Source organism: Meleagris gallopavo, chromosome 4 (assembly GCF_000146605.3).
Source record: "Meleagris gallopavo isolate NT-WF06-2002-E0010 breed Aviagen turkey brand Nicholas breeding stock chromosome 4, Turkey_5.1, whole genome shotgun sequence".
NCBI classification, from domain to species: Eukaryota; Metazoa; Chordata; class Aves; order Galliformes; family Phasianidae; genus Meleagris; species Meleagris gallopavo.
The window spans coordinates 15,117,988-15,189,728 of NC_015014.2; the positions used below are offsets into that span (position 1 = coordinate 15,117,988).

The following is a 71,741-nucleotide window of genomic DNA, read 5'->3' on the forward strand; positions in this document are numbered from 1 at the left end:
CTGAATCTGGCCTCTCATTCCCATCAGCATGATGCCTACAAATTAAAGGTAAAAATAGCCTGAGGTAGCTCACAGAGGTATGTTTTCTAATAAGGCCTATGTTTTAGCTATGGGGTATTAGATAAACTTTAGATAAACAAGCACTCAAGCAGTTTTATATCTTTTAGGTCCACTTCTATATTTAGACCATTTTATCAACAAATGTAAGGTCCTTAGCTTCATGGTCATGGTCAACTAGGTAGAGGAAAAAAAATTAAATATGTCTAGAGGAACTCCAGGAACTGCCACAGAAAACATGACTATAAACACCTGGGCAATATATACCAGCATCTCTGATCTCCACTGTAAGGCTCCAGATTTACAGCACTGATCCTCCCAACAGAGAGAAGCTGAGCTTCTTCTGGATAAGGTAAAAGTGTTTCCTTCTGTGATATATAAAGTGAAATGGACAGATAGTGAGGAGGACAGCAGAAAAACAAGCTTTTTACCCTCCCAGCTTTCTGAGACATTAAGGTGGGATAGAGAAAAGTTCGTTCAGCTAATGAATCTTCTAATGAATACACCGAATACTTTTCTAGATACAGATTGTCTCTTTAAAGTCATCATAGGCCAATTCAGCTCTGGTGTGATTTCAGTGGCTTCAGTAAGGCTGCATCATCCTTACAATCAGGCTGAAATTGTTTCTTTGTTCCATTTCCTTTTTCCTGACCAGCCATAGATCCATTGTCCTGGATTTAACTCTTCTAACAAAACAACAATTACTGCATACAATGTTTTTGCTGCCCATTTGCAAAGGGTGACCTTCCTTTTCCCTTGCACAAGTCCCCACATGGAAGTACAAGCTTTCACAGCTGAATGACTTTCAATACACAAACAAAAACAGAGTGAAAACCTTAGCATTGCTATTATAGCTGCTCTCTATAAACAATTACTTATCTTAACAGGGATTAATATAAGAACTAATCAATTACAGAAATAAACTGAAACTGCTGCAAAGCCTGTCTTGGAGTTGTAATTTCCTCCAGCAAATAGAGCTGTGGAGCTACTAATCAAGTTGGGCACTTTTCACCAAGGAGGTTACCAACAGTGTGAAAGTACAAAAACAAGATATGCCAGTATTAGTTGGGAAAAAAGTCTTCTCAAAATTAGCAAAAAAGAAAGAAAACAACATGTGAACACTGCAAATAGATGATGATGACACATAAAACACATGCTATGTGCATCTTGTTAACAATACAGGCTTTGCAAATGATTTCAAATACAGGAAAAATGACCAAGGTGTGCAGAAAACTAGAAAGCATCAGAATGAGATAGGTAATCATTTTTACATGGTGAATTTAATAGACAGACAGTTAATTATGAGCAATAATACAGAACCAACTACTTAGAGATGCTGTGCACTAGCACAATCAGATTAAATGTAACCTCGTGAACCACTAATCAGATTACATTTCAGTGAGCTAATCAATGCAGTGTTGTGATTATATGGAGTTTATATAGATTATTAGAATAGAATTAAGAGCTGTCATTTCGATAGAATTAATAATCTGACTTTTTTCATTTCTAAGATTCAACCTCAGTAGCAGAAGCTTTACTAACTCTTTTGTTATGTCCTGTTTATTTGCCATTCACTAGAATAACTTCATTCAGCCAAGCAAAGGGATCAGTAGAAATCTCTTCCCTGTCAAACTAGCATTATACTTTGTAGTGATGTGTGAAAAAAAAAAAAAAGAAAAAAAAAGACAACATACAGAAAGATACATGTCTTATTTTGCGAAGGAACAGCAGTTTCACAAAGACGCTAATAACAGCAGCTCAGTCAGAGCTCCTTTTATTTGCTGGATTTGGGGCCCTTGTGTTCATCCTGTTGTTCTGATGACAGTTAATAGCCTATTCTATTTCAGTGTTGCCTCCACCTCAGCTGCCTCTTCAGCTTCTCAGTGGAGCTCAAAAGATGGCTCTGAGCTGCTTCTGCGATTTGTGGTTCAGCGTGGGATTCACTCTCGACTCAGTCAGCAAATTGTGCTGAGCTGTGTGATTCTTCTGACGTTCATATGTGTGGCCAGTCATAGCATCGCTGTTGTAGATGCAAAACTTTTCCAGTCACACAACCCCTTTTACTACAGAAATGCTTGTGTATGATGAGCATTTGGAACAAGGAAATACACTGCACATGATGCATTAGTAATAATTCCTAGGTTATGTGATAAAAGCTGCACACCCACAAAGGGGAGCAGACACACAACAGTGATTGTGTGAGCCCAGCCAATACCCTACCCTGGCTGCTCCCAGGCACATCATGGGGAGACAGCAGCCACCAGTACACCTCCACAAGCCTACAAGAGCAAAGAGGCACAATGACAGACTGTGACTCCAACAACAGGTTCCTAAGGAACGAACAACCAGTCCTGGTCCCTGCCATGGCTCGTCCTGTAGACCTTCGGCCCCCTCTCTGGGTGTGCTCTTAAGCTGACATCAGCTTTTAATATACATCTTTAATTATATATGCATTTTATTATATAATCATAGAATGGCTTGGGTTGGAAGGGACCTCAAGGATCATCAAGCTTAACCCCCTTGCAATATTTCTATTGGTAGAAAGCCTGTGCAAAGGGCTCTGAAAAGTGAACTCATCTCTTGTCTCCTCTGATAATAATTTCACAGATCATTCCCTCTCAAGCCTCTCTTGTCTATGACAGTCGCTTTCTGCAACGCCTCTTCTAGAATGCCTGTTTTTCTTGGTTGTCTGTTCATGTCTGAGCATTTCAAACAAAATCTCTCTTCTGACTCCTGTGTACAGTTACTACTTCTTTTTCTCCACTGGAAATTTCTGTCCTGATGCTTCCTGGGATCACATTTGCCTTTTTCACATCATTTAACTTTTGGTGACTCTGTGACCAACTAATACACTCAGGTTAGCTAGTCTTTCCATTGTAGATGATAAATACCGTGTCTCCAGTGGAAAATTTTGCTTTGGGTTCCTAAATTCATGTTTGTACTTTTGTAACTGGTAATATTTAATTCAATTTATGTTTCTCCAGCCCTTACAATTATTTAATTTTCTTCTGTATAAGTCTTTTTTGTCCCACAGTGTTATCAGAACTTTTTACTAATGTGTTCTCCACTTTTCTGTAAGTAGAAAGATTATACCCAAGCCTTGTTACCTCCTCCAGTCAGCTGTCTGCTGACTGCCCAATACTATATGACCTTTGAGCAACTTCTTGTCTTACCCACTTCATATTTTTTTTCTATTAAATATTGTCTTCTTCAGTTGGAATAGTAATTTCTCTGATGGTACCTAATCGAATACTCTGCTTAAGTGTAATTAGATGAAAACTGTTCTACTTTCTTGCCTCAAAAAAATAATAATCACTCTTACTGACCTAGAGGTTAGTTTGCTTAGCCTGCCATCTGAAACTACACAATATCTATATTTTTCTCTGTCATTTTCAGAAGTTTGTGTATTCTGAGGTCAGATGACAGAATGTAATATTTGCACAACTCCTTTTTAACAGACATCTTTCTCAAAAAAAGTGATTCATTTGTTATTCTTTGGCCAGTGTTTCTTTAACATAAAAACTAAAATCTTTGATATCTCGATCTCTGGGAAGAAGATCCCGTTTTGCTGACCACACTGGCTTTTTTTAATGTTTATGGCACCATCTTAATCTAGTTTCTATGCCTGTTTATTTCTAAAGGCCAGACCAGATGTTTCTGTAACCTTTATGAACACTGATGCAAACTGTGCTTATCCCATTCTCTCCACTGGCCGATTTATTCTTATCTTTTTCTCTCCACAAGACTATGTCCTAATTTCCTTAGCATGATCAGTATCTGCCTAAGCAGCATCAATTGTTACTTTATCGTTGTTTTACAATCTCCTAATAACCTTTTTAATATCCCCCAACTGCAAGGTTTTATCCTTTCTACTAAAATAAATATTATAATATTACTCCTACATTTTAATACATAAAAAGAATAAGCAAACAACTACAACTGAAAGAAAATCTAAACGTTATATCCAAGCAGATCAGAGTGAATGCTTGATGGCACCAGCCTGATCTTTTCCATATTTTTAAAGTTTTGAAGGCTAATCTCCTACAAAACAAAAATTTCAAGTAAGGAATGTTCTCTCCTGTTTCTAAAAGCAGAATTTGTTCTAGAATCTTTTGAATTGGAAGGGATCTTTAAAGGTCATCTAGTCCAAAAGGATTAATATTTTAAAAGGAGGATGGTTGGCATGGCTATCCTTGCTCTGCTTGACATATATTTAAATGTATGGTAAGCAAGGGAAGTTGCCAGGTCTTCTGGAAAACTACAGAAGCTGAACATATTGTAAGGAAAATACACACTTCTCCATCTATACCCAGATAACACCTTCGTGGTGGGACAAAACAGTGAATAAGAGAGGCATGTTTAGATCATCTGTGTGTTCTCTGGTGAACTCTGCATAATCACTGTGGAAAAAAATAGCATATTTATAGAAAATAATGGTGTTAAATTAATACTGTCTGGAGAGCTACAAATGATAATACAGAACAAATCACCTAACATTACTACATGAGGATAGTGACAGTGATTAAGAAAGATACATCCCCAATTGCCCTACTACTTTACCATCATCCACCAGATTCCACAATTGCTGGGGAGCCTCAGTTGAGGTTTCCAACTTCACTGCAAGAAGGTCCAGCTTTTATATTGTTGAATAAATAAGTTTACATGACAATTAGGCGGAAACATCTGGTTTCATTCTCCATTTGTATTCTACCTAAAGCCTGGCCAGGGCTCAAGGAGGAACCAAGGAAGTCTGTGTGCTAGTAGGTCTTGACACTATGCTTCTAAACAAGGAAAGGTTAATATACTCTCATAATGCTTTATCTAAGCTACATCTCTTGTTAACGAGATATTTTGTCCAAGATACGTATTTTGCTAATGATCAGATACTCATGATATATAATGCTGGGTTGTGAGATTTATCTAGAGATCAACTTTGGTTCAAGACCTACTGTTCAGGCCTAGTACTTTAGCCACTGAAAAACAATTAATCTTTCCTTACGTCAGTTCAAAATGTAAATTGCACTTTTTTTTATTTTCACATTTGTGACATACCTTTTTCTTGAGAATACAATTTTCTTAAGATGCATTTAACCTGCTAAAACAGAAACTTAAGTCCCTTGCTCAAACATTTTAGGTATTCTTGGCATCTATCTAAAGAGAAGTTAAAGATTCGTTTTACTTTTTGTTTAAACTTCATTCCAGTCCAATTTTAATCCATTTTAAGATCAGAAGAACCATTGTAACAGTCACTAGCTTAATCAAAATAAACTGGAAAATAAAAATGTCAAGCAATCTCCTCATGCTTTCCTGTTTTTCAAGCAACGATAAATACCCCCCGTAGATCTCCTGTTAATGCAACTATAATATAGCAGTGAGAGTATATAGCCTACACCCAAGCCCATACCATCAACCACAGAGGCATGATATGCAGAAAATCTAAGTAAAGTCTGAGTCCGTAGCAGAGTTTGTTTTAAATTTGAGTCACGTGGAGTTTGCTGTTTATCACTGTCAGACCCAGTAGCCCAAATACATGAGTTCAGGCATTTAGAAAAAAATACAACCAAAGATGCCTTGAGTGACATCATTGTGGAGCAGTCTGTTATAGGATAAACAGGAAGAGGCCAACAAACACCAATACTAACAACCCTTACTCTTTTGCTTCTTGCTTATGAATAATGGAATGCAATAAGAATTAATTTTTGAATTCCTACAGCTGAGTCAGATATTGTATCAGGATATACAAGAAGCTCTAGCAGGGCCTTCTTCCATAAATCAATCACCAGAATTTCTATTGGGTTGTTGAGTATGACAGGGCTGGAGAAGCATAGCACAATGGTCTTCTACAGAAAGACAGAAGCTTATTTCTTGGTATCTTATTACTTTGGTGCATTCCAAGGAATGACTTGGAAATGGCCTAGAAAGAATTGATGATGGATGAAAAAATGAAAAAAAAAACATTTTCTTGCTATCCTTTGTCTAACAGTGCTAAGAGGAGTTGTTTATACATCAGCTAACGCCTTCATTTTTTCAGTATAGTTATAAAAGAAATCTAGGTAACTGGACTTACACAGCAGATTTACTGAATTTATCAGCTGTACATTGCTTAATATTGCTCTGTCCAAGATTACAGGTATTTTTGTTTCCTTTCCTCTTTTCCCCTCTCATTTCCTTTGCAGTAAACTCTTCCAAACCTCTACTTTTATACAGCTGTTTTCTTTCTCAATACTTTTTCTATGTTTTTTGCCTAATGTTTTACATGCCTGCATGCTACCAAAGAGGAAAAGAAGAGCATAGCTTATTTGCCTAACAAAAAGAAGGCTAGAGAGGGGCAGGATCTTATAAGGAAATAAAACCCCATATGTTTGTCTAACATGACAGAATAGTACCTTGTATTCCCTAGCCTTAAAAAAAAAAAGACCAGGAAGTAAACTAATAGACTCAACTACGACAGTAGATCTATTTTCAACCTATAGATTTTTCAACAAAGTTAAAATGCTGTCACCGTTACCTTTGGAATTTCTGTTTCCTTTTGTAAGGCTCAGAACATCTGTGTATCACTTAATAACAGAAGATAATTAGCTCCTAATTAACACACCTGCCACTGCAAATTTTTATTATTTTACTTTTTATATATTTCCCAGCTAAACCTGGTCTAAGCCATTCTGTAATGAATGAACAGCTTTGCCTGACTCTTTTCCACTGTCAAGTTTTGTGTTGGCTAATATAAGACTGTTAACTAGAAAACTAAATTCTTGGCAAGATTTTGAGCACTGATGCTCATGTACAGCCCTGCGTGGTAGACACCACATCCTGTTACACTGTTCTGGGTATCAGGACAACTCTTGTTAAGGTTATATTTCTTCAGATACTCAGAGAAGACAAAAACACTTTTTCTAATATACTTTTAGTGAACTTCAGATTAAGTCAGAGCAACTCAAAATTTAAGTCAGCAGAGAGCTCTGAACACAACAGGAGCTTGGCTGAATGTAATGGAGGTAGCTAGTGTTGTATTCAACAGCGCATAACACAGCAGAAGAAAAAGAGATTTTAGTTCATAGCTACATACATCTCACAAGTGGGGGATGTTTCTTTTTAGCTCCATATACCCAACTGCAGCACATCTTGGGCTTTTCATATATCACATATATGTCGAGCAGAAAGCACTTGCAAAGTGAAAATACACTCACCCTGTAGAATTAGAAGGATGGAAACCTCATTTCTTCTCATCATCCACCATTTCATCCAGCAACAGTTGAACACGTATTTACATTACCACCGGATTTATATTCATGTTGAAATTGCTCCTAACTTGGTCACTTAGAAGCTGACTGAAGGTTGTATATGTTGTTTGATGACTGGCACGTGCTAGAAGAGTCATGTGGTAAGTGTCAAAGCAGACTGAAACAAATTTAGCTTTAGCATTTGCTGTTTCTTGAGAACATATGTTTGTGAAGAAGACTTGAGGCTAAACCCTAGCCTATCTTTAGGTTTGTATGCTTACATACAAACAAATGAACAGCAGATTCTCTAGATAAGGAAAAATATTGCCATTGTACTAGAATATTAAACATCAATCATTGTTAGTCCTTAAATAAGGATGTGGCTCAAGGTTAGTCTTAGCAGCGTCTACATATTTCCAGCTATTGTCTCATCTTCTTCGTGCATGTTCTACTTCCCACTAGTCATGATGACAAGCAACTTCCACAGTCCCTCATTTTTGTCCAGACTTCCTCTGGCCCAACTATCTTTATTATGTTCTTAAGGTCATAAGGGCTTCCTTTTCTTTTTCCATGCTCTACTTTCTGTAGTGCAGTTTCTCATTTGTTCCCCAGTAATAGAAAGATTTATTAGCTTTTTCTAGTTCACTCACAGCCAAGGGAAGAAAGCTCTTCTAAGCTGAAGTCATTCAGTATTTCCTTCAACAAGAGGATTCAACACCATTCTCTCTGCCTAATACCTGTGTTTCTTCTGCAAAATAATAAGCGTCATGTAACTTATAGTACTGCCTAGTTCATCCACCAGGCAGTGTTTTCCACACCTTGCATTTGCACAACCAGTGCAATCCCCTCACACAATGAGAAGTAGGGGAAGCTGTGTTATTTTTTCTGTTTTAACTGGATATTTACAGCCTACATTTCCAGTCCATTAGTAATGTCTGAATATGAAATGAAGTGAGAGGAATTAGAGGTTAAATAATTTAACAGAAATTGCACTACAGATACAATAGGTGGTTCTTATTTTTTGCTGAAGGGGTGAAAAATAAGTAATTTAAAGAAAACAAAACACAACAACAAAAAATCAGAGCTGACGCTACATGAAGACTTCGCATGTTGCTAAGTTGCATGTTCTCTCCATGCTGTGTGCTTGCTGGGTCTTAGTCCAGGATCTGAGCCAAATCTTGTTTTCTCTGCCACTGTTCAGGTACATGCTGAATGTCTTCAAGGACCTGGGTGATGGTCAGCAAGTCAATGATGTCACTGTAGTGAACTGGATGCTGAAAGAATCTGGCAAGTCTACCCAGAACTACAAGGTGCAGGTCCAAAAGGAGTGGATCATAATCTTTCAGTCAGGTAGTGCTTCTTGAAATCAAATTGTTGTTGTCCTTGTCAGTAGTGCCTGAGTAGTGGTTGTCTGGACTATCTTGCCTAATTTGAGAGGAATGCAGAACAACTCAAGCACTTCTTTGCAATGATCTCTTCCATTTGCTCAGGCTTATGAAATGCTCACCCAGTGATCAGGGCTTGGAGATTGAGCCCTTGTCTTTTTCTCATCTTGTTGAATCATCATAAGTTGCCAGGTTTAAAGTATTTCTATTAAATCATGGCTTTGAAATGTGTGTTCTGTGACTATTCTGTAGTAGCAGAATGACAGGCAGTTTTTTGTGCTGATAATAGTTTCATTTGATTATTCCTAAAAATGCAAACAGAAGGAGGAATGTAAATGTTAGCCAATAAGTCTTCAATTATGCTTGCTAGCTATTAGCCCTAACAAATATTAATTACAACTTTTAACAGTCGGTAAAGTGGTCTTGACATTTCAAAGGTGATTTTACACATTAAAGACACTCATCTCTGCTGTGGAAGAGGAATATGGCAAGATCAAAATGCACGCATAAAATTGATGTGACAGGACTGCTGCACATCATGAAGACTAAGCTGAATCTTAGTAGTGAAAATAGTAGGTGAAATTATGTTGAAATGGGGCGGAGCTAACTTGTCAGTTTTGGGTACCAGACCAAGAGCCAACAAAGTCCTCTTTCTATGGCAAATGGGGATGCTGTATCCATGGTAAGAAGAACTGGCTCGAGTGTGTGCTCTTCCAGATCTTGCAGAGATGAAACCAAAGATAATGATGACTGTATGCCTGCTTAACGGACAGAGGGATGAAGCAAGTATAAAAGAGCTGATCCATGTAAAAATTTAAGCAAACAAACAAAATGCAACAAAAGTTCACCTTTCCTCCATGCGTCCATGAGTAGCAGACCAGTTGTGTCCGTGCTGAAATACTTATGGTCTAGGAACTGCCAAAGCTCAAAGACGCTATGCTTTGCAAACTGGTATCAGGAGAGAGGAGTTTTAATCAACAAACATGCTCTTTTCTCATAGGAAAATTTCTCGAGAGCTCACAGAATGCATTAGTAACAGACCAGCATTTGCAGTGCTGCTCTGGAGCTGTTTTCACCTCGTAATTTCCCCAACACATGGTGTGTGATTTTGTGCTTTGTTTGTTTGTTTTTCCCCTGAAAACTATGTGGTGGTGGGTATGAGCTGTACTGGGAATCTATCTTTATTTCTATCTGCAGTCCCATTAAATTGCTATCATTTGGTCCAAGGTTTGAGCACTTCCTTACCCTTGCAAGCAAAGCAGCCAAACAAAAGTTGAGATCTGCAAAGTCCTAAGCTGAGCATTGCATGACACCTGCATCGCTCAGCTCGGTGTCATCTCTAAAATTGGCCCAGGGTGCATTCAACCCCATCGCTTAGATCACTGGAATAGGTCAAACCGTTCCCAAGCACGACTGTTTCAGCCGTATTATCAAGCCCTGCACGGCGCGCCCTGGATTAGTTGCACTCCACTCTGCCAGCTGGCATCCAACGGCACCGCGAGGCGCGGGCGGCGAGAAAGGTCTCGCGCCTCCTGCTGGTGGGGCTGTGTCTGTGTGTGTGCGCGCGCGTGGGGGGCGCTGGGCGGGAAGAGCGCGCGGCACAGCCCGCTCCCCGGCCGCCATGCTTAACACAGTCACAAGGTGGCGGTGCGACGTCGGCGAAGCGCAATTTCTAAAGCTGCACTGAAACTGTTGAATGCTGAGTACAACCCTTTGCTAAAAAAGAATGCCCAAACACTAAAAACTAACCACGCAGAAAAGAGGTTTATACGGAATGGAGTCTGAGGTGCTGGTAAGAAGTGAAAGGGCATCACCAGGAGAAAGCATTCACATGATCATCACAGAGGACTTACTTTTGTTCTGCGTGGCTGGGATTCCCTCCATAGTGCCTCTATCTCTGCTGATAATAATCATCAAATGCAGAAGTTGCCATGATGGAATTTCAGGCAAACATTGTCCTGAAATCAAACAAAGTTAGAAGGAAAATGAGCTACCTTACATGCTGGGAGAGAAAGGACAGAAAGGGAGAACTTAGCCCAGAGCTGCAGCCTCTCAGAGTACAAATGCTAGGCAAAATACATGAGCTCAGTGCAACCAGGCTGACTGTGAAAGCCATCACACGTAAGAGGAAACAAAGGGCAAAACACATCTGTTTGGGTCCTGCTACCTACAGGCTGAGTAACACGCAGTTTTCATTTGTCTGAGGAGGAGAAGAAAGAAAACAAGCCCATTATCTGCTAAATATGCAAACGGAGCTGCATTCTTGATTACAGCTCTATTTAAAATAAAATACAAACTGTTCTTTAGGTCAAAGTCAAAACAAGCAGCAAGAATTCAGTAGTATCCCTGAATTCCTTCTGAAATCTTACTATGAGAGCACCTGGGAAATCAGCAGGCAAACCTAGCTTATGGGCACTGAAGATGCCATCATGGAGCCCTTATGAAGACACAGACAGATCCATGGCAAGCATTTACCTCCTCAAGCTGTGTCCTCCAGGTAGGTCTCTAAGTTTAATTTCAGACTTAAAAGTAGATTTTTGTTTGCCTAACACACTGTGCTCACAGAGAAGTAAAATAGCTAAGTTAATTTTAATTTAAACAAACAAGTTTCACGTGCCTTAACAAAGGCGGGAATCACCTCATAAAGTTCAAACTTGTCTGCCAACAACAACAAAAAAAGTACTTGAAATCAACTGAGCTGTCATTTATTGAAGAACAACTGATTTCAAAAGCAAGACTCAGTGATAATTTGGCCTAATAAATAACAAGAGGCTGGCCTGCAGCATGAGCAAATGAAGATAACTAGTCTCTTGATCACCTGTACGGGCTCTGGGCTATTTTCCCTCTCCCTGCAGGGGAAAAACATGGAAGGGTAAGTATCTTTCAGCACGATGCATGAGCTGACCCCAGATCTTGAGCATTCCCTTGTCTGAAATGTAACAGAAATGGCCAAAGTGAATAGGAGTAGGGGAAAAAAGGAAAAATGCAGAATGCTTGAGGTTGGAAGGGATCTGTGGTAGTTGGGTGACCTCTGGACGTCATCTTGTCCAAAACAGAAGTTTATAACTATTAAGCAACTTAAATAAATAAAAAACTAAAATTATCTGGATAAAAATTGCTGCTGAAAAAAAACAAACCAACCAAAAAAACCTGAGCTTTTATGAATTGTCTGGAAAAATTTCTGTTCAAAGAAATTCTGTTCATGCTGTGCTGATAGCTTAGATTTTATTCTGTTGTACACAAAGTGCTAATCTGAGCAAGCATGGGATGCACACGCAGGTGAATACAAGCATGTAAGTCAGGACTTAACTGGGACAGAAAAAATTGAAACAAGAAATACTACCTGAGCCTTAGCTATGCAAAGAATAGAAAGAAACTGAAACTGCAGTTCTGCTCATGCATTTTTAATTTTCAACAGAAAATCTGAATAGAGATCATCTATTCCTGATGGGTAATTTCTAGGAAAGAATCTGTGTAATTGAGCGTTGTTACACTCTATATTGTATGCATATGAATTAAACTAAGAGAGTTCTAAGCCATAATCCAAGCCAACTATAGACCTAACCAGTTTATCATGCTTCTTATAAGTTAGTTATGAGAGGCTGGTAGTACTTCTCTAAGCCTGGGAGGGCCTGGAAAATATCCAGTAGTTTCACAAATCTGAGGATTCCAACAGGAAGAAAGAAATTAAATTAAATGTACAGTGTAAATTAAAGTTCCCAAATTTAAAACCCAACTTAGTACTGCCTTTGCCAAGGCCCAGACTAAGGGGTGATAAGTGACTTTGCTGCTACACTGTGTTGCACAGTTTCAGCTTCCCATTTCTTTCAAGCTCTGAGACTTCCTTCCCACTCTTCCTCTCTGTACTAGCCCAACCATGCTGCCTAACGTGTGATGGGAAAGGGAGCGGAGATCAAGTTCAGATCCTTTGCTTGCCACCTCCAGCTCTACAAAGATTTCTGGTTGCTTAGTTCTCTCTTCTACCAATGGAAACATCTGCTTCTTCATCTTCCTTTACACGAACATGCAGTTGTACTTTGCCTCCTTTTTCCTTCAGACATGCTTGTAATCTAGGCTCCTAGGTCATTCATACACGAAGGGAGTGCTACAACACTTTTGCCAAAAATTTTTTTACAAGTTGTTACGAGTTACATCCTCTTGGTATGTCTGAAAAGCATCACACTGCTTCAGTGTTGTGCCATTTTCAGGGTAATGCATCTTGTCTCTCTGGTGAATTGGCATATGGTAATGGCACAATTTAATATTCTGGTTTATTCTGGGCACCACCTACAAGAAGGTGTTCAGCAATATCTTACCAGTATAATACAGATTTTCTCTCAGTGTTAAGTGAATAATTTGCAATGAGAACACAGGGACCATGAACAGTAAAATTTACCTTTGGATACTTTTAACACGCTCCTGCAATCTAGGCACTGCAAAATAAACAAAAATTATATTCATAGATAATTCTTCAGAATTATCTTCAAAATCAATGCAACCTCTGCTAGGGCTGAGTTGGAGTTATTCAGAGAAGAGGAGTGAATGCCCCTGTGCTACGTTTGGAAGTAACTCTTCTGTCATCGGAAATAAAAAGCTATGCATGATGTACTTAAGCTGTATAAAAATTCCCAGTTGGTAATACATATTCTATTTTGAATGAAATAATTAACAACTATACAGAAAGCCCACAGCAAGTAATGTAGAAACATAAAATAACATGACATTCTAAGGTTTTGATTTTTTCAGGACATTTCTGGATTTCTGAATACTGTATTAGCAAATCAAAAATGTTCCAAGAAAACAAGGAATTCAGCAAGCCCCAAATATATCACCAGAAGCCTCTCAATTTTGGGAAGCCAAGCCTGGAGAATTATGTATGAGTATTTTCTGTTTGACCACCTCAGGGCTAGTGTCCAGTGCAGGTAATGCACTTCCCAATACCCTTGCAGTCTCCAGACTTGCTGTGCCTCACATCCCATCCCTGAAGTCCTTTAAACTCTTGCCTTGCACAATGCCTTCACTGTACAATAATGCACTTGTCTCTCATCACAAAGCCAGAACCTGTCCCCAGTCTGCTTCAGTTTCTAGAGAAATATCCAGAAATCCCTTAACCAAAGCTGTATGAGGGCTCTCAGAAATGCCAACATTTTTATGGCAGTGTTGAGATGGAAGAGATGGAAGTTTGGGACTGTTTGTAGACTGCGTAAAGCAGGGATGCCCTGGAGCTCCCTTGCTGCTTTGTGGACCTCATTACTGGCACTGAGAATATCCCTGTCCCCTGAAGCAGCTGCTATGTGAAGGAAATATTCTGGTTCAGATACACTGAGCACAAGTGCTTCTGAAATCAGATTTTCTTTGATTTCTGGTTCACAGATTTCTGCTTGAAATAGAACAAATTGAATTAAAATAATTAAATAATGTCTCATAAGTTGTGGACCCTGGCTCTACAGTTGTCTCTGCTTGGCGCTGTTCTGTAGAATATAAGTTGATTTAAGGGCATTTCTGATTGCTTATCTGCTAGTGGATAAAACAATAACATGGTTGCTGGGTTTAGCTGTATAGCTACTTGTTTAGTTACACAGATAGCACGAGGTAACTACAACCTTAACATTTGTGCTCAAAACAAACCTGCATGGTTTTGCCAGCATCAGTCAATGCAGGACTCTTTAATGCAAAGAAGTGTGAAGTGGGAGTAGGAAAGACTCCTGCTCTGATCCATCACTGTATTCACTCTAATAATATACTTTTTTTAGAAACGTTACCTGCAGCAATATCTATCACAGCAAAGAAGTTGGGAGAGCTATGAATTAACGTTAATGCCTGTTAGTTGCTCCTTATGATGTGACTAGTTTGGTCAATCTCTAGACATCACCAAAAACCACGATGCTTTCCTCTGTATTTTTTCTGAATTGTGCCATATCCCTACAGGATTTCAGCTTCCTTCTCATTAACAACTTGGTTAAACAATTGCTGTAAAAGCAAGGGTGGATGGGGAATTGAGTAGCAGCCCACTCACTTTCCTATCTTCCTTGAGCAGCATGCTGCAACCTGTGCTTTGTTAACAGCCTGCTGGCATTCATCCTCTTTACCCAACTGGTATCTAAGATAGGCAAATACTTGTATGTTGTTTAAAGAGCAGCTTCTTCTGAGAACAAGGTCAAGGCATATGAAGTATGTGCTGTTTTATAAACAACAGGCTTTGGCATGGGGTCATTTGAAAACTGAGTAATAGCTGTTAAAATAGGAAATATTTGAAAACAAGCCATCTCTGAACAAAACTGAGCTTCTGAATGACAACATTGCCACGTGCTTAGTTTAACCTGCGCTAGTTACCTTGACGTACTAGCCATGGAATTGAAGTCACCATGGAACTGGCAACGTGCAGCCACCATGGGATTCAGGAAGGAATGGGTATAGCAGTTCTGTCCTTGCTCTTCTCAGCTTCATCCTCTCTTTGGCATCTGTGTCATTTCCTACGACTATTGCCACCATTGCCAGTAATTTGTAGTTCCTGTATAGCACCTTTCATCTATAGCTTCTGTAGAAGCATTCCTTCTATCTTCATTAAATACCTAACAAGGCACTTGGGCTCTCACTCCTCCAACCTTGTCTGGCATCTACAAATCTCTTCTTGCTGTCTTGGCAGCCTACTGGATTAAGTCTTAGTCATCTAAATAGCAGCTGTGACAAGGGAATACGTCAACAAAGAACAGAGAACTAGTTTTTGTTTCAGAGAGGTATTTAAGATATGAAGTACCAGCAACACTCCTAACTGAAGGGAGGCTTTGGTCAGTTCACTGTCTAAAACAGCTACAGAATGAGAAAGTCTCAGTATCACTTAAATAATTTCCTAGGGTGATATCAGTACAGGCGGGGCTGGCAGGGTGGGGAATGGAATAATTCTTTGAGCCTAAGCAGAAACCAAGGCTAGGCTACTTTTGGAATCACAAAACCAATTTAAAAACAAAAGCAGTTATGCATGCAGAATTACAGCTCACCATCTGCCCCAAGATGGGTACCACTGCTCCATATCCTCTTTAAATAAACACCTAAGAAAGTAAAAAGTTCAGAAAACCCAGACCTCAGACTCTCAAAGTTGAGGCTGATTTTACAGGTAGCCAGAGTAGGAACACGGGGAAATAGCTGAGACTGCTGTGATACAAACTGCACTCAATTTCTCCTTACCAGTTAGGAAAACTTGAAACCTAAGAAAGGATAACATGCTCTTCCTCTGTTAAGCAGATAAGAGGTTTCCAGAGTCTATACTCAGACAATAGCATTCTTGATGAGCATTCTCACTGCCTATCTGAAGTGCTTAACCACTGTCTGCCCTCTACAGATTTTTAGCCATAGGGTAGTCCCATATAAATACAATTCCAGGTACCTAGAGAAGGTGCACATTGCAAAACCTATGTGTGTTGCTCTGGTCTGAAAAGGGTGTGAACGAGTGCTGCTGGGATGTAGCACATTTGTGGCCAACGTGGACCCCTTTGTGGATGACTGGCCCTGTATTTCCTTGACAACTTGGAGGCCTTATTTTGAGTACTGTTACAACAGAAAATTAAAACTAAAAAAACAAAAACAAAACAAACAAAAAAAAAATTAGGCTCTATTTGCTTTGCAAAATTAGTTCCATAAGCATTTTTTAGGATGACTTTCTAAATCCAATAAAGATCTAGTAAGCATTCATTAAATTAGGTGAATTATGGGTAAAGATAGAATTTGCAAATATATTTTCTCTTGGCTTTGCCTCACTGTTGGCACAGATATCTGGAGACTGTGATTCATGAACACTGTTTTCAGATCAGATTTACTTTTAAGACCAGAAGTACACTTACATTAAATGAACAACTCTGTGATTGTGTTTGCCTCAGATTTTCTGAGAGAATGTGTCCTGGCAGTTCAAGTGATGATTACTGTTAGAAAGCTTGCAAAATTCTTGTCTCTAAAGTCCTTGCAGACTTGCAGTGGTCTTTAGGCTTTTTTACTTTATGGAATGCAGAAAAGATAACCAGAAATAGTATCATTATATTAAAATGCTTCCTAGAAACAGCTCATATAATTTAAAGAAAATGACTCAGAAAGAGGTGCAGCTTGGTACACTAATCCTCAAGCAGTAGCTAATAGGCTGAGATTTACAAAGTATTTTGTCTGTGTTTCCGCTTGTTCGTTAAATCTTCTTTACTTAATAACTTTGTGGGATTGAAAAGAACTTTCAGGGTGTTTCTTTCCAATTTCAGGAGAATGGAAAAATTGAGGATTCTATTAACAGTTTAATTGAACAGCTGGCTTAAATTAAAGTAGTCTATACTAAGAAATTTGTAATTTGTCACGTTTTGATGCTACTTAATTGATTAAATACTCCTTGTTGCAGTAGCTAAAGAGCAAAATGGCCAGGGTACTGATATGAAATCTAACCAAAACCAGAACAGTTTGTATGGAAATCTAAGGAACCTTAATTTGACACTGATCTTATCAACCAGCACAAGGTAAATACTACAGAGAACATTATGAATTTGAGAAGAAAAGCTCTCGATTGAAAAAAAAGAGATAAGTTCAGTATAAAAGAAAATGAACAACACTGTAAATTGCAGCAGACTATGAAAAAGGAGTGTGTTTAATTAAAAAAGCTGCTTTCTTATGTAGGAACATGCTGCCCGGGCTGTGTAAACATGCTGTCTGCCTATTCAAGGTTTACAAAGACCTGGTAGCAGTGAAATAAATTAAAACCCAAGGCAATGTGACATTCTTTGATTTTGTTAATTACCCCCTACTTCATCTTTTTTGTTCCCAGGCATGAAGCAGCTTCACACTCTTTCACAGACTTGTAGTAAATTAGACTGTTCGTTTAGGATTTACAATTAGTAAAACAATAGGATGGATGTGAATCTGAAGATCTGAGAGTTTCATCTAATAATGACACCTTGGAAGTTTTGCAGTGCTATTGGTCCAAGACTCCATGAACTTTTTCTAACAAATTGCAAATTGAGTCTGTGATGAATGGAAATGGGAGAGGGAGGTACACTGAATTTTGTTCCTGATCTGCAGAGGAAGAAAAAGGCAGATGAACTTCTACACTGTAAATTCAAATTCCTGCAGACCTATAAAACCATTTTGAGGGTAAAAGCCTCACCTGAAAGGCCTCATCAACTGTTGGAATTGACTTGGACAGACTTGAGCTCAGGAAAGAGGATCCTCATGGTACAAAGTGTATTCAGACACTGAATCAATTAGACTAAGGGGAAAAAAAAAAAAAAAGGATTAAATTCCAGAAAGTCACAGCTCAAGTATATCTCAGCATAGTTTCCCATGACATAAAAATTGTCCAAGAACACTGAGAAGCACAAACATCAGTCAAGTGCTATTCCCTAATTTTGAACCTCTCCTATTTCTCTAATTGGTGCGTCTGTATGCCACTGATGCTGCAGCCAATGTTTGCAATTTCCAGTTTATAAATACTGTTAGGCAGTAACGATTTAGATTACGTACAGATTACAGCTTTTTTATTTAATTTCCGATTATGCTTTCAGCAAGACTTGTTTTCTTATCTGCATTTAACACCTTTATGGGAATAATAAACTAAAATGAAAAGGTGTAGTAATGCAAACAGGAGTGACTTGATTCACAAATGCAATCACAGCAACTCAAAGATGAGAAGCTGGAACAAAACAAATGATTTTAGTACTGAAACTTTTTACAGTTTACACACATGCACACCCACCCACCCACCCACACACACAAGACATGAGGGAAAGAAATTTTGTTACCTCTGTTCAGTCCGTAGTGAAAGAGATTTTGATGATCTGTATTTTTGGTGCATTATGTGAATCAGTAGTGTTCAGTGACAACAATGGGCAGAAGATTCCAGTGGCAACAGCATCGTAGACAGTGCAAAGCTGTGAATACAACTCCTATATTTATGCTATCATTTCTTAAATATGAAGTTTAAAATTTAACTTTCTGGTAACCAGAAGACAGAAATTTTCCAAAATATATACACTTCCATCTGCTATTTTGCAAAATATGTTTAGTTTATAGGTCTTTTCTGTAAAGACCAGTTATTACTAGTACTACTGCATCTTCCTTTCCTCCTGTCAACATTTTTCCCTGCATACTTCTGTTAAGGAATTACAGGAAAAAAAAAGAAATACAAACATATGAAAAGCACCAGAACCAAGTGTTTACCTAATGATGAGTTTCATTTTCATTCTGCTCTTGAACATAACAGAGCCCGCTTTCTCAGGAAGACCTAGATTGAAAAACCCAACCCATTTATTGTTTGTTTATCAAGCAACAATAGTTACTTGAATCTGTTTTCAAGAGAAGAAAGTCATGTGACTGTTGCAGACAGACTTACTAAGTGAATATCAAAAGATAGGTATTCATTCTGTTATGTTCAGCTGGTGAATTTTTTCAGCCCAAAATTCAAAAAAGGAACGTGACCTAGACTACACCAGAACAATTAAGTCAGCATCAATATCAAGTAAAATCATGGGGGAACTACACTACAAAATTCAAATGACACACAGTTAAAGATGAAAGCCACTGCTTTGAGGAAAAAATTTATGATAATAAATCATTTAACAGAGAAAACTGCACTTGTGTAGTGTAGCCTACAGAGTTCTTGTTCAAGTGTTCAGTTTATCTTTGCAGCAAATTAGTTAAATAGAAATGAGCTTACACAAATAGAGTTGGCCTTACAGGATAACAGATTTCAAGAACACAGTTTTATGAAAGAACAGCAATTGAAGTCAATGTGATATTTTGGCTATCACAATATTTTGCAATATATGGAACATATTAAGTCTGATAAAACTCAAGTTTTTCCACTAGTAATTCAAAAGTACTTTCAAAAACTTTGTTGATCAAACTGTCAGATAACAAATATGGGTAGTATGAAAGTTCTGTGACTGAAAAGCAGTCATACAGAACATCAGAAATATTCTGAGAAATTGGTCCTAGCCATGAAGTTTTCTTTTTAAAAGTCTGTGGTGCAAAGTACCACACGTAGATGCACAGAACATAGAAGACAGAACAAGCTTAGAAGATGGTGGCCTCCACTCTGGAGCAGCAGCTCAGGGAAGACCGCATGATATTTAGAAATTGCACCCTAAGGTCACAGTGTCAGTATAAAGAAAAAAAGCACTGCAGCAGAAAAAGGAGTGTAAGCTAGAGACATTGAGGTAGGTGTTACAAATTCCTTTGCAGAGATTTGGAAAACGAGCAGAAAAGACTTTCCACAGCGATCCAGAAGACAAAGAACACACCTTGCTCTTGCAAGAAAAAAGGAGAACAGTGTTTAGTAAGCATGAAAAATGAAGACTGAAGGGTGATGGGATTACAATGTACAAACACTGAAGAGAAACAACGATTTCCTGAAGTGCTCTTCAACTTAGCAAGGAAAGGCATAACTTGAATTACTTGATGGGAGCTAACGTCAAGGAAAATCAAATAGAAAGTACAAATCTTCATCATGACAGTCATTAATCAAAGAAAATTATGATTGAAAGCAACTGATTCTGCAGTTCTGGATACCTTCATCAAGATTCTGTATCCTACAGGAGCACGTATGAATGCAGCAGAGCTCAAACAGTGGCTAAAATAGCATTATAGCCTGTGCCAAATCCAGGATAGTACAAAAAGGACTCTCACCATGGTCCAGACACTGAGAGGAGTGCCAGTCTCCAGGAGCAGGAGCCATACTTACATCTGCTGGAGATGGACTAGGGCACAGCTTTGTCTTTCTCTTCTGACGTGGACCCTGCCCACAATACCCTGCTAGCAGCACTCCCTGAGAAAGAGCTTTGTGGTCCCACATTCTCTCTGTCTCTCAGGTTTTCCTCTCCCTGGTACATAAAATGAAGGGAAAATGATTGAATGCACACTCTGCTAGTTCTGTTACCTCCTAGGGGCATCTCTCCTGCTCTGGTGGCTCAGGTCCAAGAGATACCCAGAGCTGCCATTCAACTTCAGAAGCATGAACATTGTTATATCTCCGGTGCTTCATAAACACAGAACAAATGGTACCCCTGGAAATTAAAGATCATCAATAAAACAGATGCCAGCTTACTTGCAAGTGGAAACAAGCATTCTCACCATTCCTGTTTTTCTGCAGTATTCACATGTATCCACTTGGACGACAAAGTAGCAAATCAGATAACAAATTAAATGTGTCAGAAGCATAAGAATAAAGCTTTGGTAGGAAAAGAAGTGGGCACAGCAGTGTAAACTCAGCTGTGTTTTTCAAGGGGAACAAAGAGAAACTGTGTGGACACAAAGGTGTCCCAAACAAAGCCCCATGATTTGAGTCAGTTCAGACTGAGTGAATCATGGCATAAATGATTCTGGCTTCTGGGCAAATCTGGCATATTGTACAACTGATACAAGAGCCAACTGGACGAGCATCAACACTGAGAGCAACAGCAGCATGTGCTACAGATGGAAATGATTAATGCTGAGACGTTCAAGAAAGAAATGTTAACCCACACTGCACTGTTTCAGATTTTGTCCCTTGCAGCCCTTTAGTTAATTCCTTCTTGGCATGATTTCCCTGAATTGTTCTCCAGGTTGGTAACCCTGGATTGGATCTGATCTGAATGAAAGTTACCTTAGTAGAAGGAAAGCAATGGGAGTTTCAGAAGCCAGCTTTCAGCCATAGCAGCTCCAGTCTGGCAGTAAGTCAGAGCACGTAACCAATTAGGACCACTAAGGGACCTCTGACCAGCAGAGATTTGGCTCTGTATGAGGTCCTCCCCTACCCCACTCTCATTCATCCTCCCAACATGCCACCTTCTCAGTGTCCTACAGTAACAGTAATATGTTGATGATCCAAAGCACAAATGAAGGGTCAGGCATGAATGCATTTTACTTTTTCAGGAAGTCTTCCTGAAGAGTGGTAGACAACAACAGACTCTTTCCTCTTGCACAGATTGACCGAGTGTGAAGATTTGCCTGCAACACAGTAAGAGATTGGCTATGCTGCCATCTCTGAAATACATAATAAAGTTTTGCTTATACAAATTCAATTTTTGGTCAGCTATTCTTTCTAAAGCAATGATACTTACTTTTGTTCCATACATAATAATGGTAATTTGTATTCTGTGTACATGTGATGGAGAGTGAGGAAAAAAAATATTCTTGCCATCTTATTCTACTGAAAAAAAAAAAAACACACAGAAAGATAAAAGAGTAGCCAACACTTTCCCCTGGATAGTAAGAGTATTTGTGAATTTATGCTTAATTTGTCCTTTTACTTCCTTTCTACTGCTTTGTTTCTACTCTTTTCTTTCCTGGATGTTACCTAGCTCATGCACAAATCCATGGAAGATATTCAGCTGACAGCAGAAGACAGCAGTCATTTTTAACCATGTAAAAAGGATGCTGTGAAATGCCTATCGAGCACCTTGCTCTAGTATTCATCTGTGTCAGTGAAGTAACCAGAGGCACCTCTGTGTCACATTTACCTGGAATAACACTAGACGATGCCTTATGCCATCTCTCCTATCTGTGACAGCCACCTGGTGCAAGCACAAACTGTGCCCACTCCTTCCCAATTCAGGAAGCAGGACACAAGGTTGAAAGGTCCTGTTGGAGATGACTGAGCACTGATCTCACTGCTTCCATAACTCTCCAGGAGAACATCTTTTCTTCACAGAATACATCTGATCCCTTAAGATCCCCCAAATATGACAGGTTAAGAACAGTGATTGGTGGTATAGGTATCAGTCAAGTGTGTTTTGTAACTCCTGAACTTCTAAGAAGGTGACAGATCTGAGTATGTACAGACACTGGATGTTCTCTCCTCACTGGACTCAACCAGACTCACTCATGCTTATGCAAAGCCAAATCCAGGTGTGTGCCAGAGCTGAGATGACAAGCTGTACTGATGCCTTTAAACATACATGCCATATTGCTATGTTTTTCACAATCCAAAATATATAAAGAAACATTAAATAGCCAGTATCCAAAGTGCCATTTTCAGTGATGTCTATAGGCAGACAGCATCAATGCTTAAGGGCAGGTTAGCATTATATTCTTCCAAGGAAGGTGTCCTCAAGCTCTGTAACAATTCCCTTTTCTTAGAGACCCTCTGAGCCTTCAGTTTCATCTGAAAGAGATACAACTCTCAGCTCATGAAGAAAAGCTCTACAGCTTTTTTTTTTTTTTATGCAGGACACATTATATTACATAAAATTAATTGATCTTCAATAAATGAAACCAGGAGACATGTTTTACTTTAATGTGCAATAGATTGGTAAAATATATTCCTTCAATTTCCCATTACTATGATAGGAAAGCACTTAGTAATGTAGGTTTGCCTTGAAGTTCTGTAAAAAGTAAGCATCTGCTACTCATCGATTCCTAGTAAGGGTGTAATACCTGGCTCTCCAAAAATGCTATCTGAAATAAACAACAGCAGTCAGTAAATATAGATGCTACTTACCAATTCAATACTTCAGTGGAGCTATTGGAAACAATTTCTTTCAGGCAGGAAACATGCATTTATGACTGGACAGCACCGAGGACATTAGAATTTGGAATACTCACTGGGCTGAAATGTTTATGCACTGACACCCTGTGATTAATAACATTATCAGCGGGGTTAACAATGTTATTAATTGTAGGGATGAGCACCAGCTGATCAGGAGCTGCTATGGAAGCTGTTCTGTGCTGCTTGGACATGGGACATCCAGGGCCCGCTTCTCAGATGCAAAGTTACAGGCCACGAGATGAGAGAAACGTTCTTGTTCACTACATTCTGACCTGAGTCAAGTACAGACCAGCTTAAAGGTCTAAAGCCTAAGGTTTAATATCCTTTTCAACCTCCACTATCACATTCACAAATGGAGTCGTGGTTGCATTATCTGGCTGCTTTCCAGGCTAATTTGCACAGTGTAACTGCAAGAACAAAGCTTTCATGACTCAGGAGAACTAAGGCTGTGATGCATTTCAAAGCAAATGTAATCTAATGAAAAACACCAGCACACAATAGAAAAGGGTGGGCCAGGAAGCCTTCAAACAACAGCTGTTGCAACACAGCACAGGCAGGCAGTTCAGGCAGTACCTGCATGGGTGTCCTCAAGCCACACAATTTGTCAACATACCATAACTAAGAATATGATGAAGAAAACAACTAAAATTAGCTACAAAAACAGGTTGCTTAGTAAAAAAGCAAAATATATTATTGCTTTAGTATCTGCACCGATCATTTTCTTGACTGCTAACACATCCAACAGTATTACTATAAATGGAATGGAAATAAGAAAAACGGAGTGGGAAAACAGAAAGTGGGTGTAATGCTGCAATACAATGAAAAACACAGCAATGACAGCAGAGCAGTAAAATCCTAAACTGCAACAAATGAGCATTTGCTCAAATGCAACAGCAACAAACACAGAAACAAAGAAAAGAAAATGCTTACCTTGAGTGGGCATCTGGTAGGCAAGGATCTCAAGCAATAAAAAAAAAAAAACTTGCCTCCGCTGCCAACCTTCAAATGAGGTCTGGGAAGGGGTGATCCTGGCTCCACTCCTTCTAGTCACATTGCATGCACCTGAGCTCCCCTGGGTTGGCCCTGCCTTCCACCAGGTGCTCAATCACTGCTTAAGGCTGTGACTTAGCATTTCTGCTACAGTGGGTAAATACACATACTAATTTAAAATCTTTTAAAAACACAAATCTGCCATCTTCAGAGAAACTACGGCCTTTCATTTCTGGTTTGAAAGTGAAAGCTGTAAGATACATCAAAATAAACAATGTAAGTAATTAAGAAGTGCTGCCCCTTACTGAAAATTTATACAGCATTAAAGCAGAGAGAGATCTGTGAGAGAAAGATGTCCTGTGAATTCTCTTGTCACTGTGTTACTACCTGGTATTATCAAATCAGGTTGTATAGAGCTGTGCCTATGCTTCACTGTTATTTAGATGAAGGAGGCAACTTCCACCATGACACAAGGCTTTCGAAACTATGGCTTACTGAGGCTCTGACTGACCAAAAGCCAGTAGAAGTTGGCTTTATTTTTGTGTGTGTGAAAGAATTTAGGCTAACTAGAAAGGCCATGGACTTCAATTATCATGAGTATTATCAGGAAAAGATCTTAAAAGACTTGCTTTGAGACACGTGTCTCATCTCTCTTATTTGTCAGGCAGTCTAACATAACACCAGTCAGTCTTGAGAGATCACAGTGATTTTTTTTTTGCATGTATGTTTAACACATACCCCACCGTAACAGCTGAGTTCTTTCAGACCTCAGTTACAGCCTAGAAAGTTAAAAAAAAAAAAAAAGTTACGATAAGGTTAGAAGAAAATACGGTTTTGTGCAAGACAGCAGGATAGAGCTTGCAAAAGGATTTTGGACAACTGAAACAGAAAGCTGTGCATGAGAGCAATTATCCTGCAATGATATTTTCGATGATTTCTTTTCAAGAAAATCTCCTTGCTTAAAGGAGTAGAAGAAAATATGATTTATTTTCACAGTACATATTGTCTCATACGTGATCTAGGAAGTCCTTGAATCCTTACTTTCTCTCAAGAGTGGGAGGCAGGAGTTGAATTAGTACCTCTGCTCAGGTCATCGTTGCTCCTCAGTTTTGGGACAGGTTTCTTGGTGACTCCCTCCAACCCTATGGCTCATGGCTCCACATCTTCTCCTAGCCTGCCCAACACCTGGCTTCTCCTTGTGTTTCATGCAACATCTGAAAATGAGAGAGGATGTCAAGATCCTACTGCTGCAGATACCGAATTCTAAATGACAATTCTGCACACTGAACAAGGCAGGAAGAAGCTACTGTTATCCTTGCTTCACTGATGGCATTGGCAAATAGTGGTAGAGGAGATATTTTAAGCCCTGTGCTCCAAAATACAAGCAGTTGCCCTTTCTTTCATTGATTTCCTTAGGGGTACTTTTCTCAAGGTACTGACAGAGTAGGATACAAACTATCCTGCTGTAAGGCAGGAGAATGCAAAGACTTCATGGAGACAATCTTTCTGAATGAGATGGAGGTCAGGCAGAAAATGAGACACACATTCAATTGAAGTATGAATGGCTGACTATGCATTAATACAAAGGAGGCAAAACAATACCAAGAATTTCTTTCTATTTTTTTTCTTTTCTTTTTTTTTTTCCTCAAAGCCATGTTTGGCTTTGAAATCTTTTTCATATATAGTCTGATATCTTTTGTTAATAGGATTTCTAAATAATTTTTGTTTCTTTATTATTTTTCATCCCCTCAGGAACAGTTAGCTATTACCTCCTCAGCAGTTCCCAAGATTATTTGCTAATAGTCTTAGATTGCCTGCCTCTGTGAATTGTAGAAGGAGCAGAATTAAGCACTTGGCAGATAAGCTTAATAAATAGAAAGGTGCTGGGTAGGCTTAGGAAATGATGGAGTTAGTTTAGGAAGGAAATGATGGGAAGAAAAACATTTTTGCTTTCTTTTTCCTACAAAGCAGTTCATCTCCAGAGAAGAAACTTGCTTTCATCTTCTGACAGAAACCTGCTTTGGCAGTTCTTAGAGGGGTTGCCTTACAGAGCATCCTTCAGATGCACTTGTACCTCAGAGACCTTTACTGATTTCTGTTTGTCTTGTTTTTGCAGCTACTGGAAATTTCCTAATGTGTACCGTGAGCTATCCTCCAGCAGAAGTGATTAATGTTTTATAGAGGAAACATTCTGGTGGTTTCGAACGCATTTTTATTTTTATTTTTATTTTTTTTGTTGTGCTAACAGGCTCTTGTGTTGGCTTTCCCTCAGAACTATTGCTGGAACTCTCATTCTGTCACTTATTCTGCACGAGTATGTCACGTCTTTTCACCAGAGTCATCTCTATGATGTCTGAATCCTAGGCAGCACTTCCTTTTGATATACTTCATCATTTCTTAAAAACACACTTTTATAGCATTTTACATACCAGCACTCAGTCCTGCCCTGCGCAGAATTACAGTACACACAGCCAAGAGCTGTGCTGTCCACTAGGTGAACAGCTGGATTTTAAAAGCAGATGCCTAATGAATTGCATCTCCCTCCATTCCCATTCCAGTTGTGGTTTCTATTTCTTTTTTTCCTGGTGGACAGGATTAATATTAATTTAAACACTAGATGTAATGGAAACTTTTCAGGAGATTAAAGCTTTATATAGGCCCAAAGACCTCAGACAACTAGACAACGTTTTCACAACAGACAGAAAAAAAAAAGTTATTAAAAGCAGCATATAATTTTCCATTTAAAAATAACACCATTGGTAAAATCAGTTTTTCATCCTGTCTGCCATCTTCCCTCTAGGGAGACTCCACCATTTCACCTTGGGCTTGGAGCTATGCCTGAAATGCAAGGAGAAGATGTAAGGGTGAGAAGATTTTAACCATTACTCAGAGTAAATTGAACAGTTCAATCTGTTGCATTACAGAGCCTGGTGTGTATCTAAACCTCATCGGATCCCTTGAAAAATCACATGCTGTATAGAATAGTGATCAGTAAGTCTATTTCTCCTCTTATTACTCTGAATTTTATACATTTTAAGGATCATTGACTAAAAACATTTTTACCCAAGACCTAACAATCAGGTACTCTGTGGTGGTGATTACTGAATGCAAATCAAAACATTATCCTTGGTATTTCCTATAGTTTCATATAGTAGTAGTTTTGCACCTTATGGATACATGATGTTCTATATGTAATGTATATATATGTATGTGTTTATGTATATATATGTACAGATGTCGGGTTTTTTTTCAACTGTCCAATAGACGTGGAAGCATAATTGTATACATCAATAGGGAAAGTTCTAATTTTAGCCATCTTTTAACTATCAGATCAATGTCTAAGAGTAACGATATACCTAAAAATCATCCTTAATAAACTTAATAGACTTGTTTTGCTAAGATATGTCATGCATTTCCAACATAACAGAAGCTGAGCATCATAAACTGCCAAATGATTATTAATAAAAATACAAGGAAAAAGGAAAAAAGGAAATAACAAAGAAAGTAACATTTTAAAGAAAAAATGTGATTGGAAAAGAATGATGAGCTTAACAATGCTACTATTCCAGCCATTTCAACTGACTAAAATATCAAATTGTTTTAGGGAAAATGACACTGGGGGGAAAGACATCTGGAAAGAAGGAATATCAGCAGCCTAGACAGAACTATCTCGGCTGAAGACATGAGTAGGGAGGTCAAGCCAGTTCTTTGAGTGGCTATACTGAACAAAGCTTTTATTTGGAAAGCTAACTTACCATTTATATTTGGTAGGCAATCTTCCAGTAATTGGGCTCACCGCACAACTCTTTGTTTGTAATATTTTCAGCATTCTGCAAAATGGATTTGAGGCAGTAAGACAGCCAGTGCAGGAGTCTGTCTCCATGATCTCGTGTTTGCCGATTCTACAGCAGTTCAGGACTCCCAGCCCTCCATTCAACTGCCTCAGCACAGTGCTTGGGATTGAAGTCCAGAGCTGACACCATGTGCAGTGAGCAAAAACCTCAGGAAGTCTGAATTTTCTGTCTGAGCAAGTAAGTGAGGTTTATTTTTCAGTTATATTTGGAGTTAAAACTTTGGTACAACCAAATTAATATGCTTGAGAAGAACCAGATCAGGCTGGAAATATAATACAGTAACCAGGAACTTGTTCAAGGGCTATAAAAAACTGAAATGAAGCAACAGAAACCTTCCCCCACCATGTTTTCTGGACTTCATTCCAGCAAAGAGGTATGTGGGAACTGAGAAATCAGCACTGACAAGCCAAAAGCCAAAGTTGAGTTATTTTACTGACTAAGAGCACAATTTACACTTGAGAAATCAAATACTTCATCAGCAAATCTTTTCTTGTTCTAGGATTAAAAGCCAAATTTTATTGCAACCCTCCAGCCCTCTCCCCTCTCTCCATCTAGAAGTAAACTCATTAGCCAAAAGTGGGAATGGTGATAAAAATGCATAAAGGGTAAGAGTAAGGTAAGAGTAGGGTAAGAGTAGGGTAAGAGTAGGGTAAGAGTAGGGTAAGAGAACAATCATACTCCCTTAAACATACTCTATCTTCAGATTTCCCCAGATGCTAAGGAAAGAACAATCAATTTTATGGAGGCGACAAGAAAACAAAGATAATTAAAAACAAACTCCTTTACCATCATGATGCTGTTATAATAGCTTCACTACAGGAAAACAAAGGAACTTTTATCCATGTATGGGGAAAGAAAGTCATATTCCTCTCAGGCCAGAAATAAGCGATAATTGTTTTCCGCCTTAACCTTTCTATGCACCAAAGCGATCCTATCCAAGCTACTGCAAGGCTAGAAACATCCTAGTAGCGCTGGTCTCCACTTACTAAGCAAATATTGTGTTGACAAAGCCCTGCATAGTACTTCATGAGTTTTTCCCTACAATACTGAGAAGTATAAGGACATGCAAATATTTTAGGTCTGTGGAGAAGGACTATTACAGTTCTGCAGAAACTGATTTTATTGAGCTGGTTCTTTCCTGTTGCTTTTGCAGCATGAGCACTGTGACTGTGCTACGTACAGAAATCTGACAGTGCTGAAATAGCAGGAGGCTTCCTCGGAAGTGGCTGAGCCTCAAAGGGCAATTTCAGAAAACGAGTGTGCTGTAACCACGCATGCCAGGATGTATTTAAAGGCTGTTTGCTTTTATTTTATATTCTCTTATTATTAACAATGCACCTAAGATTTAAGACTGTACACAAAGTCTCTGTTGAGAAACAAAGTCTTTGCAGATGAAACAGTTTAAATCAACAGTTTCCCTTCCTGCAAATTTCATCAAGCCACCAGCTGTGTTTGGCAGACTGAGTGTTGCCTTAAATAGCTCCTTTCAAGACAGTTAAGGTGAAGCTGGTAACAAGACAGATCTTCCTGGACTGAATATTAAAAATAATCCAATAGTCTATGAACTGCTCTATAGAAGTGGGCATTTCAGCTTTGTTCCTGTGTTGCCTGCAACTTTATGCCAGGGCAATCCTCTGCCAATGCTTCCCTACCTTCTTGTCTTCTTAGAGCATCTCTCCTTCCTTTCAGCCGTCGATTCACCTTGGTCAAGCATCTGCCCTCCCTGTTCTGCCCAAATAGCTCTCAAAGCCTCTGCTGTGCTGGCCCTCGGCTTCTTCAATTGTGCTCATTTCTGTAGCTACTTGTGTCTCTGAAGTGAAATGCCTCGAGTCTTGTGTAGGGAACAAATGCATAGCACCTATCCTTGGAGAAATACGATCTGATACATTGCTGATGCACAACTGAGAAGTACTTCATGTTATTTATGATTTTTAAATAAAGTCTGCAAGATGTTAACCTAAAGATTTGTATTTTTGGATGATAACTAGAGCAAGCTAGCTGATTTTTTTTTTTCAGAATGTTCACATTTTGTTTGTTTCCCAAACAAATTGTTGGTAAAGGAGATTAAAATATAAAGAAAACCCTTGCTTTTCCAGTCGTCACAAAAACATCAATTGCTGTTCTTTAAACTCTTCAAGAAGCATTTCCAATCAATTTAGCAATGCAATTTAGGTTAAGGTACATAAAAAAACTGAAAAACTGATCCAGAATACAAAGAAGCTGTTCTCCACCTCTCAGCCATCAACAAACTCAGACCTGCAGCCCCACTCACTTGAAGTTCATCTTCAAGTTCCAAACAGTCTTCAGTGTAAAATATAGTTTAAGTCCAAAAAGAAGACTGACTATTGATGTAAGATACCTATCACTCATCTACAATGAAGGAACCACAAAACTGTAGTTTCTACAAGAGGGTTCCTGCCTTTTGCTCCTTTGCACAGCTCTGTTCTAAGATGAAATAACTATGCTAATAGGGAGATGAGCAGGGCTTCAAACTCATGCAGTACCAAATCACACAGTCTTCATTTACAAAGAAAATATCAGTAAGTTTCAATAGCTCCCTCATTAGAATAACTGCTTGCCAACAGGAGAGAAGGAATGCTTGACCTATTTATTGTATGTAGCTGGGAATAAAGGTGCACCTCAAAGTGCTGCCTTAACCTAAGTTTTCATATCTTACCACTGAGCAAATACCCTAAAGCCCAAAGAAGCTGATCATGACATGGAAAACCTTGGCTTGTATAAATGTCTTTTCATAGACAAGGTACTTATCAGCTTCTATTCTATTTTGCAATCCCAAAATACCTGCTGTTAACATTCATCATCTTCTAAGAATATCAAAGCATTGCAAAACAGAAGAAAAATTATTCTACACCTTCATATATTTAACAATTTCCAGACTTAGGGTCTTTATTACAAAACTTTAGTAGAAAAGAAGAGACAGAAAATTCCAAATGAGTGAATATATGTCTATGCAGTCTTTCAGAAGAGCAGAGAGGGAGACAGAACTTGTGAAAAGAAAAACCTCTAATAGATTGGTTACATGTCAGAATCTGTCAGCAGTGTGACTCATTTGTACTGCAATAAATTACTTCTTTTCTAGGCCTGAATTTTAACATTTGATGTTTCACTATAGCACTGCATGAAGTAAACCAGCGCTGATCACCCCACTGCAGGAACACCGTGTGGGGTTAATCATTAGCAATATAATTTTAGAATTGGCTGGAGAAGGGTGGTGCAATGCACAGATCAATAAATATTAAACAAATAAATAAAAACAAGCAGCAGGTAGATTAGAAATGAATGGCATGGCATAATTGCAGTATGCTATTTCACACTATGTCATCAGTATTTCCTTTAAAATGCCACTTAAGAGCCAAGTAGTCCAGTGTGAGTGTGAGATGGAAGAGACTTGCTGAAACTCAGGAGCTGATGCAAGAAATATGATTCACTAATAGGAAATAAAGGCTTTTTGATACATTTAGTGCAGAGTTAAATAAGTGTTTTTAAAGCTGCTTAAACAGAGCATGCCTCTTTTGTTCCATACAGGCAGATGTTGTTTTCCATCTGAGCTACAGACAACATATGACAAAAGTATCACGTCTTCTAATCAACATTAGTTTAAAAAATCAAGTACACTCTCTTTGGTGTGACTGCACAGAAGTACTGAGCAAACTTCTAAGAGAGTGACCTCCCCTTAAATATAACAGAAAACAAGAAAATCATGCTAGTCACCTTCCTTGCACTGGCCTGTGTCAGAGATAAAAAAATTGTAAGATTTTTTTAAAGTACCCACATAAATATCTACTTAAGTACAGGTGAAGTATTTTAGGTGGCAGCACAATTATCCTGACTTCACCAGAAGGTGCTTAGACAAATGGTGATATCTGTCTGTAACCCTGATATTTGTGTTTCTGTGTCCAGCAGCAAATGACCTAAAGTCTTGACCTGGAAATTCCCAAGACTCGTTAAACTCTTCATCAGCTGTGTGAGACACTTCATTTTGAGTATGCACATGTGGCACATAAAGCAGGAAATATGGGGCAGGAAGAGCAGCAGCAAAGCAGAGCTGAGCAGGCACTGCACTTCATATGCAGTGCTTCACCTCCACTGAGAGTCTGGCTTACAGGGATATTATATTATACAATTTTGCTGCTAGATATTAGGAGAAAATAAATGGTATATAATCATTTGGTGAATCATTCATCCGAAAAGATCTCGCACCTAATCAGATTCTCTGCTCTTCAGCTCTTCATCTGCTGACCTGAGTGGTAAATAAATTTAAGGATAGATAAGTAGGCATGAATCAGATGATTTTAAGTTCTTACTAAGAAGAACCTATTCAAAAACTGTATGCCCAAAGTAGGTAAATTTTAAGGTATATTCATTGAAAGCTGTTATTGGTGTTTAAGATACCCTTCCTAACAGAATTAGACTCAGAATTTGGAGAAGTCTTTGACTACAATAACAGCAAAGATAATTATACAGACCCAGTATTTGTTCTGACAAGGAGGATGGGCATAAATAGTTCCGTACAGATAGTAAGGCAGGCAGTTGTAAATCAGATTCTTACTGCAGAGGAGAAATACTGGCAAGATTAGAAGAGTATGTGGTGCTAGAAGTAATATGAACAATTTCACATATTTCCACTCATTTAAATCCCTCATGGTACTGAGTCAATTTTGCCAAAATCTCACTGAGCAGAGAAAAGCCTATGTCGATAAATATTTTTTGAAATTTCTGTCTGTATTTCCTTTCTGTTTTGAAACCTTCCAGCTTTTATACATCTAAACTTCATCATAAAATGCATTTTTTTTTTACTCAGCTCTTATATCTCAAAAGGCTGGCATATATTCTATTCAGGACCAGCGGTGCCTGTTTTTAGCAGATTACTCACTGAAGCTTAGGATGGGAACCCTGACCTTGCTGTGACATCCTAACACAATGAGCACTGTCTTGTCCTGCTACTTGATGCTTGATTGTTAAACATACTCTCCTGTTTACCTACTCTGTCACCAGCATGCACAATATAGACAAACGTGTGCCACAAATAGAAATAGCACAATTACAAGAACATTGTATGGAGAGCGTGTACTCCATTCCCAGCAGGTCAGTCTACAGTCTAATTTTTTTTTTTTTGCAATTGATTCTAAAGAAACATCTCCCTCACTTTTATGCATAGGTAATCTGAGGCAAATAGTGGACTTCTGACATTTAAAACTAGCAATTCATGGTTTTTCCCTGCAATGTTGTTGTTTATTTGCATGACACTGGGGAGGTGCCAGATGTTCTAAAAAGTCACAAAAAAACACATCTTCCCTTCAGCTTTGTAAATAGCAGCAAATCCATTTCAACTCTTTGTCAGATCTCTTTCTTGAACCTGGTATTGGACTCCTGTCCCTATCTTATCTAGGGCCTTTAAGTATTCTTGTAGTAGAGACAATAAATAGTACAACCTGACATATCTGGGAGTTCATAGATGTGTAACTACTATGACACTGAGATCTGAAATAAGCTGCAGCCCTGCTGAGAATTTACAGTCTCATCAGAAAACAGATAAATAACACCAATGAGTTGGCCAATAAACTGTACTTGACAATCACAAACAAGTCCACTTTTAAGCCTCCACTGGAGGAAGCATTTTCAAAGCTTTTCTTTCAATGTGGAAGATACCTCAGCTGACCTAGTTTCCTACCCTGTTTGTTACCTCTTGGCTGTCTCATCTGAGGTCCACCTGCTGTCTCTCCATCTGCCAGCCTTTTTTAGATCAGATGAACCTTCACAGTTACACATTAAATGTCAGGCAGGCTTGAGAAAAGTTGTTTATGTCTGCTTTTAAGCAGATTGTATTTTCCATTAAAAATGCAGCATAGAGACACTAAAAACTAAGATCTCATTTGTTTTTGGTTAGCGTAATTAAAAAACAAGCTTGCTTACATGAAAACTGATGCTTTTTGTTCAAAACCGTGGACATCCATACAGAATGTAAATCAATGGAAATACTCCCTTTGTTTTCAGGGAGTTAGGGAGCAGAACATTGGATTATCAGTTCCACTGTGTACCATCAGTCTGACAAAAAGGTGGAGTACAATCACTACTCCTGGAAATCTCCCAAAGTTTCAAGGATTATCTCCCTAAATAGCATAGAAAGAATGATGGGAAACTCATCACACGAGCATGCTCTGCTACACAGCGCAAAACTTCTGCTGGATTTATGGATGTTGTAAAGCCTCCACATTAAGTCAGTAGGAAGCTTCAATACATGTTACATCAAATCTTAGAGGTAACTAAGAATTTAAGATTTTTAACATTTTATGAGTAGGCAGAATCCTCTACCTATCTCCTGTTTTGCTCTTGGATGAATTTCAGCCATCAGATGCACAGCCCCGCATGCTCAAGTCTCCCAGCTCTTGGAGAGAGTAGTCCCTCCCCAATGCTCATGGAACTGATGGACCCTTTAGCCGTGTCAGATGATTCTCTACAAGAACCACGAAGTCTAGAGTGCCCAAGATAAGAAACTAAGGATGAAGTTCTTGAAGAGATGCAGATATTATACTTCCTGAGTTTAAGACACTGTAAATTACCTTTTCTACAGCTATCTTGAGGAAATAAAGATAAGTCACACTGGGGGGAAGAGAGCATTTCTTGCCCTATTCCTCATGCAAATATAATAACTTGAATGTCATTATAACAAAAGCACATAGCAGAAGTATTAACACTATAATTTACAGTAATGAAAGCATTATTACAAGTGTTTAATTAATAGCCATTTTAAGACCAATTAAGGCTGTCAAAATATAAAGGAAACAAAATGTGATTTTTCCCCTGGAGAACTGGAATATGGTGGGATTCATTATTAACTCACAGTCTGAGGATAAAAAACTGCTTTCAGTTAGAAATAAAATCTAGGCTCCTAAAGAAAAGTGAGCTGAGAGGTACGTTGCTCTCCAATAGATATCACTTAAGCAAACATTATCACAATACTGTAGAAACATTTTTTAATGCCCTTTAAAAAAATTTTTAATACAGAAATAGCTATTTAGTTCAGCTTTAGCATCGTACATAATTCTGACATTTGCAATCCACACGTCACCATTAATTTCACTGCAGGAAATAAGACAAAAAGGCATTTATTCTACCTGGAAAGGATGGTTGGACAGTCCTTAAGGAATCTAATTAGAGCACAGCTTGTTACCAGAGCAGTGTATCACACTGTGCTACCATAGTAACCAGGATCCCACGGACCATCAGGGTCATCTGAGGGCATGTTGGCAACAGGCATGAGAAATACACCAAATGCCTATGATACATTTTGAAGGAACAACTTGAAAACTCTGAATAACTTGCTGATGTTAGCCTATGAAAGAAAATAATCTTTACATGCTCAGAAAATTGTCGTATCTCAGGAATCAATTTATTGTTATTACTCCTTTTAGGACAAACTGCTTCCCAGATCTTATTTAAGAAGCTATATGACTTATCTGCAACATCTGAGCAACAAAGCAGTTTGACTCCCTAATATAGGAACAATACAGTAGTTGAGACCTGGGGAAGATGAACATTAGAACTGTATTTTATATCTAGACGGCTGTTTCCAGTATCTGCTGTAGTACATCAGGCATCTGACCAATCATCAGGGTGACAGCTCTGTTACTGCTTTTGGTGGCCAAGACTCTGCTAGCTCACTAGGGAGAAAAAAAAAACAAAAACAACAACCCGCAACACTGCATCACTGAGCTTTTCTTCCTAATTCCTTCACAAAGAATAGAAAAATCCTTTAACAATATTAATAATTACAGAAGTGTGATCATACATTGTATGCCATCCTGATATTTACTTACCATGGAAGCAAACAAGAGACATTAACATAGCCTTTTAACAGTAAATATGTCCATGTCAGGAGATTCTTTTGACACATAGTTTGTGAAGCTGACTGCAAATTGACAGTGGTTTGTTGCAGGTTACCATGAAAAGGTTCTGCAGAAGAGCAAAGGGCTTTAATCTTCATTATGCACTTTAACTATTGGTGAAAATATCCACAAACTGTTTGAAATGATCAAGGAGATGATAACAGTTTTTAAACAAGAGTTTGATTGCAATTCTTTTGAAAAATAGCTTTCCCTAGATAGTTTCCCTTGAGACTTGAGGACAACAACGTAAACTGAAACAACAGTTTTCAAAGCACTGTAAGGCCAGTCCTGATACTCACATTCTTCATTCTGCTTTTAGTATAGAGCAGGCTTGTTTGCTTCTTTTGTTCCCCCTGTTCCTTCTCAGGAAGCCACAAAACCCAAATTCTTCAATGCATGCTCTTGGAGAGATAATTAGCTGTTATAAATAACTACTAGCCTAGAAGCTCATTTTTAACAGGTTACATTTTATTTGCTTCAGTTGAACACCATTATTTACAGACACAAGTTAATAAAACACATCACAAAACAATAAAATTTCAACAGTTAATATTTATAGGTGCATAGTTCATGCTCAGTTACTTTTTTATATATATAATACATACACATTTACATAAAGCTTTCACAATAAGTCTTTTCTGCACAGAAATAATAGTCATAGGAAACAAATAAAAATCGTATCATAAACAATATCAAATTACTGACAGCCTATCAACAAAACATGTACAGATTTAGAAATAAGCAGTAGACACTTAGGTGTTTTTATTTAGCATTTTGTTTTTAACTTTTAAAAGTGAAGCCACAATATCCACAGTACAACAATGACCCTGCCAACCAGCTTTTGTTTCAGCAGGAGGGAAATGCCGAAACAAGGTGGATGCAGTCACAGATACTCCAATCATTGCTGATGGAAGACTTCAAAATACACTGTAAAAACTGTAAAAAAATTTTACGACTGGGCACATTGGAACTCAGCACTTGTACAGGATGGGACGTCTTTGTTAGTAGATTTCAGGAGATACAAAGGAAGAAAAGATTTCTCATGCTTCAGGTTCATAATCTTGATACTCTTCCTATGAAGGAGAGCAGAAATCAGTGCTACTATTTCAGATAAATACATCCTAACATGCATCCTAACTTTTACTGATTGTCCTAGTCACAATGGATGCAGTGAAAAAATAATAAGGATTTTTGTGTGATGAGAATCTTGTATTTACTGTTTTGTCCCATTTTCCAGATACTGTATTTGACTAAGTGATGTTAACAGGAGAATAAGCTTTTACAGTGGTTAACATACCATTCACAGTTATCACAAAGACTTACAGCAATGAATTTGTGACTAATTCCCAGCAGGCATAATGATGCAGGGAAGAAAGGAAAAAAAAAACGAACAACCAATAAAAAAATAACCTGTATGTAGTTTACCTATTAAAAGAATCTATGGAGAGGTAGAACTCTCTCTCCACATTTCGTATCGAATATGAGAAGAAGTTACTGCTGATTACTCAAAAAGTGAAGCATGCATGTTTTGAAACAAAGATAGTATTTTCTCATTAAACTTCAAGAAATGGATTTTTTTTTTCCCCCCACCACTGCACCTCAGAGAGATTTTGACCAGAGACTTATTTCTCCTTTGACCCTGCTGCTCATAGTACCAGCCTGCGCCACACTAACTCGACTCCAGCTTTCAGTACCCTGTCTTTACCTTTCTCCTATGGGCACAAACAGCAAATACCACAACAGATTTACCTCTGGAGGCATTTCATATGCCTCATTCTCAGGATCCACAGGAATATCAGTATTATTCACCACCCCCTCCTGCAGGAAACCTTCTTCATTCTACATTTAAAATAGGGAGAGAAAAAGAAAATAATAAAGTGTCAGATCAACTGCTTGCATTCTCATGTATTACAAAGCATGTCTTTCCTGCCCACACAGTGGATGCTGACTATAAAGGCATGCAGAAGTAAGAGGAGGCCAAAAGGAATTGTATTGTATCAAGACATGGAAATGAAACAGTAATTCTGTTATTTATTTTGTTATAGGCAGATAACTCATCCTCCTACCTCTTAATTCCATTTTACAGTTTTTACCCTTCTCATATTATATTTCAAAGTGGCCAAAGGAGGAAGAACAACTACAACTTATTGTATGTTTTTTTTTCTCCCCCCTACAGTTTTAATACCTAACGATATTGGGAAACGTTTTTCCCTTAACGAGTCATATTTTTATGTCCTTTATTACGCCGAGTAGCACCTTATTCTATATTTATGACACATGACGCTGCCTAACACACAATTTCTTATATTCTTCTCTAGAGATCTGTTATTGACCATTAAAGAAGAACTTCTAATGCCCCCTCCCATCCACCCCCCTTAGCAGTTGTTAATGCTGAAGGTCACAGAGAAGAAATGAAAGTTTTACCAGAACAAAGACTGCTGGAGTTAGCCCTAGGAAATTGATATGAAAACCAGGAGATTATCTCAGTGGAACTATTTTGACTGTACTGATTTATAGCAGTTGACAATCTAGACAGAAATGTACTAGAAAAATCCTAACACACTCAGGAAGAAATTCACTGAAAAAAAAAAAACAACAAACAGTCCTGAGGCTAGTAGTGTGGAAAGGAATTCAAAATTAAGCCTGTCACAAACAAGACTAATGAGGTAATTCTTCAAAGTTCACAATTTATAGGATAGTTCCGCTAAATTGAATTTAGAATGTAGATAAAAATGAATAAAAGAGCAGTTAACTTGGAAACTCACCTCCACCAGTTTAACAGAAGACACCAAATAATACGCAAAAGAAGTGGCATTAAAACTTCTTTACCCTAAAGCAGTATTTGTCATGCTTCCTTGATGATTGCTGATGACTATCTTAATTTTATGACAGATGAAGGGCATGGAGTGAACACCACATACTGAAGAAATAATATCTTCACTGGGAAAACTGGATTAAGACTTTTTCTTTCCTCTGACAAACAACTATTCGGAACGAACATGAGGGATAATAAAAATAAATAAATAAAAAGGTGCACGCATTAATCTACAATGTTATAACACGTAGCTCAGCACTGGAAACCACTTCCCAATGCTCCTTAACAAGTGTGGTGGTTGGGCAGAAATAAGTGGAATGAATTCCTAGTAAATGCAGACATACAGCACATTTGAACTTGATTAACTATCTTCATTGCATTTCTGTAGGTGGACAAATTCATAACATGCTAGAAGACCTCAAGGATACACTGAGATTGATAAAGTAAATGCAAAATTCCAGACTGAAATTGAAAATGCTTAGCACATGACCAAAATTTCACTAACATTATAACTGAATTCAATTTATTTCTTTGCTCTTCGATACTTCCTAATCTTTATCCTTTCCTTTAGTCTTCTTTCTTTTATTAACTTCTTCATATGAGAATTTTGTACATCGTAGTCATAGCATGTATTCAGTAGTACTAACAAGTCTACAATGTTAAAATTCTACAAACACAGGAAAAAGGAGATAAGCCTTGCAAACCTCAATTTCAGACACTCAGTATCAAATAGTTTATTTCTCACATTGTCCACACTTTAGATACAATTTTTAAATGATTACTCTTCTTTCACAACTTTTATATTCTCACATAGCATTTAGCACTGACTTTCAAACATAATCTGCTCCCTTTCAGCTGCTACTCCCTTTTACCAATTCCCCTCAGGGATCAGCAGAAGCGTGAAGGCTATTTACTGCATTCCAGGTTCTCTGTGGTGTAACCAGCTGTCCTCAGTCATACTCAATTCTTAGCTTGCTACATCACTCCATGCAGCAATAGTGACTTTTTCTACCAGAAATCCTGCTCTTCCTCAGTGTGGTCATATCTTTTCTTTGGCACCCTTGCCTGCACATTCACATCTTTAACGCTCATCTTGAAGGCACATTATCTGCAGAATTTATTTCTATTATGTGAATTCTTCTCTCATGCTCTTATTTCAGGCTACTATTATAAGAGTGACCAGCATCAGTTAGCAGCTCTACTGACTGATTTTCCTATCTGAAAAAAGTTACAATGGGATATGTCTGTTTTCTTGGCAAGAGAAGCACACAGACTTTTGGTGAAATTCTCATACATACTCAAGCATAAAAAGATTACATTTAGAGCAAGTCACCAGTGTAACATAAAAGGTCCAGTATGAAGACTTGCTCCTAAGTGGGATCAGGCATCCTTTTTCATATGGAGGTAAGCAGAATAGTTTGTGCAGAGCCAATGCACATTTTTTTTTTTTAGCACAGACAACATGGATAAATTCCACAACTGAAAAGATAATGATAAACTGAGTTGCTAATATCTCTCTTAAGCCCTGTGTTTTCCAGAATTAATTATTCTGGATACTCAACATGACATGCAGCTTTCCAAGCATAAAATTAACAGAAAATAACAGGACTACCATAACTTCAAAATGCTCAAACTTCTGAGATTATTTGATGTGCAATATTTAATTACCATATTTTTAAAGCATATTTTAACAGTAATTCATGCCTGTTTACTTCTCTGAGAATTAGACTCAACCCCTACCAGCTTTGACTGAAATAGCGAAACTGTGTGCATGAGATGCAAATATTAAAGCTGCCTCATCCGACACATCAAATCTAAGGGCCTTCAGCTCCTTTTTGCTCTCACTCTTTTATTCTAAAATACCATTCAATTTCTGTTATCATCAAAGAACAGCTTTGGCTAACAATTGGTACATCAAGTCAAAGTGTGCCCCAAATTCTTCAAGTGGCTGCACAAGGAAGAATAAAATGTAGTTGAATGTTATATGCAGCAGGAAAACATACAGCAAGTGAAACCGCCAGCACAGCTAGTAATGACAAGGCAAAAGATTTGCCAGCAGAATTTCAAAGTAGAGTTTCAATGCTCATATGCTGCTTGTTTTTAGGAACCTCTGAACTACCTATCAGGGTTATAGAGACACAGTGATTAAAAGAGGCAGAACTTATCTTCCCAACTTCCTTTATCAAATTCCAATGCTTAGTTCAGGATGAAGAATTATGTATGGCTTCAGATAGAAGAACCAGTAGCACTAGTAAAATAAAGAGATCACAACATCAATATTTTTCAGATTCATAAACCGTACTTAACCAACAAGGGAACTCTGCCTAGTAATGACTTGTCACCTTTGTAACTCAAACACTACCTCTCATCTTGATATCACTGCAGCTTAGATGAGAATGCTGCTACTAAAGGTCACATATTTAACTATATAACACAGATGGCCACATCAGTTTTAATGGCTGCTCTCTCTGCTTCTCATGAATTTTCTCTGAAGTTAGGACATCACAAAAATAACCTCCCCCAGTAACATCGAACTGCTTACGGTACACCTTTTATCATTCTTTTAAAACAAAGAAATGCAATTTTAGTTTCTTGTGATCAATACTTTTATGTCTCAAACTAATTACAGAAGAGGAAAGCCACCTTACAGAACAACGTTCATCTTACTATGAAATTTTTTTTTCTTGAAGCTGCCACATGTCTTTTTTAAACCATACAGAAGAGCAACTCCAGAGGGAAAGCTTTTAGTAGAAAATGTGAAAAGCAAAACATTAAGCTTCTGAGAGGTGAAATCAATTTTTAAATTGGGTATTTGAACTTTCTGCAGACATGGTATTAAAAGAATGGTGAGGTGAATGTCTGCTTGTCCCCCTGAGGCCTCCCTGAAGAATAAGCAGGTGCCTGTCTGTATCTTGTTTTGAAATAAAGAAGCTCTGGGAGAGACTTGTACTTCAGCATCCTCCAGTCTTCTGCTCTCAAATCTGGAATCACGTAAATTAAGAATTCTTCCCTTGACAAAGGTTTGTGATTATCAATCTTGGATAGCCCAAGACCTACATGCCATCTGGCAGCCTTGCCAGCCCTCATTTACTTTCTAAAGGAATGATGAGCTCTCTCCCAAAACTTGCTGTTCTCAAGCAACTTAACATCACTTTGTAAATGAAGGGGAGAGAGCAGCACACCATGGTAAAATTATTTACCTGCATGAACCCGAACATCAGTTCTAAACTGAAGAACTGACACAACTGCTACACAAAAGCAGTAAAAGTCAGATACGAAGTAGAACTTAATACATTATTTACTGCAATAACTCCTAATGATTGACTCTTCCTTCACTATAGGGGCAAGCCCTGATAAGCAGTGTGCATTACAGTGCTAACTGACCCACATCTGCAATACAGTATTAAGCTAGCATTAAGAAAGCCTCCCTTCCCCTTCCTTTTTATAAGCCAGGGAAAAGTAAACAAAAGGGTTTCTCTTATTTCATAACCTTTTTTTAAAATTATACCCTCTTTCCCTTCACTCTCATAACACTCTTGTGGTAGAAGTAGAAACATTTTTTAAGACTGTCTACACTTGGAAAACAAATCAAGTGGTCTGCTCATGCTCCAACAGTTTAGGCAGCACAAGGTAGCAAAATGTTAACATTTGGTCTTCTCAGTGATGTGTCTTTGAATGCTAAGTTAGTTTCATCGCAAATAAATAAAACATTTTATCTCAAGCTACAGACAAAAGCAATTTTAAATGGAAGCAGCATAACTGTAACCTAACCTAGCAGTAGATGTAAGTATTCTAATTTACTATCTCTCTGGTTATCAGCTATTTTTTTTTTTCCCATTATAAATCCTGAAAAAGTCTTACAATCACATATAGCCTCATTATTACTGGAGAGTAATTCCACCTTGAACACTCCCGTATTCTGAGATAAGTAAAGCAGAGGAACTGCACGGCAGGAAATAAGCATATATAACTGCCTCCGACCAGTTTTCAGATAACCCAAAAAAGGTATTAACCAGAATCCAATAACAAGAAAGGAAAAACTTACCCCACTCCCAAGGTAAGGACCCACTAAAAAACTCCCAGAAGAAAGTAGTCTCCAAGTAGAAATAATCCCCTTACACTTGCCAGCCAGTAAATGAGGTTAAGGAGGGGTGGACCCTGGTCACACAAGTGAATTGTTCACACCTGTATTCCCAGGGCTGTTATGCTTCTTCACCAGGTGTTCAATCACTAGTTCAGACTATGACCTAACAGTTCTCATACAAGTACCCAACTGTCAGCTCCTTTAATGCTTATACTGTCAAGAGAAGACCACTTTGGAGATCATCCCATGTTCACCGAAGTGAGAAGGCCCCATTGGAGATCACTTAGTCCAGACCCCTGCTCGCAGGGCTGCTCACGTTCCTGGTTAGGTTTTGACCATTTGTACAACCTGTAACTAAGCAGGGCTATTTTAAGTTCTTACCACTGGTAGCTTAATTTCTCTCCTGCCTAAGCCCATCTCATATCGGTATTTATGTACTTGCAAGAGCTTCACCCACATATTTTTCATTACATAGTTAATAAGGAATATCTGGGGATTCCTGAATGAAAGATTGTCTTTCAGTTGTTTTGCCTGCTATCCAAACGTATCTCCTGCTACAAGATGAATTGCAATTTGCTCTGCCAGTGAGGTTAAAATTCCCCTTTGAAAAGGAAATCAGTTACATTTTTTCTTTTCCACCAAATGTCAGATTATTTTAGGGGCTGGATACTGGAGCTAAGTGAACCAGTAACTGCTGTTTCCATTTGATAACTTATCTTTTACAACTATTTTGACCATAAAGCCCAACTTACCTGAAGGGTGAAAAATCCTTTAACAAAATAGCAAATACCAAACAACGTGCATAAGGAAGAGGTGTTAAAATGGCCTTAATTTATTCGCTTTCTTAGTTCTAATGTACTAGTTGTGTGAAGCTGATGGATAACTGAGTAGTCGGTTCAGTTTAGGATGCCCTAAAGCCCCTGCCCACCAGCTACAACAGCCGATGCTGCACATGGCTGGAAGCCCGTGCTGTGAATGACAGAGCATTAAAGGCAGTCTGGTGATTTTATTCCTGTGACAGCGGGACACGGAGAGCAAACATACCACTGCAACGCCTAGAAAGAAATAAATGCTTTTAATTATCCCTATGCTAAACACCCAGGTGAAGAAAATGTGGAGAAAGCACCATGCTTGCATGTGGCCTGAGTGTGAAGGAATCTATCTGTCCCAGTGCATCACTCAGAACAGTAATAGTGAAAAGGGGCTGTTACTGTCCTCCTTAAGCAGATCATGTGAGTGAAGAAGAGATGTTCAATTAAACACATAAATGTCAGGGCAATAGCATGAGTCCAACGTTTTCGTGCTCTTCAGTTGGGAATGACAAATAAGTGAAAAGAGTAAAGACTGAGGCCTATGGAGAGAAAAAAGACGTAATGTAGTTACACATCCATCGTGATGTCTACAAGTGAGTGTAAACACCATTTACAAAAGTTTATCAACTGCTGCAAAATCCTAAAATCAAGTTTCAATACAACACGTGTTTATTTTATTTCTTCCTCTTAAAATCCTCCATTTGTAAAAATGAGGCTGAGCTCATTTCAGAATACAACAGGAATATTTTTGTGAGCAAATTCCCTAAAACCCAGATTTGTGTTTTGCATTAACAAAGCTCATGAAGTTACCAAGTTAGAAGTGCTGATATCATTAAGAAATGTCTGTGGTTGACAAGGCAGGAGCTGCCCATCACCTAGGTCAGACCAGCAAGTGACACCCATTCATAAGTGACAACCAGTGCATTAGTTATACATGACTTCAAATAACCAGTTGTGTGGGGCTGACTCAGCGTGCTATTAGTAACGCATGCAAATGCATCCAGAACACACAACACTCCCAGCTTTACAAACAGCTTTATCCTCTTCAGCCTTGGAACATTCCGAATTCCACTGAAAATATCAAGTGTCCTCAGTGAAAACTGAACTGCTAGGAAAGAAAAAGCTAGGGCTTTCTTTTTTAGTAGCAGGAATACTGGCTACCTAAACATCAGATCTGGAGGCATTGTGCACAGCTGTGGAAAAGCCCCAAACTCTCAGAATGACCGGGGTCACTCTGGCCTCGTGAAAGCTGCACAGAGTTCAGAGCTCTCAGCAATATCACTGAAGTGAAGGCTGAGAGGAACAAACATGTCAGATTTTTCCACCTCCTTAAAAACCTGCACATTCACATTGTTAGTGCCACTGCTTCAAGCCCTTTTTACTTTAGTAACAGAAAGAAAGATTAGAGGCTGTGAAAAGAGTCCTTGCTGACTTCTGTTCGTCTCCATGCAAAACAGCTCAGCAGGTTCCTCACTGCAAGTGTCATGAGCTCCCCAAAATGAACTCAGACAGAGATGCCTGCATTCTCCTCAGAACCCTGTGGGACTGAGGCTGGTTTGCATCCCTGCTTGCACAGTAAGAAGACAGAAATCCCTGAGGCTTTACTGAATGGAAATGAGGGATTGATATTTTGGGAAAGAGCCAACTTGCACTCATCTTTGCAGTGAAAAGAAAAAAGTGTGGAGCTGAAATACAGAAGAATCAGCTAAGCTCAACGGCTAGAGAAATACCCAAATAAAAACAACTGTTGGAAGCCAGAAAGACCAAATAGAATTCAAGCCAAAATCAAAACAAATAGTCAAACTAAACTATTTTTCCTCCTGAGTCAGTATAATTTTCTTTGTGGATGTCAGATAACTTTATTTTACTAAACGCTTTGCTGTGTCACACTTGACATTCTCCTCAACAACAAGAGAAGCATAGGTCAATAAAAGCGTTTTAGAGTGATTGTAAGTAACTGTGTTGATGACAGACGCTCAAGCAGATAATTCTCAAAATGGAAGTTTCTATCACATATAATTTCACAGGCACACTGTGTTCAGTAACACTAATACATTCATTAAGAATTTGGAAGAAATATTGAAGTCTGTACTTACTGTATGTTTGCTCTTCAGCATTAGAGTGGGACAATAAACATCCTAAATTTATTTTAGTGACCTTACTACAATTCAAAATTATCAGGACAAAATTGAACAAGTGACTGAAATAGGTAAGATGCAGCTGAACGTGTTAAGATGCTGCACTTAGGCACTCACTAAATCAAAGAAGAACAAACTGCGCACAGAAAAGAATTGTGAGTCAAAGAATAACATTAGCCAACAATGTCATGTTATTGCAAAAAAGGGCGGACCATTCTCTCAAGTCTTAACAAGGCCTGGGGGGTAACTGGCTTGGACAATTACAAGCATGCTTCCTGAATACAGACTGCAGGCTACAGTATGCATGCTGAGAAAGATGTTGGGAGATCTCAAAGGAGAACAACAGGAATGATCATGTCCTAGAGTTGGGAGGAAAGATGAAGGGACCTGTCAGGAAAATTGAAGTCAACTAGGTTCGTATAATCCTAAAGGAATCCTTAATTAGAACTGTTTAAGAGGTTAGTATGCTATAGGAGCTGTATGGGATTAGCTAAACCCATCCGACCCCTACCGCAGTGGAGGATTCTCTGATCCGTATGAATTTATCAGGAATGACCTCCAAGTGTGACACCTGAGCTCTGTCTTCATTAAATAGAATTAGAACATAATACTAAATAATATTGATTGATCACATTGACTAAAGCAATGACTTTGAAATCAGCATAGAAACAAGTAACTATGTTCAGATGTGTCAGAATTTATTTTATGTTGGTAAAGATTATTTAAAATAGCATAGTCCCAGTCTATGCTTCAAAGTAATACTTTACTGAAGACCACTTAAAGATCACGATCCCATAAATTGTTAGTGCGGATAAATTCTGCAAGTAATTTTACAAGTTCCTCAAGTACACATTCTCTTTACTAAGAGAATAAATTAAATGAGAAAAATAAGTTCATTTTAAAAAGGTTTCTATCTCATACAAATATTATTTTAATAAATAGTATTATCTAAAAGAAAAATCTCTGAAACATAATTGTTTATCTATAAAAAGTCCCCTGTACTGAGCTGCAGGACCAGCAATCCTGTGAACAGCACTAGCTCTGATTGTTACACATTGCCAGGCAGACAGTATACATTTCAATTCTGTATCACATTTTGTGTGAGTGTTTTCACTGAGCAATTTCAGGAACATGCACCAAATGAATTTTGTAGGTCCCCTTCAACTGAAACTATTCCATTCTAACTTTGATGCATTTCCAAACTTCATATTAAAAAAATGCAAATTAAATTAAGTATAAATGCACACACACAGGCATATACACAAGCACATATGTGCTTATGAGAGCAGGTATAGAGATGAATAAAATCCCATTTGCTTTCCACCGAATCGGATCTTTCCAAAACGCAAAATATTATAAATGCAGGATCAAATGCTGATATGCTTATGCATGTCACGTGGTACCTCATTTCAGATAAAGTCCCACTGAAGTGGAATATGAGAAAATGGCGAAATGAGGAACATAGGAAAGATGTCTGGGTCATCACAACTCTCTGAGTGGAGTTCCCTCTCACCCAAGCTGACTTTAGAATTCTGCAATATCTGTGTAGGAACAGTCACATCAGTCTCTTTACAGCTAATACAGACAGACGGGCAGTTTTAGGGCATAGGATGGGACAGATCTCCACCCAGGTGCCCACTCTGGAAGGAGCACTCTGGATCTCCTAGAGACCTGATCTGAAACAGAACATATCTAAGGAAAGAGGAAGAGGGCTCCACGAGAGATAGAAAGAGGATAGGGTATGAACAGGTAAGCAAATGCAACCAGCATTGACTCATTTGCTGTTAACTCTCCAGCAGGCTGAGAGGAGAGCTGACAGCATGGTTCAGATATTTCTTAACTGATTCACAGGATGTGCTGCTGCTGAATCAGTTACCTGTTAGGTATCTTCAGTGAGTATATTCTTTAAAGTGTTCCTTCAGCTCCAATGTAGGGAATCACTTTACCTAGCTTCTAAGGAAGAAACCAGCAATTGCTCTGAGAAACACCAGCAACAATTATTTTAACTATAAAGATATTAGGAGCATGTACTGCAACTGTGATCTATTCAACAGCAGATCAAACATTACAAATGACTACAGAATTGACCTGTGTTTTAAAATTGATATTCCTCAAAAATTTAGCTTCATCTGAAATTCAGCATACAACTATTCAGAGCTTTCACTTGCGTTGGAAAAGATTACTTCTCAGCTTGCTGGCACAAAACACAAACAAACTAAACTCTCATTTGTTTCCTGTAAAATTAGGAACAACTCACTTATATAAGTGGAAAGTATTATTTAATAAATCTTACTTAGAAAACCATAGAAGATGAGCAGAGTCCTAAAGGACTAGATCCTAAGTACACAGTAGCTGAGTATTTGTTTTCTTTTTCTCTTCCTTAGACTTTGTTACTGTTAGCTTTGTTTTTTCTTTTGGCTTAGATAAAGGAAAGATCAGATTGAATTCTCCTGTCTTACAGATTGTATGAGAATGGAGTTCAAGGTAAAAATGACCTTTCCCAGACCAAATTTTTCTCTTACAATGTCAGTGTAAGCCTGGTCACACCTGTACCCCTGGAGAATAGCCTGCCTTTATGAACATATTTGCAGACATCTGCTCTTCCAAAAGTGATACATACCATAGGAATCTTTACTACTCCTCCATATATAGAATATCTTCATAGTGCAAGTTTGTAAGGGCCTTCAGGAGTTTTCCAGGTCAAACCTCTGCTTCAAGTAGCTTCAACTTTCCTTAAATCACTCCCAGCTGATGTCCGGGAAAGCTTCTTGTGACAAAAATTGCATGGCATGATCATGATTGGTTCCTGCACTCAATTGCTGTTACCAGTAGTGTTTTACCTGGTGCATAACCTCAACCTCCTTCGCATTCATTCCTGGTCCTACTGTCAGTATTTCTAATACTATTTCCACTGAACACAATTCCCTTCCTCTCTTAGCAGTTGTTTGATACAAGACAGACTGTCCTGACGTCATCCAAAATTCAGGAATAACGTCACTAATTCCAATGTGGTGTTACTATGTAGGCATTCTTTACTTTTTATGTTAGATGCATGAGGGGATATCTTTGCCTTAACTATGCATACCTTGAACAAATGACCTTCAGCTTATATTTATTACCTGTATTACATACACAAAAGGTTTCCCTGGTGAGTACATACATACATACTCAATACTCTCTCCCAAAATCATTAACATAGGGTCTCACCTCCTTGCACATGTTCAGTTATTTGGGGTGGGGGTCTCAAGACCCTCAGAGAGGAAGTAAGCAGTATTCCTCTTCACGACCACAAACTACCCTCCCCTTGTTTTTTTCCAAGTTGGCAGTTTTGGAGTGATATACTGGAGAGGGCACCCACACTGAACCAGATAACAATGACATACTGGGCTTCTTAAGTAGATAAGGGATGTTCTGCTTAGCATCAGATCATGTATGTTTTGTTAGCATTAGCAAGTTTTGTGAAAGCAAAGATTATTTAATTAAGGATATCATTGACTCCTTTCGGTCTCCTCTTCCCTGGACTATACAGCCTGGTTCTGTTCATACAGCACAGTTTGCTAACTTACTGAGCATCTGCTGCTCCGTCTCCCTGGTGCTTGTTTCAGAGATGCACATAAGGTACTTCTTGCTGTAGTTGGGATGCAGCTGCTTGGCACTTAGCAAGAGTCAAGTATGTCAGACGCCACTCTGCTAAAGAAGGAGGGCAAGCCTCATCTATGTGTAAAGCAGGAAAACCTATGTGGACTGATGATCTCTTCAGCCACAGATTGAGTTCCATAACAGAACTGTTACTGGCACCATTCTTACCATAAAGAGCCTTCTACAGATAAGCTCTGTCAAAGTATTTGAAATTGAGAACTTCTCTTAAATAATCAAAGAAACATGGAAAATTACTTGTCAGATTTGTTAGAATGACACTTTCCCTCCAGTCACTCCTTAATATTAGCCACAGTAGCTTACTAAAATTTATCTTTTAGGCTGGGATCTCTGCATCTAGGAATGAACTGGTGTAAAAGTGCAGTGACACAGAAAAGTGATCACCACAAATAGGTACAATTCACAAATATTAATTGGTCACACAACTACATGGAGTGTAACAAAAGGGAAATGTTCTCTTCTCCACAGCTGCCCTTATGGTTTGAAAGCAGGGCCTCTAATAATAATACAGCTATCAACCCCACTACTATTTGAACACGTTGGAGAAAAAAATGATGCATGCTCCCCATACAGATGATGCACAAAAAGCAGTTGAGGCAAAACATAAATTCTGTTCACTACATCCATAACAACAGACTAACCGCATTTATACCAGGAAATTTTGAGTGAAATATTACTAGCACAGCAATTGCATTCATTATACCCTTCACTTTGAGCATAAGTAGAAAACAAAACAAAAACCTGGACTACTTTTCTTCAAATTGTAAGTCACATGTGATTTACAGAAGTTCAGTTGAAATAAAGAATAATTTCATTTATGTCATGCCAATGAGAATGATAACCCAAACTTATTTTGTATTAACAAAGGGGCTCAGTTAAAATGCTGAGGAGAAACTGAAAGAATATGCAGTTCATATATGGCAAACTACAGTTGATACAATTTTTTATCCTACAACTCACATTGTTGTGTGACAATCACATCAAGATTAATGTACTTCCTCAGAGCAATAAGACATCTTCAGCATTTAGATTCTCACTGTTGTAGAGCCCTTTCGTATATTCAAGTTTTACAGAGCTTTCCAGAGCTGAGGATGATGGAAAAAAAGCTCCCCAAACCAGTCCATGCTTCAGAAAATTATAGCACATATCCAACATGGCTCCTTGCAATCTGAAAGCAACACAAAATCTATCTGGTATCACCTATAGAAAAATTTCTTTGCACACAGTTTGTGTGGTGAAAATTTAGATAAAGAACCATACCTTGAGAATTACTTATGCAGAACTGAATGCGAGCAACACTCTTGCATGATACTACAGGCAGATGCCAAAATGTTTGCAAATGCTCAAGCAATATTATCATTTAGCTGCCCAGCTGGTCAGTTTATGCACAAATTCCATTCTAAAATTGAGCCAAATTAAAAATAAATAGGTGTAATCTGAGGCAAAAAGTATAGTTTGCCATAAATTTGGATGATAAATAAAGATAAGATGGTTAGTGGTAACCAATATGGCTTCACTAAGGGCAAGTCATGCCCGACAAACTTGATGATGGAGTTACACTGTTAGTGGATAAAGGAAGAGCATCTACGTGGACTAATGCAAAGTATTTGATACTTCCCACATAACATTCTGGTTACCAAATTGGAGAAAAATGGTTTTGATAGATGCAGCACTCACTGGAAAAGGAATTGACTGGATGGTTGCACTCAGAGTGTTGCAGTCAATAACTCAATGTCCAAGTGGAGACTGGTGATGAGTGGCATTACTCAGGGATTGGTGCTAGGACTGGTATTATTTAATATCTTTGTAGGTGACACGGACAGTGGGATTGAGTGCACCCTCAGCAAGTTTGCAGATGACACTGAGCTGTGTGGTACAGTTGACATGAGAAGGAAGGGATGCCATCCTCAGGAACCTGGACAGGCTTAAAAAGTGGGTCTGTGCCAACTTCATGAAGTCAACAAGGCCAAGTGCTAGGTCCTGCACCTAAGTCAGGGCAATTCCAAGTACAGATACAGGTTGCGTGGAAAATAGCTTGAGAGCAGCCCTGAGGAGAAGGATTTGGGAGCAATGGTTGATGAAACATTCAACATGAACCAACAATATGCAGTCACAGCCCAGAAGACCAACAATATCCTGGGTTGCATCAAGAGATGTGTGACCTGCAGGTCAAGGGAAGTGACTTTGACCCTCTGTTCTTCTGAGACCCCACCTGGAACACTGTGTTTACTTCTGGAGCCCCCGGCACAACAAGGACATGGAGCTGTTGGAGAAGGTCCAGAGGAGGGACACAGATGATCAGAAGGCTGGAATATCTCCCCTATGAGGACAGGCTAAACAAACTGGAGATCCTCAGCCTGGAGAAGAGAAGGCTCCCGAAGGACCTTACAGTAACCTTTCAGTACCTGAAGGGGACCTACAGGAAAGCTGTGAAGGACTTTTTGTAAAGGCATGTAGCAACAGGAAACAGTTTTAAACTGGAAGAGGGGAGATTTAGACTAGATATTAGGAAGAAATTCTTCACAGTGAGGGTAGTGAGATCATGGAAGAGGTTGCTTAATAAGGTTGCGGATGCCCCCTCCCTGGAAATGCTCTAGGCCAGCCTGGATGGGGCTGTGAGCAACCTAGCCTATGGGAGGCATTGCTGCTTATAGCTGGGGATTTGGAACTAGATGATCTTTACAGTCCCTTCCAACTCAAAGCATTCTATGATCCTCTTATAAACAAACAAAATAGCAGTATGTTATCTTTTAAGTATGATTTCCAAATCATTTCTCTTTATTTTAGTTCCAGTTATCTGACAACAAATATATGCATGCCCCCATAATGGGGGGTACTTAAACAGCTGTCATTGAATTATAACTTTTTCAGTGGTCCAGCTTGAAGCTGGTTGATGCATTTACTATTTCATAAAAAGCATTATTCAGCAAGTAGATTCAATGAGGAATCATGCTACTCAATGGCATCTTGGCCAAAAATCATACCGCTTAATATAAACTGTGACACTGCTTTGAAATCTGATGTAAATAATTTTTACCAGTGAGATGGACAGGCTCAACATCCATTCATCTGTAGTTACACAATTAAATAAATGACAAGAGAACTTTCCTACTCCATCTATGCAAAAGAAGCTTGTTGATTCACATATCAAGGGAAAGCATTCAAGTAAAGTGTGTTCCTAACACATTTCAAGACATTGTGGAAAAGAATTAACATGAGTCAGAGAAATTTTTTGGAAACAGAATGCAAGACTATTTTTCCAATTACTACTGCAGAAGTGAAAACCCTTCAAGACTGAATTTGATTTTTATACTGCTGGTAATCACCTCATGCAAAAGGAAAATTCTCCAGAGCATTTTGTTTTGTGGGTGATACTCCCATTTCCCCAGCCGAGTTAGATTGAACATTTATAGCAGGGGTAAAGTGTTCTAAATTGGCTTGTATCAGTACAATGACTCAGTGATTACCACACAAGTGGGAAGATATCAAGCATTTGACATTGCTTCTCCTATTCTTGATGTCACAAAAGCAAATGCGAGAGAATTTAAACTCATTTTTATCACGTTATTTTAAAATTGTAACAGGGACTTTGATCATTCAAGAGCCTGTTAAATATTCAGGAAGAGAAGATTTTTCCTATGAATGTTTAGTCACTTTCAAGTATGATACTCATTTCTTCACATGAATACAATGTATCATCGTTTGCCCATTTCTCCAAAAAAAAATCCTAAAATTAAAAATTGATACTTCTATTCAACTGTAATGAAAAGATAATGAATACAAGCAGACACAAGATGGGGCTGTGAACCCCATGAACTATGCAACCTGTTTGCACAGAACATGTGTAAATCTTTGAGACATTCATGAAATGAAGTTTAACTTTGAAGGACGGCACAGTAATTTAAGTGCCTTGCAAACAGTGGCAGAATTAATGCTACAATCTTTAAACATAGGACGCTTGTCCTGCTGGCATCAATACACTAAAAAGCAATGTTAATCCCATTCAAGTGTATTTGATTGTGTTTCATCATAATATGAATCACACACTACTAGGATATCTATCATTTTAACCAATGAGCTGAAATTAAGCACCTGGGAGCACTGTAACTAACTCATTCTGTTGGCTAGGTTTTCCTTTGCTCATAACCTAAGTCAAGGTGGCTTCTTCAGTCTCCTACACACACACTTTCCACTGCTCCTGGTTGCAAGCTGCCTGCTATATTAATGACTCATCCCCATTGTAAAGTACCAGTTCAGACTTCTCATTAATCAGCTTAAGCATGCTGGGTTTTGCAGTGAGCTCAAAGCCTCTTGGAATCACTAGTTTATGAATAATTTAAGTTTGAGCGTTACAAACACAGGGAAGGGGTATGGACACCTCAGAGCAGGATGTTGGCAATGACCCTTAATATTCACAAAAAATACTTGTGATCATGAGCCTTTCTTTCAGCCCACTTCAGGGTTTTTCTGGTTATTTATCATCAGTCAACACACTGCTTTCAAAATGTGATTGTTAAATCTGGTGAACGGCCAGGCAGTCACCTCGGTTGACATGCTTGTGCAGAGATTTAGTACTACATCACTGCCTAGTCTAACCCTCCTGCAGACAAGCCACTATCTATCTTGTTCAACAGTGTGAAAAACCTAGAATAAATAACGAGGGCACTGTACTGCAAATAGATGGGGAAGAAAAAAGTCTCCCTTAAAGCATACTGCAAAAGGCACTGAATGCTCTATATAAATGAGACAAACACAGAAAAACATTTTAGCTTGTGGAGAATAGTGTTTACTTTTAATGGACTATTGCTACTTTCTCCCAACATTATCATGATGCTGTCTAACTGTACAAGAAATTGGGCATTGCTTGGGTAGGACTTTTCTTTTTGATAATGAGTAGGATAAACAAGAAAGCAAACATCAGCATCTTAAGTTAAAAAAATTTATGTAGCTCTAAGAGTTTTTAGGAGCAAAGTTTAAGAGGCTGAGGTCTGTCCCTTACAGAAGTCAGACTACATACATTACAGAATCAAAGAACGACATGGTAACATTGTGAGGCAGAAGGGACCCATAAGGATGAAAGTTGGTGATTCTCAACCTCCAATTGAAGATCTCTCTGCTCTCAAAGGTATCACCAACCTTCTCCTGATATTTGGTCATCCACAGACTTACTTAGCATACATTTAAGATCTGTATCCAAGTCACTGATGAAAATGTTATAAAAAACCCAACAACCTGGCCCTAAAACGGAGCCCTGCGGAACCCCAGCCTATTATTCTAACCCTCTGAGCAAGACCTGTCAGTCAACTGTTCACCCATCACATTATCGTTTTGTCTGTATACTGTATATAGTCCAGCTGTATACCGGACATTTTGTCCAGAAGTATACTATGAAGAACAGTATCAAAAACTTCACTGAAATAAAAATTATATCTCTGGCTTCTCTTGGTTAATTAGGTTAGTAACTTTGCCATAAAATGAGCTTAAGTTCATTAAGCATGACTTTCCCCTTGTGAATTCGTTTTGGCTACGACCAATGACTACATAGTCTTTCAGGTGTTCAGTTTCACAGTTTGGTTTGGGAAACAAGGGGAAGCAGGCCAGCCCATCTGGTTTGCAGCTATCTAGAACTTACAGAAGCCATCTCTGCCTCCGTTAAAAGAACCAGGGCTAACGTTACGGAGTCAGACACTATCGCCCCCAAGCCAAATCCTCTCTGGTCACCCTGTGACACTATGCCAACTCCTCCTTTGTTCCCTTTTGTCTGCTAACCTCAGCCTGGTGCTGGCAAACATCAATGAAAGATAAATACAAATGCTCCTACTAGCAGAAGACACACATTTAATACGTTATTCCCTCAGAACGGACAGATTAGATTCACCACTTTTTACACTCCTTTCAATTTCCATTAACTGTTTCTTAATTATTTATGCTATAACTTCATTTTACTTTATTTGAAAAAACTTATTTCTATTACTAAGCATAAAATAACTTGGCTTCATACTATATGCTGAAACAATTATCACACAAATTCTAGGGTCAAGAGCACTGTTAGCAAAACCATGTGTAACTCATGTAAATTCATGTTCACCCATAAGTCAGGCTGTCAGTTTGTCCTCTGCTGAAACTTCAAAACACTCAGTCACACTGACATTCCAAGAGGATTTACCACTGAGAATAACAAAATAATTCTTCCTTCTCACTTCTTACACTGATCAATGAATCATTTGATATAGAGATTAGAGCTAAGGCACAGCAGCTCAAGAAATTTGGTTGATATGTATGTGATGCATCAAGACTGTGTAACTTGACATACAGCTTAAAATTTATATTTTCAAGGTATTGAACATCATGTATTAAGCACGTATATATCAGAGCAGTTGCACTGACTTAACACTACTTTACTACCATGATCAATTACTGCTTATCTATCTAGGCTGTAATCTTCCATAAATCATTGCAGATATACATGCAAAATTTGTTAAGAAAGATTTTTTTTATAGTTCTAATTGAGTAATTGGGTATAAAAATTAACTAACTGGAATATAAGCTACTGATACATTTTCAGAGAAGGGCTGGTCAATCAGTCACTGTCTCATTGGACTTCTCTCAGTATACAAACACAACAAAGAGCTAAGGTTGTATGCCTGCACTGTAAGGTAGATAATTTTCAGAGGAGGTTTTGTTCTGAATGATCATACATATATCTTTTTTCTCTGAAAAACACTTAGATGCTGCTCAACAGCAACTGATGGAGTTTTGGCTGTACGCATCCCAAATTCAGTTTATACTGTGGAAAAGGACACAACCAAATAAAATCTATCAGAATGAAAGCGCACATTAAGGTATATAGACAAAAGTTCATGAAAGAACAGTAGGTATTTTAAAGCTGATACACCTCTAACGCTGAATAAAGAGCAACTTGCATCAAGTGTAATGATGACAATGATCCTAGGAAAGGAAATACGTTCATGTCCATTTGCGAGGGCTCATACTGCTGCTGTTCATCATTTCCTTGGTTTTACACTGTGAAAAAAATACAGTATGGAAATCTTATCTTTTCCTTTTCAGTAACTATTTCTGAAACAGTTTATTTGATATTAGGTTTTGGCTGGTGTGACACAGTAACCTTATTTTTAACACAGTAACCTTTTTTTTTTTTATCTTCCAGCATCATTCCACTAAAACTTTTTTTTCAATGAGACAGTTTTAAACCTTACTTAAAAAAGGCATTTTAATTTTTTAAAATCTGATCAACCACCTCCACTTCCAGATTATAAAACTAAGCATTTATAGCCCTAATGCTCGTCTTAGACATTCTAGTGCAAAAATTCAGAGGAAAAAAAAGACAATAGCAATGTACACCTGTTTGGGAGACATGTAGACTTTATAGCAACTAGGTAGGAAAACACAGATGTCATTAAATATTTGATCTAAAACACTGCAGAAAAGTTTGTCTTAACCCCACCGAGATCTTTTCAGATATTTTTGGCCTCCATTAATACTCACTGACTTTGTTTCCTACAGTCGAGTCACAATATTTACTGCTTTACCTGAAGGCTTTACAGCATCAACTGGTTATTCAGCTGCCACTCTGCAACAAGCAACTAGCCAAGATTAATTTCAGAAATATTTCCCTGCAGTGTGACAGGCAAGGCAGATGGAAATAAATTGCCTTCTGAGCATAAAAAAAAATGTATATTTACTGATCAAGTCATCTGGACATAAGTGAAACAGTTTGTTTTTTTCTCCTTATGGGCACCAGCTCTCACAGAGTTAGTTCACTTCAGCTCATGCAGTTTATATCAGCCAAGCCAAAGGCACAGATCTTCATGACTCACTCTGAAAAGGAAGGGCAAAGCTTACCTCTTGCCAGTGACTGCCAGAATCAAGACAAAATCCTAAAACACAATTAAGACTGGATATACGAGGTTCAGTGAGTAATACTCTAATGCTCGTGTCTTGGTAACACTGCTTAATTTCTTTCCAGTGGACAAGCACTCACAACTTTCCCAGTGGAAGTTTGTGTTTGTTCGTGCCCTAAATACATACTTTTCTGGTACAAAAGTGGTTGAGCAGAAGAAACAACGTACTTTCACTAATGCTACATACAGATGGCACCTCACTGTCAGATAGCAGCCTCAGACCTCAGCTCACCACGGAAAGGGGCTGCCCACAGTTGACAAAAGTCCCAACAATTCAGTTGGGCTCACTTCTAAAAAAACCTTTGGTTTTCTGCCTGAAATACATTTTCTTCCCTCTTCTGTTTTTTGTTTTTTGTTTTAAAGCTTTATGATCACAGACTGCAAACACAGCAACCATTTGATGGCTGGACAAGACAATCTAAGGTTGGCCTTTTCCAACCTTCATGATTTTTTGATTTGTTACCTGTTTCTCATAGTCATGGTTCTTCTGGTCGATGCCCCCTCAGTTAGAGCCTCAGTCCCATTCTCACCATGCTTTTCAATCCAACAAAGCCAGCTCTCACCTGGTGTCCATCTAGTACTGACCTGTTATAATGAATGGTCCCATGCCATTACACAAGAACATGTCCCGGCTCCTGAAGCTACAACTTTGACAGTGACTGGGCTTCTCTTTTCCATATGTTGAATGGATTGTTTATCCTGGTACCAAGTTAAATAGTCAGTGCTGGACCTCTTGGATCACAGCTCCTGGTAGTTGAAATCTGCTAAAATGCATCATTGACAAGACCTGTGAGAACTCTCAACACACTAAATTCAGGGAGTATCACTGTTTCTGCTCCACCACTTAGATTTTACATTTAAACTGACCCCGAGATTTAAATATCTTAGTTAACTTCCTATTTAAGAAAGCTATTTAAGAACTCTTAACACACTGCTGTATTCATCAAAATACTAGAGGAGATTTCCAGTTCAAATTAAACATTTTTTTTATCCCCCCCCATAACAAATTTCTTAGCTTTAGTCATGGCAATCTGACACTACTTGCTAGTCCATATCCAACCATTTGTGAATTAACAGTGGACTTCCTACATAGGAATTTAACGAAGTAATGAACTCTAGAGGCTCAGCTTGTCAAAATCACTGTGAAATCATTGTGAAATCACTGTGCAGAAGTCTTAACCTGAGTTTCCACTGGAAAATTTGACTCAAATAGTTGTATACATTTGTATCACAAAACTAGTCTGTCTTTACCAGATAAGACTGCCAGAAACAATATCCATTAATATAGTTATTTCACCAGTATGACATACTCTGAGATATTTCCTTAAACTTCTTTTTCAAACAGCAAAAGCTGTGTTGACATTTAGGACAAAGTTGCTTGGAGAACTACACCAGTTTGTCCCTGCCTTCTAAATGTAATCAGCTCCTCTATCTACCATAACCTCTCTTGTACACACCAAATCTGTCCAAACTTCCCATACATTCAGGGACAAATTTAACCTCGCTGGGGTAGTATTGATCTGCCAGTGCTTCTCGGACATTTCTTCTCCTTTACCATAAGTTACTAGACTGTATTAAGTTTATTCCATCCAGTACAGTGTTACTGCTGAGAACAAGCCTATTTTGAAGTCTGTGAAGTTCACAAGCAAAAGATGTGCTTTGATGCTTTCTCTTCTTCTAAAACTGTACAACAAAAACTGGCTCCCAGTCTCTACTCTGGACAACTTCAAAATTTCACAGGCTACTTATTGAGGTCCATTTGAAGTGGGGAGTGATGAGCTTTGCACCACTACAAAGGCAAACAGTTCCAGAGACTACCATGGTTTTCAAGTCAAGAGCTTTTTTTTTCTTAAAATTTCTGTTCTCTTCACAGAAACACCAAGGTTGGAGAAGACCTGCAAGATCATCAAGTCCAACCATAACCAATAGTTCTCACTAAACCATGTCCCTCATCACAACATCCAAACTTTCCTTGAACACATCCAGGGTCAGTGATTCCACCACCTCCCTGGGCAGCCCATCCCAGTGCCTGACCACTCTTTCAGGGAAGAGAACATTCTGGAAGCAAAATTTAAAAAGCAAAAATAAAATACTGCTGATGCAAAGCAGTGCCTTCTGATTGCAAACAGTATGTTCATGAGAAGATGCTTTAGACACCATGCCGTGACATGAACAGATGTGATCACAATAGTCTACACTTCTGTGCTTTGAAAAAGTTATTGCTTTTCTTTTTTGGGGACGAGTGGAAAGGCATTAGTAGGAAAAAATAGCTATAATTCAGGTAATATCCTTTGAAGGGCTATACTAAAGATGTTAAGGCAAGAAAAGCACTCAAGTAACATGAAACACCATCTGCTTTCCTTTAGCTTCTGAAGTGTAGCAGCATTGTCAATATTGCCAACATTAGTCACTCTCCTCATAGTACTGGATGTTTTTCTTATGCTCTCAGCTCTCAATCAAAATTACACAACCACATCTTATTTAAAAAAATTAAGAAGAAACCTGATAGATCAGAAAACTGTAAAAAGTCACAAGTTCAGAAAAGTTAAAACTACATATTTAACAGTTAAATCTGTATATTTAAACAGATTTGAGCCAGATAACTAATTATAATACATTGATAAGATTATTCATAGATTAATAAACATACTCCAGGGAATTTTTCAAAGTAGTTTCCACATATTCAAAGGAAGAATAGGTCACTGAGTTAGAATCAGATTTTTTAATATAGCCACAAAATATTTCAAAGATCTAGTTCTAAGCCCCATTCTAATACTGAGATAGCTTGTGAAATTAATGGGACACCCTGACTTCTTAAGTCACAGCATTCAAGCACTGTCTCACCTTGATCACAAGTCTCACTTCTTCCTCATCCAAGCACAGCCTGCATTACTGCCTAGGAAAGAAGAAAGAAAACTCTACCTTTCCTGCATACTTTACACTTATCAGTATTTTGTGTGACTCAGCTGCCTCACACCGTTTTTATTTTTACGCAAAGTGAAGTTTTGCTATTCTTGAGCAAAAAGTATGTCATAGGACTGCCTACTAACAGCACCCCATGAATGCTATAGGCACTGTGCTCCAGCCAGACATCAGCACATCTTCAATTGGCAGACACAGAAGTGCAGCCCAGGCCATGCTGCTCACAAGTGCTTTTAGTTAGACTCAGCACACTGAGCCCAGAGTGATTTGGACCCCATTCAGCGCAGAGATCACCTCAAGCCAGGAGCTGCTCCTGGAGACAGACACTCTCAGATGCATCTGTACAGTAACATCAATCTAAACATCAGTCTAGGCCTTCATTAAAAGGCAAAGAGACAACAACAAAATCATGTCATTCTGTTCATCTCTCTGAAGTGGAAAGTTAAGGCTGCACTATGTTATAACTTGTATCTTTTAAAGACTTGAGTGCACCATGACTATGTAAGTCACAGAAGGCTTGTATCACCAACAATATCCACCAGTCACAAAACACAATGTGAAGATCCTCACATAGCCCATGCATCCAGGACTTCCATGGGAGCTTGGGCACAGGTGGTGAGGGTGCCTCAAGCCAGGATGTAATGCTACAATGCTTCCTTAATGTCAGGTATCCCTGAATTTTACTAAGGTCACTTCAGAGTCTTGTGCCAGCTCTTAAATTCCATGCAGGGCTAGGGATTGAGAATTGAAGTAAGAAAAAGAAAACTGTCAAGTATCTTATTACTTCCACTGCACGCTATCATAGATGATGGATTTTAACATACCCAACAGCCCTCGGGGGAGCATCACCAACTTTCATAAACTGAAGGATAGGAAAATTAAGGCTCAGCTTCTCAGGTTTTTGAATTCTTCATTTTTTATTACTTAAAGTACCAAATACTCAAGAACACAGTTTCAACTGACTGATCCTCTAGCTCACCCTGTTTTAATACCAGCATCCTGACATCCTGATCTCGCCCAGGACTTGGCATACACATGCTTAAATTAACACACTTGCACTAAAGAACAAACAAGCATACACATGATACCTTACAGGAGCCATAACATCATATTTCTCTCAGCCTAATCTGTGGGAGGCAGTTCTCAGAGTCACTTTTCTTTTCTTTTCCTTCATCCTTGTGGATGAATTATCACAGAGTATTTGGATATTCAAAATGAGACAGCCTTTAGAAACAGTTATCAAGAAATAGGAAGTTAGTCCTCTGAAAAAATCAGACCTTCTTGGATGTCAGTGTGGATAATCTGAAGCACTGATTTAAACTGTGCTTACTTTCAAACCATTAATTTTACAACTTAGAATGGAGGAGACAGACTATGAGATCATCCGCTTTGCTGGCCTCCAGCTGCTACTGTCAGTATAGATGTCGGGGAAAGGAGACATGCATTTGACACGTGAGCAATCTATTCTCTTCATTTACTACAAATCAGATCAACAGCTACTACTAACAGTGGTCACCAACACGTGCTTAGATGTCATCTCTAAGCTCCTTCATCACTGAACACCCAGACTTCAGCATCTTTCTAAACATAAAACAAACTTCTATTACACTGGCATTGTTTCAAGTTTATATTTTACCAGTCAGAAACACATAAGGTCGAAGTGCTTGGAATTAAGTAAACTATGCAGAGTCATGGGCATTGTTTTTTAAAAGCCATTTTGTTTTTATCAGGCTTTATGGCTGCAAGATTTTCATGGTAGAACCATCGTTAACCTCTTTGGTTTATACTACTGAAATCTTAGAAATTATAAAAAAACAAAATGTGAGGCTACCAGGCTTACTACATATCATCTACATCACATGGATCCCTCTAGCATCACCAAAATTCTTAACTTAAATCCAGAAAAAGATGGAGTGAGAGCAGTTAGCAAACAGGCAGCAATATTAGAAAGCATCTTCGTTTCAGGAAACAGCATTACAGCTAACGCAGACAGAGCCAAGAACATAAAGGAGAGAAGCACTAGCACCGTATAATTTCTATGTTACCAAACCTTCAATTACCCTGTAGAGAATGAGAAAATTTCATCTTTCATTGTAGAAGGAAGAGGAGACTGAAGAACAAAGGAAGCATTTTTGAAAGCAATCATGTAAGCGGAGCAAGCAACTAGTAAGCAGATACAGAAGAACTACAGGAGAAAAAATTAGATTTAATCACTGCCCCAGCTGTCCTGTTATCTTATCATGGCATCCCCTGTACCCAAAGGTAAGCCAGATATCCTGCTCTTCTTGCCTGTAAAGTGAAACAACAAGGGACACTATACACTATTTCTCTACAACATGTATACTACAGAGAAGACTAACTTTCCTTTCTCCTTCCCCTTCACCCCCTAATTTATTGTTTTAAGGAAAAAAAAAAGAATCACAGCATTCACATTTCTACAGTGTTCAAATTACTACTGCAATTTTTTTCCTTTTTAATTATCTCCCATTATTAAATGTTTCTTTAAAACAAATAATGATTTAAATATAGAACATAACTGTTGTATTTGGCACCCAAGAATTAGGTATTAAAAAAGAGCAGAACAAAACACAACTAAGCACATAGCATCACAACACAACAGACAGTCTAAAAACCCATAGTAAAAAAAAAAACAATTTGAGAAAAGGAATAAACTGACAAAAGCTTTCACTAATAATCCAGCTTTCATAGTCTAATGAAAGGAAATTTCTCATGGTACTTTCAGTGAAACTATTAAGACCTTTTACTTGATCATTTAGTTCCCATACCATTTCTGGTGAAAAATGTTTGAACTAAGTGAGGAAACAGATTCTTCAACCACTCAAATTCAATAAAGAAATGTAAAGAAAAACAACGCTAATAAAGACACCTTCAGACATTCCTACATTCCAGCCATTTTCTTATCACTTGCCTCTAATGCTTCAATACATGTATTCTCCTAATGTTACTTTTTTTGATAACAGCTGAGTTAGCTACAAGGTGATATCGCTATGAGAACCGGACTCTTTTCACTCACCACTTTGTAAAAAGTAGATCAACATAACACAAATCATCAAGCATTAACCTGTCATGCATAAGAATAGTTTTGGGGCAGAGTGGTTCTCAAGGATTGCAGCAAACATTATATGCCACTGTCAACCATACCCATGAATTTCCACATTCTGAATGCTTTACGATGTATTCACCTCCGCAAAAGCCTTCAACTTGCTTACTACAACAGCATGACACGCTCATGCATTATATATATAGACAAAGCAGAAACAAATTACCAGCTCTACAGGTAGGGAAACAGGGCTTATCAAATCCTCGGTAACTCAGTGCCAAGTCTCAGGACATTTATGATGGAACAAACCAATTCCTCCAGCTTCTGCAGCAGTCTCTGATACTGATTTCAGAACAAATTGAAATGCATCACAGGCATTTTAAGCTCAAAGAGTTAGAAATTCATTTTTCCTAAGTATGAGCCCTTGCGGTATTTCAATTCCACAGAAATTGTATCAGTGAACATTTTCATTATGGAAAAAGGTAGCATTTAGTATTCAGTATTTTGTTTATGAAGGATCCTGGAAGCACCTGGAAAAATCTCACTCAATCCATCCAACCTTGAATTTTCTTCTTGAATTTTCAAATGAATGTCACTACCCTCACCTCCACAAACAAATTACTTAGCATTTCTTTGCAGAGCATTTTTAATTTTCTTTTGACATCTTAGGAGGAAGGACAGACTTCACTGAAGAGTCACCACTTGCAAATGTCACTCTTTTTGTTTTGTTTTCTCTTGACTAGTTGCTTGTCTGCTAATAGACAGACTATCATAGAATCATTGGATATACTTCTTTTCATGGACAAAAAATCAAATTCTTAATCATTACCTCTTAGAAATGTAGCAGCTTCAGAAGTATCCCTCAATTCAAGTAGAGATACCCTGGCAAGGTCTTCAGATGTTCTGTATTCCCCAGTCTCATCATATCATAGAATTACTGAATTCTTGGAGTTGGACTAATGACTTTCAAAGATTCTTACCAACTCCCCTCCAATGAACAGAGACATGCACAGATAGATCAGGTTGCCCAAGGCCTGGTCCAGCCTCACCTAGAAAGTTTTCAGGGACCAGGCATCCACCACATAACTGGCAACCTGTTCCAGTGCCTCACCACCCTCCCTGTCAAAGACTTTTTCTTTTTTAGACCCTGCTAAACAGTCTACCCCCTTGTTTCCTGTAGCTTCCCCTCTAAATACTGAAAGGCTACTACTATCAGGTCACCTCAGAGCCTTCTCTTCTCCAGACTGGACAGCCCCAGCTCTCTCAGCCTGTCCTCATAGGAGAGATGTTTTATCCCTTGAACTCTTGTTGCGACTCTACCTCTCCAACAGATCAGTCTTTCCTGTGTTGAGAACTGTACATCTGGACACAGTACTCCATCTAAGGCCTCACCAGCACAGAGTAAAAGGGCAGGATCACCTCCCTCAACCAGCAGGTCACTCTTCTTTTGGCGCACACCAGGATACTGTTGGCTTTCTGGAGTGCGAGAACACATCACTGACTCATGTCCAGTTTGCCATCCACCAGAATGCCCAGATCTTTTCTCGCAGGGCTGCACTTAATCCTTTCGTCCCCCAGCTTGTACTGGTAGTAAAGGTTGCCTCAACCCAGGCACAAGATCTTGCATTCGTATTTGTTGAACCTCACAAGGTTCACCTTGGCCCACTACTCAAGCCCGTTTAAGTCCTTCTAGGTGGCATCTCATCCCACTGATGTGTTGACTGCAACCTACAGCCTGGCATCATTAGCAAACCTGATAAACATGTACTCAATCCAACTGTCAATGTCACTGATAAAGATACCAAAGAAAATGGTCCCAGCACTGACTCCAGTGGAATACCACTCGTCACTGGTCTCCATCCAGACATGGAGCCATCAACCATCATTCTCAGAAATCAATCAATCCTGCAGCCAGTTTTGTCCATTGAATAGTCCATCCATCAAATTCATATCTTTCCAATTTGGAGAGGATGCTGTGGGGGTACTGTGTCAAAAGCCTTCCTTTGAACTGCTACAAAGAAAAACCTACCTCTGCATGTTTTACATACATAGCATCCTCAGTCCTCAGCAAGGAAAAAGGACACACATAGGACAGAAAGAAGCTTTCCTTTCGTAAGTACCAAAATAATGCTGCTTAAGGTGAAGATTTATTTATTTATTTATTTATAATTCATCCCCACTCCTATCCCCTCAAAGTAAGTTGTCATTAGGGGAAAAAAAGAACCCCTAGCTATTTTTCAGAAACTTTTTGCACTTTGTAGACCTTGCTGGATTTTCACAGATTACCTCATGTGCTGACACTGCTTCCATCTTTTATCTGTTGAACTCATGTTTTGTTAGTTGTTTATTTTCACATGCTGTCCCTTTTTTGAGATCGCTCCTCCAGCATGTATTTCTCCCCCCACTACTTTGGCTACTGTTTCTGTATAGCTGTTTTGGGTCCATTATTTAGGCTAGCTTACAACCTACATTATTGATTTCATTCCCACGCAGACCTTATAAACACAAAAATACCCCAACAATCACTTATCTTCAGTGTCTCATTGTATTAAGTACACTTTCCATCCTTCTGTAATCTGTCATACTTATCTCACTTCTGTTCATTGCTCTTAATAAATAATATAGGAAAAAGCACACTACTATTGAATTCTCTTCTGCTTCAATGATTAAGAGTTATTCTTTTTTCCTACAGGAAAATTCGAAACTGAGTCCTCACAGCATAGCTAAACATACCACTTGTCATTTGTCGGCTCCTCCTTGAGAGATTTGGTAGATGTACAACTAAAGTGAAGCTTTAGGACAAGGCTTCATCTAGTTTTTTGTGTTATTAAAAAAAACCCAAACAGAACCATAATAGAATCATGTACTTGTGGAATTACACATCAAAATATAATTTAATGGGGGGCAAGTTAATTGAAACATAAGAGGTGCTGAATGTTCAGTAAAGGTTCAGAAATATTATTAGGCCAATATAGTGGACAACACATCTGAAATTCTCAAGTAAGTATCACTCCTTGTGATGTAGCTACTATATATACAAACAAGCAAAATCTTATGGTTTTAAATTCTTTTCTGTCTTCTCTCAGATGCTCTATGGTGCATTTGTTTTGATACAACTGGAATTTCATCTGTCTTTCTCAGAGGCCCAAAGAAATGAAACCAATGATGGGGGTTGGAGTCAATGACTCTCAGAATCATAGGAGTTGGAAGGGATCTCTATCATCTCATTTATCATCTAATTTCAGGACTACATTGTAGTTTGTGGAACAGTATGTCTTACAAACTAAACATTGAGAAATTGTTTTTCCAGCAATACGCCTCATAATACAAGACTCATAGATTTACTATGTTTTTCAGAAGTCTTTACATACTGTACTTGTCTATTCACACTGTACTGAATTCTCCTTTTTAGAAAAGGTTCCTACAAGCTCCGTACTAACAAAGATGACATTTACAAGTCTTACCATGAGCCTTTTTTCTCCTCAACTAATTTTATCATGGTGGGAGTATGTCAGTTATTTATGGCATGCATTTGGGTGGAGTGTGGGGTTCTGATTGCCAACTTGAGGAACTTTTGTTGTTGGACTTCTTGGCCAATTCTGATCATTTAAACGTGGATAAGGCTTAGTAACACCAAAAAGCACAAGTAAACCGCATGTTAGAAATATCTATTTTAGGGCAGTTCTAATAAATCTCAAGTTAGTCACCTTAAACTTAAAATTTTAATTACAGGCCACTCAAATTTCAGTGAACAATATCTTAACTTTTAATTCTGAAGTGATTTATTTTACTGCTGCTCAGAAGGAAACAGCAAGTAGCTGTTGCCCTCTAAAACACATTAAGAAAGAACAACTTATATTTCCTTTTTAAATGGAAATATTAAAATTTCTAGAGTTGGGCAAATAAAGCTTCATTGAATTACTTTCTCCACATCTATGACAGGCTTCCACTACATAGACTGCAATAGCTGGTGTTAACATAGTACATTATTTCAGTTTTTTAAGCAAACACTGCTTCTTCCCTTTCGTAGTCTATAAACTTAGAGTAAGAACATCAGATCCAAAGGCAGTCTTCCCTACACTCACTTCAGAGAAGGGAGTAAAATAACCAGGACAAACCTACATTAGCTCTTATGTTCTAGGTTTTGGAGAACTGATTTTGGTCTGTTTTTCCACCGAGAGTTCTCTGCAGAGAACAGAGAAAATCTCAACGAGTGTTTCAAGAAAGAGTACTAATAAGTGACAATGTTTCGGATTGAAGGAAAGTGCCTCACACCAGTTAATGAAGAGATTTTTAAAAACATTTTCATCATGATCTATGACAGAAAAGACAGTGTACTGTTCACAAGTTTAGAAGTGGTAATGAAGAAGAAGGAATTCAGAGTACTCAACAGATCAGGAACACAAAAATCTAGGAACTGAATCTCAAGAGCAAAAACTGAATAGTCCTGTTGTGATATTTATGTAATTATGTATTTGATCAAGTCATTTAAACAAAACAAAACCCAACCTGCCTAGCACTTGTTAGCGGGAAACATTGAAATCATGAGCTATGTATAATTGTTCCAAATTACAGTTCAGAGATGCTACTTCTCCCTTCAACTTCAAGCTGTTAAGTTCAGAACCTAACAACAGTTTAAAGGTCATCAGAAATATCTCAGTAGTTTCCACTACAGAAGAACCTACCTAATGCCCGTAAACACCCACAATGACAAATTCCCTTCCCAATCAAAGTTTCCAGTGTGACAATTATGTCCATAAAACTCTGTTAAGTTTACATTCTTTCAAAAATTCATTTCAAGTGAAGTCACTTTGCAAATTTTTTGCACCAGAGTATTCCTGAGGAAGTAAATGTACGCAATTAGTCTTGGACTACATGGTACTTTATTATGAAAAAGTTCTTAAATATAGAATAATTAAATATAAAATAAAGTAAAAATGAAGGAAAGCTTGCCACACAAAAAAATAGCCACTACTTAATTCTATCTCAACAGTGCACAAGAGAAAGAAATTTGAATACAGTCTTTACAACACCTGACTTCAAAAACATCCAGGAAAACGTGTTATGACATAAGTCCATCATAAAATATTCTAGAACACTTACACATATCTAATTCATATTACCATTTCAATTGAACTCACTATTCCTTTTATTCACATTTTATTACCAAACATATGAAAAACTACAACAAATGCACATGCAGAAATTTGCCAGAGAATTTGCACAGTCCCTTAAGAAAGGCTTTGTGCGTTTGAAATATTGCCAAACCAATAACAGTGGCCAAATGCATAGTACAAATAACAAATTGAAAATAATCAATATAGAAAAATCAATAGACTGGTACAGCCGGATAATTTTGAATAATAGATAAAATCATGAGAACTAAAGTTTGTGCATACACCATTTGTGGACTTAACTGAGATTTCCTCTTTTTCCTGAATAACAAAGTATTGAACTATGCATGAGAAGATTAATTATAGGAAAAAAGATCTCTAGCAGGACCAAGATGGGTGGGATGGATTATCCTTTCCTTTTTCAAGTTTCTTCAAGTTTCTTCAGTCTATGACAACAAAACAATTCTACTGAATAAGTTGCAGAGAAGTGTAGAGTCTCTCCTTCTCTCCTACTACAAGGTGAGTATTTTCACAGTAAGAATAAAAACCAGAAACCCAGTAGGCTATAAACCAAAAACATTAAATGCCACAACCAAAACCAGGCAAAACTCTCACAGAGCATTTAGTCAAGCTGTGGAACTCCTTTTTATAGGACAGCGTAGTTGCAGAGAGTTCCTTGTATGCAAATAAGCACTGGACAAATGGAAGAGTACTGCATAGAAACATACTGCCTTCCGTACAGCACCTGCAAATGTGAAAGTCTCTCAATAGCAAACCCCTGATGGCAAAGGGGGAATACTAGGGAGTGACATTATGGCAGCCCATGTCCAGCATCTTTGATTCCTGCCGCCAGTAGTGAATGTTCACCGTTGTTATTTCAGGAATTTCTTGGGTGTATATAATTAGAACTTAAATTATTTGCTCTTCTAGAGCAATGGGATGGCATGGCTTACTTAGTATGAAACACTTCTACTGTTATGAAATGCTATTTTAGACTGAAGTGTTTCTCAACCTTATCATATCTCAAAATCAATTTATTCATTCACTCCGAGCTTGTTCATCAAGGCCAAAAATCTAGAACAACAAAAAACATCCAGTAGCTGCAGAATAGTTCCTAGACAAACTACAATTGATGCTCTCATTCTTAGACATTCCAGGCTCAAATAAGGCCATGACAGCACACATTAACTGGAGCTCAAGCATTTAAATTACATAAAACTCTTTCCCTTTATAAATCCAGAAAGATTTCAGTAACTTACAAATTCATTTCAGTAACTTACAAATTCAACAAATTCAACAAACTTACAAATTCAAGCACATAAAACACCACCAATTGCAAGCACAGTTTAGCCCTGAATCCTCTGAAGCTGCAACACCAAGAGATGCATTTGAGTTTGGAAAAATCAGCGTCACATCTGAGTTTGACATTGTTCTGTGGACATTCTCCTATGTCTTTGTACTAAAAGCTTTTAGCTAGAAACACAGTTCAAAGAGATTGCTGCAAACCTTTGTTTTCTTGTTACTCTAAGCAACCTAATCTTTAAAAGCTGAAGACAGACTGTCATGACTTAAGTAATATTTTAATCATTTCAAATTTGAAAGGACAAGGGATCCATGAGGTTTGGGCTGTGCATGAGGAGACAGCTGGCATCAAGATTTCTTCCAACATTCAGAAACCACTGACAGCACAGATTCTAAAATGCTATAGAAGTTCTTGTGAATTTTAACTAATGCAAATAGTTCTTGTGGAGAAACAAGACAATGCCCAACTTCAGCATCCAACACCAGCTACGTGTCCCTCTGAGACAGACCTCTTACTTTACTTATTTTCACCTAATGAGCTCAAACATCCTGCAGTGGTTATCTGAGGTTTTTCTGCACTCTCAGGCAGAGGAAAAGATCTGCAACAATTTTCAGCACAGAAAAGCTTACTGAACATTACACTGGTGATAAAGCCCTAGAAGGCTTATTAGATCATCCTCTAAACTCTATCTGCGTGTGTCTGAATTGAAACTGATTTAGGGAACCTATAATCACGTCTACAGTCAGCAGACATCTGGGCAGCTTGACTTCTGACTTGCAACATCAGCATTACTAATTGGAGTAAGTACTAATTGCATCCTTCTGCCTCCCAGACACTGAGAGAATTCCAGACTTCCCACCTCAGATTTCCAACAGACTAGAATGATTTCTTCTAAAGATGACAAGTGAAATTGAACTTTTAAGTACTTAGAAATAACATGCAAGATCTTTAGAGTTGACAAGCAGATAATTTTACTCAATAGAAATATTTGAATCCCCCAGTCTAACAGGTTGCATTTTTTTCTGGGTAAAATTAGAAAACTCCTAAGGCAAATAAACCCAATACACATACAAAGTCTTGAGTACATCCATCCAAATCACATGCTTCTCAAGATAACTTCAGACAACAGCACAGAATTCTTCAGCCAAAGACTAATAAAAGTTGTGTTGTATTCTACTCACAAACTTTTATTTAGTTTATAACGGCTTTGAGGTAACTGTTATGGGTGCACAACAGTCAATTTCTTGAGACTGGGGAGGTGTTTTTTGTTGAGTCTGCTCTAGTGTGAAAGGCAAAGAGAAGCACCAGCATGATTAAACTCAAGCCAACACTGCCCTGAGCATAGCTCTCCCTCAGTGCCACGCATTAGGACATAAGGCATTCTCTGCCCCCAACCACACAAGAAATAAAGTGATTAATTCTTCACAAGGACACATCTTGAAGCTACTGCAATGAATGCTGAGAGATGCACATTGTCTTCTAGAATGGTGCTGGACCACACAAATGCAGTTACTATAGCATATTTATCACATTGGATTAAACAAAACAAGTCACAAGTCACTATTGTCAATTCAGGCTGTCTGACTACATGCTTATTAACAGTATCTTCAACTATTAACTGACACTAAACCACTTGCTTCAGTTTTTCAGCTCTTACATAAAAGATAACTAGACATTCACATGTAGACTTAAGCTAGTCCTGTCTAAATACTGTGACACAGAAGAAAGACACGGTCAAAAAAACATGCATAGAACAACACTATCACAGTTTGCCGTGGATAGCGTCCTAATTAGATTGTTCTTGAGTGGGGAAGCACAACAGTACTCAATATGAGTGATCAAGCTTCACTTTATTCTTGCACACATAGGGTTTATACAGGTTTCCGATACACGTGTTTGCTTATTATTGGTGCACAACATTGGCTGCTAGGTGGGCTGCTTAGCCTTAACCAATGCTCAGTCAGCATTCACCCCTGTGCTTCTAAGCCAGTTTACTTGTCAGCCCCCCC

At 38.3% G+C, this 71,741-nt stretch overlaps 1 long non-coding RNA gene across 2 annotated transcripts; it reads right to left on the reverse strand.

Moving 5' to 3' along the window:
* Positions 1-25,342: 25,342 nt before the first annotated feature.
* On the reverse strand, positions 25,343-57,813 carry LOC109367192. 2 transcript variants are annotated; one of them, XR_004159496.1, is made up of 4 exons: positions 42,765-42,858; positions 37,654-37,743; positions 35,134-36,977; positions 25,343-25,357 (listed from the first exon to the last, which is right to left on the reverse strand). It is a non-coding gene; the product is annotated as an uncharacterized LOC109367192 (long non-coding RNA). The 2 variants fall into 2 exon arrangements; XR_004159497.1 differs by lacking the exons at positions 25,343-25,357; positions 42,765-42,858 and adding an exon at positions 57,796-57,813 and having other exon boundaries at positions 36,577-36,977.
* Between the last annotated feature and the right edge of the window lie 13,928 nt (positions 57,814-71,741).